The sequence below is a fragment of the Artibeus jamaicensis genome, unplaced genomic scaffold (genome assembly GCF_021234435.1).
Source record: "Artibeus jamaicensis isolate MK-2021 breed Jamaican fruit bat unplaced genomic scaffold, CSHL_Jam_final contig_233, whole genome shotgun sequence".
Taxonomy (NCBI): Eukaryota; Metazoa; Chordata; class Mammalia; order Chiroptera; family Phyllostomidae; genus Artibeus; species Artibeus jamaicensis.
This window is the reverse complement of record NW_026521486.1, coordinates 6,578,090-6,646,179: the sequence shown is the minus strand read 5'-3', so window position 1 is coordinate 6,646,179 and position 68,090 is coordinate 6,578,090. Positions and strand designations below refer to the sequence as shown.

Genomic DNA, 68,090 nt, shown 5'->3' with positions numbered 1-68,090 from the left:
TGATCTGCAAATCCACAAATGCCCAGCCCCTTGGTATCTGCTTGTCCCACAAACAGACCACTGAATGTTCCATTTGCCATGCACAGGTCCAAATGGAAAGAGTTCCTGGGGAATTTTTGGATTGCAGCCCTGAGGGGAAGGTTCTACCAGGTCAGAGCAGGAGTTCTGGAGTAGGTCCAGTTAATCAAGAAGCAGGAGGCAAGCCAATGAGAGGAAGGGAGGCTCCTCCCTCAGACCAACTCTTGTAAAAGGGCAGTAAGGCCAAGAGCTAGTATCAAAAGTACTCACCTGCATGGGCCAGGAGATGCCCATCGAGCGCTGTCCGTGGTGCTGAACCACAGCTGCTGATCTCCAGTGCTACTCCATTTTCCACGTGGGGCTTTGGGGACTCCTGTGCACCCCCTCCCAGGAACTGGGAACCAAGTGAGCTGGGAGATGAGAGCCAGAGAGAAGAGGGAAAAACATACTGAGTCCTTTGGGAAAATCCTGCTGCAGAGACTTTTCCAAGAGAAGAAAACAGGACTTTCCCTTGTCATCATTTTTTACAAAGCTTTACAGTCATCTAGTCCTCTGGGAAGCTGGGAAGCACATGATCCCACCATTCTCCACCAAGGGCAAGTTTATAGATGCGCATGGAGACACAGGACTCTGGATTCCTTGCCAGTGTATACAGTAGGTGTAATACGTGCTGGTTGACTTGACAACTCGTTGGGTGTGAGAGAAAGAGCCAGAACTCAGTACATGGAAGAAAGTTGGCTTTCACCCTGCCATGAAGGAAGGCAAAGGGGCTAACATTAGAGATTCAACTATGTCAGCCATCTGATTCTAGGTTTTCAAATTTAGTCTTTATGGGAGAGTCCTCACGAATTTCCCAGTCAGCCATCAGGTGCATAGACACAAGCCTCCTGAGTGGGATCCCACTGCTCTTCTGTGGTGAGTCTAGGGCTCAGACGCAGGTCCTGACGCTCCCAAAGGCCACATTTCCTCCACCTCCTCTGACTAATTTCTTCTTATGTGGCAGAGATTCACAGTGCAATCAGGGCCAGGTGGTCTTGTAGTGCACACAAGCATCTTGCTCATTGTCTGGAGACACGTTTAAAGGTTGGAGAGAAGGAGAAGCTGATTTAGTGAGGGCATCTACTGCCAATCAGTGTTTGGGACCAAGAACTTAGGTATCTGGTCTGAGAGACGAGGAGGCTCTCAGCAAGGCTCATGTCTTTCCACTGTCTCCATAGCTCATACATGTTTCAGCTTTGGACAGCAAAGTAACGAGTAACTTCTAATGATGGAGAAGTCATTAGGATCCCCAACAAAGACACAACAGCCCTGGCATGGGGACGAGGTACAGCCCAGGTGACGAGGTATGAGGTGTGATCTGAGCTATGGCCATGTTTTTTTTCTCCAGCTCCTGGATGAATCAGCTCGGCAGCCACCCAGACCTCAATGACATGCAGCCAGCCCTGGGTGTGTGACAGGCCAGCTCTCTCCTCGTGACAAGGGGAAACAAAGGTTTTTCTGTCTACCAGGGGCTTACCCTGCTGCTAGTTGGTCCACTTCAGTGCTGCCTCTTTGGACCATCGACCCATCTTTGTGAACGGCAGCGATAATGCTACATGACAGTAGCCAGGAAAATTCAAGCACAACAAACAAGTTGCAGGCTAAGTCAGTCTGATCCTTGTTGCTTTCTAACTGGTAGCTTAATTTTAAGATTTTATTTTTATTGCTCATGATCTGACGCCTTACAGAGGCACTCTTTGGTGAGAGAGTGAGAGAGAGCGAGAGCAAGCTGGAGAGAGAAGTGGAAGCAGATGGGTGAGAGCAGGCAAGTCTTTGAGAAAATATATCGGGATTGTGAGGTCATTAATACTTTGTCTTAAGTCTCGTTTCCTCAGCTCTCGCCTGCCTGTGGAAGCTTTTCTTCACGTTTTCGTTGGCCCAGAGGTGGCTGGTATATCCGGCTTGTGAGGAGCACGGCGGGCTAGCGCTCTCTCCGTGCCTCTGCGATGAGCTGGGAGGCTGATGTCAGCTCCCTCCACGTCGGGATCCTCCACTGTGTTAAGTGGAGCTCGGATAGAGAAGTGACTGACAAATACAGACGGTCGTGGCCTCTTTCCTCCAAGCGGACCAGTTGCTTTCCCTGGGCTCATTGATTGGCTCCGACCTTCACAAGAAGGACGTGATAGGATGAGATGGGATGAGGGCGTGGTCAGGGAGGCCTCCTGGGAACACCCCCCTCTCCTTCCTGGGCCCCTGTTAGAGCGCCACTTTCCAACAGCTTTGAGATCAGCTCTGCCCAATGAAATGGGACGAACGTGACACATCACTTCCATACAGAAGCTTTAAAAGCCACATGCCGTGTCCCTGTCTAGGCGCGGAGCGCTGGTCCAGCTGGAGGCTCCGGGTCTGCTCACGTCCCCTAGTGTGGATGACAGGGTAGAGACTCCCCATCACCCTGCAGAGGCAGTTGACATTGGCAAGAAAAAGGTGTCATCATAGATTTAAGCCACCGAGACCTTGGGGATTGTTTGTTACAATAAATAAATAAATAAATAAATAAATAAATAAATAAATAAAGCGCATGGATCCCTTTGCCAGTTTCGGTTCCTGAAACCTTACACCGATCGGCACCCCAGTAGCTTGCCTGGCTCCCCTTTCCCCAGAGGCCTCTTTCACACGCAAGGACACGTCTATTTTCAAGCTCTCCTTACCCTGGTTGCCATTCTTTCATTATCTGTTTTTCAACCACAAAAGTTGGGGATATTCTTAGTAAACCTTTTATTGGTACAGATCCTCAACAAAAATTATCCCAACAGTATTTAAAAAACAAAACCTGAAGCAAATATCGGACCTAAAGTCTCCGGTGAGAATTAAATACAAGATTCTGTGTAATATTCGGAGATTCCCGGTGCAGGGCGCTGCTGTGCAGTCCGCTGAGTCCGGGGAATCGCGTCGCTGTGCTCAAGCCTCGCTCTACAGGAGTGGAGGCGGGGGTGTTTCGAGGGAAGCGGAGGGCGGCAAGGGGATGAGGGCTTCGGGCGTGGGGACGGATGCGGGGCGGGGGTTCGCGGGAGAGCGGCAGACACTCACCCTGGCACCCAGGAGCTTCCGGAACTCACCCAGCCGCTTTGTGCGCTCCTCCAACGACCTGGACTCGCCACCGCCCCCCTCTGGCGGCGCCCGGAGCAGCAGCGAGAGAAGGACCCATCTTTGTGTTCAGGCCATTGGGTGGCGCTGGAGGGAGGATTAAGCTGGTGCAAAAGCCGGGCTGTGTCCTGGGGGCAGCTTTACCAGGAGGCTGGAGTCCAAGGAAAATTAGGGAGCTGTCTGAGTAAATTTGGGCAGAACTAAGACCACAAGTTGTTAAACTCTGAAAAATACAATTGCTATGAAAATGGTTACTCTTGAGGAAAATGAGAGCCATTGTTGGAACGTGAGGACTTGCACCTACAACGCAGGGCGCGGCTGGTGCTTACGTGCTCACGGCGGCTGATGGATGAGGTGCTGCCTCTTCCCTGCAGGTCACGTGTGAGGGGTACAGACTCCTTGCGCGGGGACACTGCGGGTCTGGGGAGGAGTTCGCGGGACACGAGAACTGTCCACCAAGAGAAGACCCTGACCATCTGCAGGGGCTCTGTGCAGTGGCTGGGGGGCCTTAGGGGGCTGTGCCTGCCTCTAGTTCCACCCTGGGGAGGGCCTGCGGAGCAACGGGGGCTTCAAGAAACTTTTTCCCCCAATAGCTTCTGTGATACAAAACCAACACCCAGACATCGTAGGCAGTTTGAAAAGCAACATTGAATGGGGATGGCGGTTGATCCATATCACCTCCTAGAGAGAGTGAACGCTTTCATTTTATTTTTCTTTGTTTAAACATTTTATCTCAAACTCACAGAAAGTTGCATTCAAAAAGCACCTATACACGCTTTACCCAAACTGACCTGTTGGGAACATTTTCCCATTTGCTTTAACGTCTGTATGCGCTCTCCCATCCGTCCTTCCATTCATCCATCCATCCATCCATCCATCCATCATCTCTGCTATTTATTTCGTTTGGATGAGGAAACTGACATTGTGCTGCATTCAGGGGACCCCTGCTCCGTTGTCCAACACCTGTTGCTGTGATTATGTGAGAGAAGGGGCCCAGCCTACGTGTCACGGCCGTGACCCGGGCCCTAGAACGGCAGACCATGTGAGGAGATGCCTAATTCACACTGTGGGGTGTGATGATCGGCAGCTCCGAGCACCCTTCCCACTCCCATGTGGGGCTGTGACCCGCCAGCTGGCACGGGTGTGGCTGCGCCGGCTCTGCTGGCAGCCTGCCCAGCTCCGGGTCACCTGCGGGGCATGGGCGGCAACTTTCCTGAGTTAGTACCTTTGCTTTGTCACCTTACGGATCAATTCATTAAGCTCTGCAAGTGCAGGTAGCGGTGAGTGGAACCAGAGGAGGTGGGAAGAGACGCAGTTTGGACAGACCTGGGGATCAGGGAGCAGGAGGAGAGGCACCAGGCTGCCCCGCCCAGGCTGGGTGGACGGGTGTTCACTGAGGAAGGAAATGATGTTTTAAAATAGGTATTAAATGCGGGAACCCAATGGCCAACAGTGGTGACTAAGGCAAGACATAGAGATTTTTGAGAAATTCCGTAGTTTTCTCACAGTGAAGCCCTCCTGGCCGTGCAGAAGTGTGCAGCTGCTTCCACAGTTCTTCCTTCTGAGTCTCTTCCATGAATCGAGGACGATTTTATTTTCAGACTCTGCTCATTTTCTCTAGTATCAGAATTCTTTGAGTGCCCTTTAACGACAAAGTTATACTGTTTTTAACGTCACTCACACAGGTTGTAGTTATAATAGCATAATCATCAGCAGGAATGAAGGTCAAGAGAACATTCTGCTCCCAAGGTCCTCACGACCTTGCCTATTCGGTCACAAGATATGAAACAAGGATATTCCCTCTGTGGGTTTGGTGAACTTTTAAATCCATTTTGACATAACCTCAGTTCTGCTTCAGTCAACACTCGGAAAGGCTAGCTTGCCTAAGGGCCTGGTAACCGCTCCCGGAACCCACAGCGGAGCAGCTGAGGTCCAGTGGTGGCTGGAGACACTGCAGGCCCAGCGGTTGGTCAAAGGCAGGAAGAACAGGTTCGGCCTCCTGTGCAGCAAGGAACCGGTGGGATGCACGAAGCCCGAGCCAGGAGCCTGAGGGCTCAGGCTGCAGAAGCCTGTTTGGGGGTCTCAGGGCTGGCCCCTAGCAGGGCCAATGCCTGGGGGGATGAGCCCAGCGGAGGGTCAGGGGCGGGCTGTGCTGGAGGAGGCCCAGAGGAAGGGAGGATGGGGAAGAGGGGCCCTGGAGGGAAGGAGCTGCGGTCACCACCCTGCCCTGGAGGGAAGGAGCTGAGGTCACCACCCTGCAAGCCCTTGGGAGCAGAGAGGAGATGACTTTGCTAGGAGGACAGTGTGGGCCCTCTGGGCGCCGTGTCTTCCTGTCCCCACACCCTTTCCTTTGCATTCTCTGCTTCTGGGAAGCGCGCTTTGCTCTCTGAACCCCTATGTATCTGCTGACAGGGGTATTCGCCTTTCCCAGGGGTTTTTCATCTGGTGACTTGCTTGCAGGAACAGAAATGGGGTTTTTGACAGAGCCCAGAAATCGAAAGCTGAGGAACTGATTTGATAATGAGTTTCTTGCACACTGGCCTTGGGATGTGGCAACATCTTCAGGTTTCCTGTTTTGCTGAGCTAGGCTCTGGGTGTGTCTGGGGAACCCCAGGAGGTTCCCTCTCGTCACGCCTGCGTGTGCGTGTGCGTGTGCGTGTGTCTGCTGAGTCAGGGCAGCTGACACCCCAGCCTCTCCTCTGAGCGCCTGGATGGAAGCCAGGCTCCTGCTTCCCCAAGTCCTCCTGTTGCCCTCAAAGTCTTTGCAAGTCGTCATTGACCTTGCACATACACTGAGCACCTACTGTATACACAGCAGGGGTACTGAGAGGGAGGAAAAATGGATCCAGGAGCTCAGAGACCTGAGGTCTCTGTCTCACCCCCAGGGGGAGGGACCATCTGAGAACAGAGAGACACCCTCACCGGGCCAGTGCTCGGTGACAGGTGACAACCACAGTCTCCTGGTAGGATGTCGGGTTGTCAGAACCCGAGGAACAGAGACGGCTCCTGTCACTTTCCTCAGAGGACTCAGGTGGAGACAGTGGGAGCCCAAGGCATTCAGACATGTCCTGGGAGTGAGGAAAGGAGGGGGCTACCTGGCGGGACCACAGCTCTTCTGCCCTGACCCGTGTCTCTGGAACAGAAGTACGTTGGTAGAGTGAATGACGTCAGCAACGTGAGTCAACTGTCCTGTGCCGAGGGTCAGCTGGCTGGCCCGAGGAGAGGTCAGGGTTGGCACCTGGCAGGGGCGGAGGCCTGGGCTGGCGCTGGCGGCCGGGGCTGAGCAGGAGGATGCGGAGCTGACACGCTGTCCTGCTGGGCTGGGGAGACGCTGGGCATCTTGCTGCCATCTCCAAACGCTGACTCCTGGGTGGATTGTATCAGCCAGCTCCTCCTCCAAATGTCCCCAGGACCTGAGAAGCCACCACTGTGACAAAAGCAGGCTTCACACACAGCTGCGTGGGGCCATCACCCGTCCCAGACACGAAGGGCACAGGGTCACAGGGGACATGACAAAAGGAACCCCGCAGCCCTGCCCGGTGTGGCTCAGTGGGCTGTGTGTTGCCCTGCAAACTGAAAAAACACCGGTTCGATTACGGGTCAGGACACAGGTCTGGTTTTCGGGTTCAGTTTGAGGCAACCAATCCATGTTTCTCTTTGACACCCATTTTTCTCCCTCTCTTTCCCCCTTCCTTCCCCTCTCCCTAAAAATAAATAAATAAAATCTTTTTTTTTTTTAAGAGCCACTTCAGGGCCCCCCAGACACAGCCAGACACCTATGCTCCCCGGTGAAGGTGGAGAGTGTCGGCTCTTCCCACGTGGGGTTTGAACCTGCACATTGAAACTCCTCCTTTGGTTTTGATTTCTGTGCTGTGACGACAGCCCATCTCCATCTCTGGGTGCAAGGAACAAACACCCCAGGAGTCTGGAGAAGGGCTCCCCTCTCCGTGAAGCCCCTCCCCCATCTCCCAGCTCCCCAGTCTCAGAACTTTGCCCCTGACACGGGCCTGAGGTCCTGGAGAGGGGCTGTGACGTCCCTGGGTCCCCTGCTGAGACCTGGGCTGGGCTGGAGGCTAGGAGGGCCCCTACAGGAGGGTGGACCTGGGGCCTCTCGGGGCAGCCCGGCCCGCCCCCAGACGCATTGGACGACGCACCCCAGTCCGAGAGGGAGGAGGGCAGGGTGGGCCCAGTGCGCCCCCCACCACCTCAGTCTGGGCTCCCCGGGCACCCCGGCCTGTTCCCAGTGTCCCTGACAAGGGAATGGGACGAGGCGCAGGACCGTCTGTCCCTGCTCAGGGGCCTTTCTCCCCACACACCCGCCCTCCCCCGTGGGGGACCCAGGTCCTTCCTTCTTTCTCAGACCTTTGGGCACTTTGTGGAAAACTTGAGCAGGCTGCAGGAATTTGTTCACGGTTTCCACTCACTATTCCAGAGACAGACATAGACACGGGACTGTCATTCCCCGGATGAGACAGGATTCCTTCGATTCTGTCTGCCCAGCTGCTTCCAGCTTGTCCTGCCCAGGCCACTGTGGACACAAAGGTGATCACTAGGGTCTGCTGACGCAAAACCAGGTCCTGCCCTGGCCTGACGGAGACTGGGAGGAAGGGCACATGTCCCCAGGGTCCCCAGCTGGGGAGCCAGACTTCTGGAACAGACTGGGAGAGGATGCCACTGGGTGGGTGGGTGGGTGGGAGTCTTGGAAAGGGCAGGGGCCCAGAAACAGAGAGGTGAGGCCCACCCAGGCCCCAGCTGACACCTCCTTAGCACAGTCCTGCCTCTTCTTGATGTGACTGAGACACCCAGCTCAAGGCCCAAACCCATTGGGAGAAGGTCCAGATGCAGTGACCTGCAGCGTCCCCCCCAGTCTTCCTGGGACTCTCTGAGCCACCCGTGTGCTGCCCACCGACCGCTAAGCAGCCTTCCCAGGCGTGAAGGCAGCAGGCTCAGCCTGTCTGCACTACAGAGGGACCCGCAGGCATGGCAGGAGCAGGTCGGGAGTGACCACCCAGGCTGGGCCAAGGGGGTGGGGAGGGAGGACGTCCTGGGGAACATTGCAGGAGGGAAGACCTCAGAGCTGCTGGCTTAGGAGCTAGACGGATGGGGAGACCTCCCTCTGGAATGGGGGAGCAAAGTGCTCTCCAGGCACAGATGTCTCCTCCTTGGTCCCCCCACGAGACTCTCCAGAAGAGCCTTAAAGAGCACATCTGCTTGGGCCCTCCAGTGATGTAGAGCTGAAGCCGGTAAGGGGCTGGCCTTTTGGTTGCAGGGGCTGAGGGAGAAGGGATGGGGCAGGCATGAGGGTGCCATATTTTGCGAGTCCTACAGGGCTCAGGGCCTTGAGCATCAGAACCCCACACTCCTCCGCCCACCCTTCCCCTCCGCATGGGCTGTGTGCACAGGAGACCCGCCCTCGGATCCCGGGTGGTTGCTGAGATCAGAGGGGTTGAGTGACTGGGGAGACTGGGGCGCAGGAGGAGAGCTGGCCGGGATCAGAGTGCCATCCCCATCCCTGGAAGGGAGGACCGGGGACAGGGCTGGGGCCAACCTCAGGGACCCTAGTCAACGCAACCCTAGTCTGTGGAGATGCCGTCCCCAGCTCAGGAAGGCTGCGAAGGCCTGGGGGTGGAGGGCATGCGTGGGTGCTGAGTGTAACCTGCGAACTGGGGACACAGGTTGAACAGAAAAATCACACCCGGGTAGGGTCTCACTGGGAACACCCTGAGCCACCACCAGCCAGGGGGACACTATCTGCTTGGGGGACCAAGGTTGAGAGGACACAGGAGATAGGAGGGGTCTGGCACAGGGGACCCCTGTTTGAGTGTGGAGGGGCACCCACCGGAGGGAAAGGGGGCACTGATTTCAAGTTTTGCCCCTAGGGTGTGACCACCAGCCCGGGGTAGCTGAGGCCTGGTTCTCCATGCAGGTGGCCATGGGGAACCCCGTGGGCCACATGACCCCTGGGTGGGGAGCACCGGGCCTGCAGGTGGTGGTCTAAGAGGAGCCTAGATGGATGGTCTGTGGGACACAGGGGCATCCCCTTGGGGACAAACACGGCCAGCTAGGGCTCAGGACACCTGAGCCTGGAACACAGGGTCCCCACATTTGACATGACATGGAGGTGGAGAGAAAAACATGGTGGCCATTATGAGGCTGTGCAGGTGCTGGGTCCTCCCACCCCAGCACCGTCCTGGGGAGCCCTGATCCCTCCGGGAGCCTTTCTAGTCCCCCTGGGTAATGGGCTGGGAACGCTTCCTGTCCCATCTCCTGTCCTTTCGTGGTGGCCTCCTCGGGAGAGCTCAGCACAGGGTGGTCGCTCTCCCCTCCCCTCCTGGACCGAGGACAAAGCCGGGTGCTGCCTCCCAGAGCAGAGCCTCCATCCTGGCTGAGGCCCCGCAGGGCCCCCCTCCAGTGGGACCTTGGCCAGCCCTGCACTGGCTGCTGGGGACACTCAGGGGGGGCGCCGGGGGCCCGTCCTCCGGGGGTCTGGGTCCTGTGCCTGTCTCTCCTCAGGGTGTGAACCGTTGTCCCGTCCCCTGCCCTCGCAGGTGTGTCTTGCTGCACCATGCTGCCCAGAGTGACCACAGCCTCCTCAGACGTCAGTGGCCCAGGGGCAGTCCCCATGGCTTCCACGTGTGGCCTTTGTCAAAACAGAGAAACCAAAACTTAACATGTCTCCATGGGCAAGGAGGTGACTCCTTCTAGTGTGCTCCATGTGGGTGGCACGAGTAGCCTGAGTTCAGGGAAGAGGTGGGGCAGAGTACTGCCAAGTCACCAGTATCTGGGTGCTCTGATGGCATATAAGACACTCGGGTCCTTGGAAGTGTCCCAGCAAGAGGACACAGGCTGCAACCAGGCAGACAAGTGAAGGACGAAGAGCCAGAGACCGTGAAGGAACTCAGACATGGAGACCGGGCCCGCGCCCCTGGACAGGTACTGCCCACCCCTTGAAGCACCTCGACTTCTGAGCCCTTCCTCCAGGCTCCCTGATGGGGCAAACCTTCTCCCCTGGGGACACCTCTGCTTCTTCACCTCCCTCCCCGCTCTGCCCAGCCAGGACCCCTCAGTGGATGTCCACTTTGCTGTCCCACCGCCCCCCTAGGCCCTGGTGCCAGACACAGGGGAGTCACCCTTGAAGTCCCTGCTCCTCCTCTCCCTCCATGCCCTGTGAGGCCTCTTCCTGCTCTGAACTGTGGGCCAGGAGGTCACGTTCAGATTTCTGTTTCTGTTTGTGTAAAGGGCATCATCGCTTTCATAATCACAAAGAAAATATCATGAATTACATGAGAAGAAGACGCCATTGGCGTCCCCCTTTCCCGACAGTCCCACTCGGGAATGCGCTTGGCCCACGAAGCCCCACGTGGCTCAGGTTCAGCCTGAAGACCGGGGGGACACAGTCCACTGGGCCCACACCTGCAATGGGTGGGTCAGCGGGTCAAGGGCAGGATGGTGATGCCAGGAGAGGGGACCCAGCCCACTCGGGGCACAAAGACTGGTCCTGATCAGAGCTCTGAGAACCCCCCGCTGCTCCTGGGGGGCCCCTGACAAAGGCACAGGCTGACTGCCCCAGGGGCCTGGAAGGGGTCGCAGAGGGAGGCGAGGTGACTGCAGCTCAGAGCGGACCCCCCTCCTCGATGGGTCCGGCTGGGACGTGGGTGCCGGGGGAGCCCAGGGTGAAGGGGCGGGGATGTGCAGAGAAGGGCAGGAGAACTGGGGGTCCCCGGAGGAGCCCATGCCTGTGGGTTTTTCCCGCCTATGTCCACAGACCCCGGATGGATATGGCCACCTTCGCTGAGAACTTTAGTCCACAAATGCTGAAAGAAACACACCTGTGCTACGAGTGGGACGTGCCAGAAGGTGACTCCAGGATCCCAGTGGACCAGATGAAGGGCTTCCTGCGCAACAAGGTGACAGACCACAGCGGGCAGGGCCGCCTGCCCTGGGACATTCAGGGAGAAGGTTACCGGGGGCAGCAGGTGTCCTCTCAGCATTGTCCTTTGGTCCCCCAGCTTCTGTCACTTGCTTGGAGACACGGAGGACCAATGCTGCAGTGACAGTCAGCTTTGAGCCGTATGGAATAGAGGAAGTCCCAGTGTCCCAGGGCTTCCTCTGTCCCCTCCTGCTGAACCTCAGAGGAGGGGTCCAGACAAAGGGAAAGACCTTTGGACACGGGGCCAGGCTCCCCCTGTCCCTGCCTGGGGCAGCCTCTGGCCAGAGAGAGCTGGAGAGCAGCCTGGTGCTCCCTCCAGTCACTGCATGGAGCCCCGGGCAGGGTGCTGGTCCCCACAGCTGCCTTGCCGGCTGCACTGAGCCCAGGGATGCCTGCTGGGTCCCCAGGGGCCCACACACTACCACTGGGGCTGAGCACTGCCAGCATGGGCAGGACTTGTGCCCTCACTGAGGCCCTGGTCCATAATCCTTCTGTCTGCAGTTGCAAAGTAGCCATGAGCCTAAGAGCCTCAACAGTGACACTGCCCCGTTTCCTGGGCACCTGTGCCTCGGTGGCCCTCACCCCTCTCTCCCTCAGGAGGGGAAACCCACAGTAGGGACTGAAGTGCTGGTGCGGGCAGGGAGGGCGAGGTCGGGCAGTGGCTGGACAGCAGGGTGCGCCCCTCCCTGGAGGAAGCAGCCCTCTCTGGGCCATCACACTGGTGACCTTGGGGCTCGCGGGCCTCCACCCTCTGTCTTCAGCTCTTCCTGTGGTCCCCTGGGGCCCGACACAGGGGAGGCTCCTGGAGGCGTGGACCTCAGGCACAAACAGAGGGGCTCTAGGAAGGCAGTGGTGCAGAGGAGTCACGTTACACAGTCGTCTCACCCCGGAACTCACGCGAGTGTAAACTCACACGGAAGTCACGCAGAACTCACGCGAGACAGTGTAAAGGGAGGCGGGTCGAGTGCAGGGCCGTGGGGAGCCAGGGTTGGCTGACGTGGACTGACAGGTCCTCACTGCTGGGTGGGCTTTTGTCACGTGCCCATGTCGTGTGCATGGACAGTTTGGCCTTGTGAGCCCTGTGTGGAGATGTCACCCTCTCGGTGGGGAGCTGGCCTCCCCTGCCTCCCCCTGGCCCCGCCCTGCTCCTGTTCACAGCAGGTGACAGACTCTTTCCTCCCTCTTCTGTGCCCAGGGTGCTGACACACTGGGGGAGGCCCGCCATGCAGAGCTGTGCTTCCTGGATCTGATCCCTTCCTGGGGCCTGGACAAGAACGAGCACTACAGCGTCACCTTGTTCATCTCCTGGAGCCCCTGCCCTGACTGTGCCCGCAGCCTGGTGGCTTTCCTGCTCGAGAACGGCCACCTGAGCCTGCGCATCTTTGCCGCCCGCATCTATAGCAAAAACTGGGGTTATGAAGACGGACTGCGCCAACTGCAGGCGGCTGGGGCCGAAGTCTCCATCATGAGCATCGATGGTCAGCAAGGACTCGTGGGAGTGGGAAGTGGGCAGGGGGAGGCCTGAGGGAAGCTGCTAGAAGGAGGTGGTCAAGATGACAACCCCTGGTGGAGAAGCCTGTCGCAGCTGCCTGCAGAGGGGGAGTTGGACTCGAGAGGACAGGGGCGTCTCCTGGTGAAGAGAGTTCTGGGGACAGACGTGGTCCTGGTCCTGGGCAGGGAGGGAGGCTGGGAACATGTGCAGTGGGGACCCAGGGACTTCGGAGTAAAAGGGGACGGCCCAGCCTCATGTTCCCCTGGAGGGAAGAATTGGGGGGAACAGCTACGTCCCTTGGAGGAAAGGGAAAGGAAACAGTGGAACAATGATGGGCACAGTGTGTCCCTAGGGGTCAGACACCACGTGGCCCCTCCCTGCTCCCTAGAACTGGGGTGACCTCTCTGTCCCTGCTCCCTTCAGAGTACCAGCACTGCTGGGAAGCCTTCGTGGACCACCAGGGAGGACCATTCCAGCCCCACCCCAAGCTGCACAAACACATTCAAGGGGAGTCACAGAGGCTGGAGGGAATCCTCAGGGCGAGGTCCCCTCCCTGCTCTCCCCCTGCTCCCCTCCCTCCTCACCTTCTCTCCCTGGTGAGTTATTTCCCTCTGCTCAGGCCTCCTCTGTGTCACCTGCTCCCTCCTGGGACACCAGCCCCATCCCTCCGGTCCCTTCTCACAAGGCCCCTCTGCTCTCCCACGTCCGTGTGTCCCTCCGTCCTTCCCCATCCCTGGAGAGCCCCGACCTCTTCTCTGTTCCTCTTTCCACCTGCTACGCTCCCCACACCCTTCAACCTGCATCTCCGTCCAGATTCAGGGGAACCAAAGATGGACTCAACGTCTCTGAACGAGTCTGTTGTCTTCTGAGGAGCTACAAATGAACAAATGAAAACTCACCATTGCCACCATCTCCAAATTGATCCCCAGAAACCGGCAAAAGTTCGAGAGCTCATCAGAAATTTGTTTTGAATGAATCTGATTGATTTACTTTTCATAAAATCTATATGTTGAAATATTCAGCAGTAATATCCTACTAAATACTCTCAGAATCATTTTTTATTATTACATAAATAATTATTTTCATCGATCTTAAACATAAAGCAATGAAATAAAAGATTAAGAATCCCCCACAAAATTTTCATCCTGTGTGCATTCGTCATGAAAGGCAAAGAGTTCAACAAACTCATACAAATGGGCAAAAGCCTCTCTCTTTCAGGAACCTTCACGGGAGGGGAGAGGTCACACTAATTTCCACTTGTCAAGTAAAATCCAGTAATGTGTGTAGGAGCAGAATCTGGAGTTCAAAACCCTAAACTCACTGTCAAACTAGCACACAGACGGCAGTGCTGTTTTTGAAATGACAGCCCACACAATAGGAGAAGATTAAGACTGAGTGTAACTGTAGGGAAGAGAATGAAGATTGGCAGTCAGATGGGAGGCTGAGCATTATTCTAGTCTACAGGCCATTGTTCATTTCACTGACCTGGGAGGAAGCTGGAGATGGGGCTATCCTGCCTGAGGTTCAACTCGACCCTTACAGTTCCAGGGCCAAGCAGAGCCCACCACAGGCACCAGACGTCTGTTCTGCATGTCTCTGTGTATCCTGCGTCATGCTGAGAGAGCCCCAGGCAGCTGGGCGTGCTGCACCAGGTACTCTGGGAGGCGAACGCATCCTGGTCCCTCCTCACAAACTTCTGCTCACATGGGGCCCAACCTCACTGAGTCACAACCTCACACAGTGACTGCAGGAACTGGGGCGGATCATTTAGTGTGAGATGATGGAGGGAAAGAGAATGAGGATGGCCACAGGGGAGAGGGGCTAAGTCAGGGAGGACAAGCAACCAGCGGGAGACACTGAGAGACAAAGTGACCAGAGAGATGGAGACACAGGTAAGGGCAGGGCAGGGAGGGACCACACAGGGCTGGGGGCCATGGAGGGAGGACAAGGGACAAGGAGGAGCTTGAAGACTGGATACAAAATGGACGGGTGTGTTGGGGACTGTGCTGCCTGCGACAGAAGCTGCCTGGAGGGGCGAAAGTCAGCCTGTTCCACAGAAGCAGACCTGTGGGGAGAGCAGGAGGGGGGGCCAGTCTCCGGGGCTCAGTGATGCTCCCGGGCACTGGGCCCACTGCCCCGAACCCCAGCTCTGCTCCAGGGCTTGTCTTCCCTGGTCTCCTCCGAGCCTCAGATGGCTGACCCGCTCCAGACTTCAGTCCCCCATCCGAGGGGTGGAGAGAGGACAGGACCGAGCCCAGAACATTGCAGCCTCTGCATCCTTTGGATGGACAACAGCAGGGACCCCCCATGAAGGGTGGCTGATGAGACAGCCCATGAATCACAGGTCCCAGGGGCGTTTTCTGGGAGACCATGTGGGGCCTGTGGAGGGAACGGGACTGGCTCCTGGGCTCCTCACCTGTAAAATATGGAGACTCACAGCGACTGACCTTGGGGGCGGTCCTGGCAGTTGAATGTCGTGCGTTTAGGACAATGTCTGGGGTAGTTAATCCTCAATAAAGGGCGAGGTTTTTATGAAAAGGATGGCAAGTCTCATTTACGAATCATCTTTCCATGTACACACAGTCCCTCGGTCCTCCAGCAGGTTGTGCTCACCCCATGTGCAGCTGGGAGGAAGTGGTGACAGCGGGCAGTGGTGACAGAGGGCAGTGGTGACAGGCAGCACTGGAGGCCTCAGCAGGTGGCCATGGCTGGGGCCCAGGACAAGGCCAGTCTTGCTCCTGAACCCCTCCTCCGGGCTTCCCTGATGGGGCCTCCCCACCTCCCCTCTGCAGGCTGCTCCTCTCACCCCTGGGTGCGCCTCCTGTCTCTGGACCAGGTGCCTTGTCTGCCTAACCCAGGGGTCCAGCACGTCCTCCAGGCTGATGCACCCATTTCTGTGCCTCCCCTGCCCCTGTGGCAGCTGTGCCAGGGAGACTGCCTATCCCAGCGGGGATGGCTCCAGGCCCAAGTGAGGGGGACAGACTGAGAGGGGTTCCACTCCCGGGTCTCCTAGCTGGCCTCAGCCTTGTGGGACCGACTCCCCTTGTGTCTGCACCCAGGCCAAGCCCCCTTCATGCCCAAGCTTGTGTAGACCCCACCAACCCTCAGGGCAGGGAGTGACTGCTCAGAACCTATTGCTCTGAGGCAAAGTGCTGTCCCTTTTCTCAAGGTTGTAATTCAGTGAGGTAGAGCCAGATTCACACCCTCCATTTCCCCCCTCTGCCCCCCATTCTGTTCTGTCCCCAGGCCCCTTTGCTTCCCTACGTCTGCCCAGAGTGGATTGCCTTCCTGTTGGACCCTGTCCCTTCCTGCCCATGCTCACTCTCCTCCTCTTCATCCTCACAGCTGCCTCCTCTTTCTTTCCTCCCAGGACCCCTTTACCTGATGCTGACTCCGTGAGAACACAGAGGGAGGCCTGCAGATGTCGAGAGATGCGCCGTGTTCCTGGACGGAGAGCCTCGGCGGTCTGTGCCGCTGCAGTGACCTGTGACACACTGGCCACAGGGCTTCTCGAGAAGCATGAAAACGTTTGTCCATCAACTGTCGTGGATCTGGGACGGGCCAGTGCAGCCTCCAAGGACGACCAGATGAGGTGGGTGTGCGTGCCGGCCTGTCGCGCCTGCTCTGCAGACCCGGCAGAGCAGCCTGGCACCAAGCAGGCACGGACAGACGCGCCCAGGAAGCAGGACAGAGAGCTCAAAGATGGCACACACGCAGACACACAGTCCCACATGCATAAGTTTGTGGCCCAACACACCAGTAGGACGAAACCACACGGAGAAAATTCATGCACTGTTTTCCTATAGGCAAACCAATGCAAACTTAAAATTTGTATGGCTCTGTCATCATACACAGATGCATGAAAAACAACCATATTTCAATATGTTCAATGTGAAAACATTCAGCCCTGAGAGGGTAGGTAGCTGAGACCATCAGGGTCGTCCTGCTCGCCAAGGTCCCGGGGATGACCCCAGTCAGGCCCCAACAAGATGCCAGATGAGTATGAACCAGTGGGACAACTAACCTGCGCTTTTTCACCCATCACGGGCCCCCTCTCTGTCTTCTTCTCTCTCAAAATCAACCCATTAAAAAGGAAAACCATTCAGTAAAATTAAAGTGTCTTCATATGCAAAGAGCATAAGCTGAGAGCCTGGCCACACAGGGAAGCACAGCATCCGCCCTGTGACTGCGGGAGGCCTCCCACCCCAACATGTGAAAACCCGACTGGGTGACAGGGACCAGAGCAGCAGCCCTCTCTCCCCACCACCGGAAGGCTGAGGGGACTTGCGCAGGCCACCAAGCACAGAACCAGGAACTCCAAGCACATCCGTCCCTGACCCAGAGTCCAGACTTCTCATCACCTGGGTCATTCAACAGGCTGTGAGGGGCCAGCACTAGGTGTGGACTGGCCCTGGGGCCCGGGGGCTGTGGGAGGGGCTCCAGCCAGCTCCTCCCAGGGGAGCAGGGCCTCTGTCCTGCTCCCTGAAGGAGGGCCTGTCCCACCCACCTCTGTCATGCTCACTTTCACTTTCCCTTTGCAAGGATGTCTGTCCTGCTGGCCAGAGGGGCCTGTGTGCAGCAGGGGAGGAGCTCTGCCAGGGGGCAGGGCCCAGGAAGCAGGGAGGGTGGGTCTGGCCACAGGAGGCCCACAGCCCAGGGCCCCCCCGACCCTGCAGCCCCTGCAGGAAGAGGTGGGGCCTGAGCCGAGGAGGCTGGGAGACCTCAGACCAGGGACTTTCCTGAAGCAGGAGCCTTCTGGGCAGAAAGGCAGACCCAGTGCTGGGGACCATGGTGAGAAGGAAAGTCTCCTGGAAGAAGGGCTACATCCCGAAGCCCTGGCCCAGGTACTACTGCCTACTCTGTCCCCTCTGTAGCCCCTTCCTGCACAGTGGGCCCTGTGGGGTCTGTCCTCAGCCTTGTCCACCCACCACCCTGGCTTCTCCTTCCTCTGGGCTCCTTCCCTCAGCTCCCACTCCAGTGGGGGTCTGTGCCCCATTCTGGGGATGTCCCCACTCTTGCTGCTGAACGGCCCCTCCCACAACTCCCCCAGGCTGTGTCCTCCTGGTCCCCCTCTCAGTCTGCCAGTCTGTGGGGCTGGATGTCCCCTCCCTGCCTGTGGGGACTGTCCCAGCTACAGCCTTTTCTGCGCACTCTTAACAATTAGAAAGAAACTGAGGGATGGGCGGGCAGTTGGTCAGTGTAGTTGGAAGGACTTCGACCCATTTTCTGTGCTGTGGACCCCAACACACACGCCGTGTGAGAGCAGCTCCCTGGGCCAGAGGGTCTGTGAGTCTCTGAGACAGCCCCACTGTGCAGAAGAGTGAAGCCACTCTGCTCCCAGACACGGCCACGCCCTTGGCGTTTGTAAGCTCAGCGACCAGCAGCTGGAGCAGAGAACGGGGCCACTGGCGGTCAGAGAAACGCCCGCCGTGCACAACTGGGTGGCAAAGGGCGCCTCCCCACACAGGGCACACACTGCCCTGCGCAGCCTGTGGGTGCTGCCAGGGCTCTGCCCGGGCCAGGAACCTGCTCTGTCACTCACCTGCCCTCTACTTGACCAGGCCACTCCTTGTCTTGCCCTGTTTCCTTCGCTATACAATGACTCCCCTAGATTTGGGGAGGAGTGCAGTTCACATGCACGGAGCTCTCAGCACGCCGGTGTGAGCCTGAGAGTTCAGGCGTTGGCCTGAGAGTTTAAAAACAAGCCTACATAAGTGAAAAGTCAGGCATGGTTTGAACCTCAATATTAAAGGCTACTTTAGGGAGCCGAAGGGGGTTTATACTCTTTTCTTCCAGTGGGTTGGGGATGCGTGTCCAGGAGGCTGAGGCAGGGGTGGGTTGTGCTCTTCACAGCAGCAGAACCAGGATCCTGCAGGAGAGGACACGGGTCCCTGCTGTCCCTGCAGACCCCTCCTCTTCCTGTGCCCCGTAGGCCAGCCTTGTAGGAAGCAGGAAATCCTGGGAGGAAGAGGCAGGGGGGAGGAACAGCACCCAGGGCCTCCAGGGACCCCTCTTCAGGAGAAGCCAGAGGGGGAAAGCCCAGGGGACACTGTACATTTTCTGCTTTCTCTCTTGTCCCCAGCAACCCCATGGAGAAGCTATATGCTGATTATTTCAACTTTCACTTCACAAACGAGCTCACCCCCCCAGGTCGAAATGGCTGTTACATCTGCTATGAAGTGCAAGGAACCCACTCACTTATTTCCTTGAAGAGAGGAGTCTTTGAAAACCAGGTACAGGACCCACAGTCCTGTCATTTAAGGCACAGAAGTGGAAAGTAAACAATGCCAGAGCCTTCTCTCCATGCCATTGTCCTCAGGTTTAGGCCTTGATGTCCCCACTTGACCCCCTGAACCCTGATGCACCCTGGCATTGGACCGGTCCACAGGCCTCTTTTAGAGCGTCTGCTGACCATCGGTCTGCACCTCATCCCGGGCCTCTGCAGTCTTGGAGGGAGGGGCGTCTGAGAGAGTCGGGCCTGCTGAGCACCAGCTCCTTAGGTGGCCCCAGGAGGTGGCCTGGTGGCTGGGTCCTCCCAGCTGCACCCCTGACTCCTCCAGACCCAGCAGGTGTGAACCCCAGGGAGGAACCCACCCACACACCCTGCGGGCCCCCTGCCTGCTCTGAGCCTGGGCCCAGGCCTCCCTGGAGGAGGAGGCAGCCTCAGCAGACCCAGAGCACACCCCCAAGCCTACAGCCAACCCCTGACCTCGCCCCCACCCCGCCCTGCTCTGTCCCTTCCCAGAAGAGCCCTCCCAACTCCACCAGGCTACAGACCACTCAGAGCCTGTTGTGGAGAGGAATCATTATGGGATGGCAGCTGTGCTGCAGTGGGACTGCGGGTGGACAGGCAATGGGGTCACTCATGGCATTTAACCTTTTCCTGTGCCCAGAGTTCAGACCTTATGGGAAAGGTATGAACCTAACATCAGTTGGCTGTGTCTTCGTAATATAGCTCAGATGTCATTTCAACACATAATTAACACAAAAGTTCTTCAGAGAGAGTTCACACTATTTCCTCACCCTGAGTCATTGTCAGGAAGGGCATGTTGAACAGCTGCCTCTTGTCTCATTATGGGTGAGCACACTTCAGGAGCCTGGTAAATGCGTGTGGCTAGTGACTCCCCTGTGGACAAGGCAGCTTTCTGGCCGTCCCCAGGGGACAGCACCTGGGGAACAAGAGGCCTGGCCAGGCGCAGGCGCTCAGGACGCCTGTAAGTTGAGTGGATGGAAGAATGGGTGCTGGAGTTAACGGACGAGTGTGTGGGGGGAGACCAAATGAACACAGAGGGGGAAGGGGGGCCTTCAAAAGGACAAATCGATCAACAGCATGCCCCTGAGACTGTTGCTCCCTGTGGCCTGGGCCGCACCCACTCAGCCCTGCCACAGGCCTGCTCTGACAGCCAAGAGGGTCCCCTTTCCTTGTCCCTCTTCTCCAGTTCTATCCAAAGAAGAGAGTCCATGCGGAAGTCTGCTTCCTGAATTGGTTCAAGAAGTGGCCCTTGGAGAAGACCCCGACCCCTGGCGAACCATACCGAGTCACCTGGTACATGTCCTGGAGCCCCTGCGTGGAATGTGCCAAGCAGGTGGCCGACTTCCTGAACACACAGAAGTGTGTGCAGCTGCGCATCACCTTCTCTCGCCTCTACCACTCCAATAAGCCGGAATACCGGCAGGGGCTTCGGCACCTTGCTGGTGCCGGGGCCGAGCTGGCTGTGATGTCTCCAGAGGGTGAGAGCAGAGGGAGCTGGGGAAGGCTCCTGGGAGGAACTAGGAGGAGGTAGAAAGGATCTAGAACCCCAAAGAGCCAGTGGAGCGTCAGCGAGCTGCCTACAGAGGCAGTGCCGCATCTGAGGAGGTCTGGGAGTCCCCTGGAGGAGAGAGTCCAGGGGAGGGAGGTGGTCTGGGGCGGGGGAAGGTAAGATGAATGAAAGAAGGGGACGTCCAGAGAAAGGGAAGATTGGACTGCCTCTCACTCCAGGTAACAAAACCTTCCGTGATAATTAGGTCCCCGGGAAGAAAAAAGAAAAGTGGCAGTCAAGTGGTGATGGGGAGAAGGTGGGAAGGGGCGGAGACCCTGTGGCCGCTCGCTGCTCCCCGGAGCTGAAGCTCAACTTGTATCTTCCTGTTCCCTCTCAGACTTTAAGCGCTGCTGGAGCACCTTTGTGAGCTACCAGGAATCAGATTTCCGGCCCTGGTCTGACCTGGACGAAAACAGTGAGAAACTATCAAAAATGCTGGATGGAATCCTCAGGGTGAGGTCCCCTCCCTGCTCTCCCCCTGCTCCCCTCCCTCCTCACCTTCTCTCCCTGGTGAGTTATTTCCCTCTGCTCAGGCCTCCTCTGTGTCACCTGCTCCCTCCTGGGACACCAGCCCCATCCCTCCGGTCCCTCTCACAAGGCCCCTCTGCTCTCCCACGTCCGTGTGTCCCTCCGTCCTTCCCCATCCCTGTAGAGCCCCGACCTCTTCTCTGTTCCTCTTTCCACCTGCTACGCTCCCCACACCCTTCAACCTGCTTCTCCGTCCAGATTCAGGGAAGCTGAAGATGGACTCAACGTCTCTGCACGATCAGGAGTCTTCTGGAGATCGACGGATAAAACACCTTCGTCAGGGAGAGAAAACTCACCTTTCCTACCAACTCCACAGTGATCTGAAGACACCGGCAAAATGCAAAGAGCTCATAGGAAATTTGTTCAAAAAAATATCCAATTGATTTACTTTTTATTTAAAATCTATGATATGTTCCAAGTATGCACCAGTAAGATTCTACTCAGTAGTATCAGAACCATTTTCGATTTTTAGGGAAATACTTATTTCCATACACTTTAAATGCAAAGTAATGAAATGGAAGACTGAACATCTTCCACAAAATGTTTTTCCCTCTGTATCCTGGAGCCCAAAGAGGTCAATAAACACCTGCCAATGAGCAAAAGCCTCTCCCCTCAGTGCTGCTTTCACAGGAGGCTGCTTTTCACTTTCAAGTGAAAATCAGTGATGTTCATAGGATCAGGAATTCAAAAACCTAAACTCACTGACAGACTTGGGCTGGGGACCGTTCTTGTGGTTTCGGAGATGGCAACCCCATAAGACCAAACCCTGAAAGGGGCTAGTAAGTCTCCATGGAAAATCAGGTAACAACGCAGGTGGCAGGCATAACTAGACTCCAACACTGAGGGTTCCCATGGAAATCAGGCCCCAAACGTACACTGTATCCTTTGAAGCTGGCTCTGCCCAGCAATAAGCCTTGTTAATAAAAAGTAGAGTTTAAGTACAAGGCATAAGGAGTAAACTCCTTATCTCATGAAACACATCTTAAAGACGCTTTGGCATCAGTATGACGAACAGACCCTGACCTGAGGCATATTTCTGTGTTCCTTCGACTATTATCTATAGATGATACCTGTTTTTGTATGACTACAGCAGCCCTTTGACATTGATTGATGAGCTATGCATGCATGCTGCATGCACCTACACATACCATTCCCAATAAAAGACCTTTGGGAGAAAGGCTCGGGGAATTCCCCACTAGAGGGAATCGCCACACCCTTTCCTGCTGGAACAATAAGATTGTGTTGGGGACAACTTATTTCTCATCCTCGGTGGCCAGGAGAGCTCTGTGGGATGAATTTCCTCCCCAAAACTAATGTAAAAATAGCAATGCTGTTTTTGAAATGACAGCCCACACAATAGGAGAAGATTAAGACTGAGTGTAACTGTAGGGAAGAGAATGAAGATTGGCAGTCAGATGGGAGGCTGAGCATTATTCTAGTCCACAGGCCGTTGTTCATTTCACTGACCTGGGAGGAAGCTCGAGATGGGGCTATCCTGCCTGAGGTTCAACTCGACCCTTACAGTTCCAGGGCCAAGCAGGGCCCACCACAGGCACCAGACGTCTATTCTGCATGTCTCTGTGTATCCTGCGTCATGCTGAGGGAGCCCCAGGCAGCTGGGCGTGCTGCACCAGGTACTCTGGGAGGCGAACGCATCCTGGTCCCTCCTCACAAACTTCTGCTCACATGTCCTGATTCACCAAGGTCGTGGGGTTGAACCCGGTCAGGCCCCAACGGAAAGATACCAGGGCGAGTATGAATGAGGGGGACAACTACCCTATGCTTTTTCACCCATCACGGCCCCCTCTCTCTCTTCTTCTCTCTCAAAATCAACCCATTAAAAAGGAAAACCATTCAGAAAAATTAAAGCGTCTTCATATGCAAAGAGCATAAGCTGAGAGCCTGGCCACACAGGGAAGCACAGCATCCGCCCTGTGACTGCGGGAGGCCTCCCACCCCAACATGTGAAAACCCGACTGGGTGACAGGGACCAGAGCAGCAGCCCTCTCTCCCCACCACGGGAAGGCTGAGGGGACTTGCGCAGGCCACCAAGCACAGAACCAGGAACTCCAGGCACATCCGTCCCTGACCCAGAGTCCAGACTTCTCATCACCTGGGTCATTCAACAGGCTGTGAGGGGCCAGCACTGGGTGTGGACTGGCCCTGGGGCCCAGGGCTGTGGGAGGGGCTCCAGCCAGCCCCTCCCAGGGGAGCAGGGCCTCTGTCCTGCTCCCTGCAGCAGGGCCGGTCCCACCCACCTCTGTCATGCTCACTTTCACTTTCCCTTTGCAAGAATGTCTGTCCTGCTGACCAGAGGGGCCTGTGTCCAGCAGGGGAGGAGCCCTGCCAGGGGGCAGGGCCCAGGAAGTAGGGAGGGTGGGTCTGGCCACAGGAGGCCCACAGCCCAGGGCCCCCCCACCCTGCAGCCCCTGCAGGAAGAGGTGGGGCCTGAGCCGAGGAGGCTGGGAGACCTCAGACCAGGGACTTTCCTGAAGTAGGAGCCTTCTGGGCAGAAAGGCAGAGCCAGTGCTGGGGACAGAAATCAACACAGAAACAGCCAGGCAAGAGGACGACGTCATGGAGCCCTGGCCCAGGTACTGCTGCCCACTCTGTCCCCTCTGTAGCCCCTTCCTGCACAGTGGGCCCTGTGGGGTCTGTCCTCAGCCTTGTCCACCCACCACCCTGGCTTCTCCTCCCTCTGGGCTCCTTCCCTCAGCTCCCACTCCAGTGGGGGTCTGTGCCCCATTCTGGGGATGTCCCCACTCTTGCTGCTCAATGGCCCCTCCCACAACTCCCCCAGGCTGTGTCCTCCTGGTCCCCCTCTCAGTCTGCCAGTCTGTGGGGCTGGATGTCCCCTCCCTGCCTATGGGGACTGTCCCAGCTACAACATTTTCTGTGCATTCTTAAGAATTAGAATGAAACTGAGGGACGGGCGGGCAGTTGGTGAGTGTAGTTGGAAGGACTTCGACCCATTTTCTGTGCTGTGGACCCCAACACACACTCCTTGTGAGAGCAGCTCCCTGGGCCAGAGGGTCTGTGAGTCTCTGAGACAGCCCCACTGTGCAGAAGAGTGAAGCCACTCTGCTCCCAGACAAGGCCACGCCCTTGGCATTTGTAAGCTCAGCGACCAGCAGCTGGAGCAGAGAACGGGGCCACTGGCGGTCAGGAGAAACGCCCGCCGTGCACAACTGGGTGGCAGAGGGCGCCTCCCCACACAGGGCACACATTGCCCTGCACAGCCTGTGGCTGTGACTACCCTCTGTCACCCACCTGCCCCGGGACTTGACCAGGCCGCTCCTTGTCTTGCCCTGCTTCTTCCTCTATGAAATGGAGTGACTCCCAGAGAATTCTGGGGAGGAGAAGGGGAGTTCACATACTTGGAGCCCTGAGAACAGTGCCGGAGCCTGTGAATTTATTTGTTAGCTTGAGTTAAAAAACTTGCATAGGACAAAGGCTAGGCACGAATGTACCTGCATTTAAAAAACTAGAATTTGGGGGGGGGGGGAGGTGGTGCCGTGGACACCAGGCTCTTCCACAGCATCAGGAGACAAGCATGGCAGGGACCTACACCCGGAGATGGCGGTGGGCAAGGTTTATTCTGGTGGAAGCCTGCCCCTGGGTGTCCAATGTCCCATCTCCGTTCGTCCCTCCATGGAAAAAGTTCAACCGAGTCTTCGGCCAGGCGGAAACCAAGGCCTGTGTTTACAGTTCCTGTTTCATATCAGACTGAGACCTTCGGTGGCCGTGCCTCTGCTGCAGGCCCACACAGCCGCTACACCCACACAGCGGCCCTGTTCCCGAGAGACACAGAGAGACAGAGAGAGCGAGAGCCCATGCAGAACAACAGTGTTTGCACAAGTCACCCGGAGCCAGAGACAGAGAGCGCTTCCCTGTTCCTCTGGGATTGTATCACCAGGGAAGGGCCAGCAGCTTTTTCAGAATAACCAGTCAACTTCTTGAACTTCCCTGACCTCTGAGGGCCCACCCCCTAGTGAGACCGACAGGCCTCTGTGGGCAAGCACCTCCCCCTGCCCTGGGGAGAGTCCCGGTGCCCCTGGGACTCAGCTGCCCAGAGCAGAGCCCTGGAGTGTGGGAAGGAGTCCGTAAGGCTGCGGAGCCCGGCTGAGCGAGCAGGCTGAGGCCCCCAGTGCACTAAGCTCGGTGTCTGATGGCCCTTGCTGGCGTCCTTGCTAACAGCTGGCTGACCGCCTGTGGGGACACAGCACTGTACTGCGCATTTCCATATTCACATGGGTTGGGGATGGGTGGGCAGGAACCTGGGGTGGGGGTGGGTTGTGCTGCTGGAAGCAGCAGAGCTGGGATCCCATGGGAGAGGACACTGGTCCCTGCTGCCCCTGCAGACCCCTCCTGTTCCTCTGCCCCTTCAGCCTGCCTGGGAGAAAGTAGGTGGAAGGGGGAGGGGAGGCACAGCACCAGGGGGTCAGGGGCCCATGTTGAGGCCAAGCCAGAAGGGAGAAAGCCCGGGAAACACTCTGCATTTTCTGCTTTCTCTCCTCCCCAGCAGCCCAATGCACAGCTTACCTCCCAAGATCTACAACACCAACTTCCGAAACCTGCTATTTGCCCCTGGGCTGAACAACACCTACATCTGCTTTGAGGTGGCAAAATGGAAGAACAACTCTCTCAAGCCCTGCTACTGGGGGGTTTTTCGAAACCAGGTACAGTAGCCATGATACTGTCACCAAAGGGAAGGAGATGTCACCAGAGGAAAGGAGGTGTCACCAGAGGACTCTTCCCACACCAATGTCCTCAGGTTTAGGCCTTGAGGCCCCCACTTGATCCCCTCAATCCCGATGCACCCTGGCATTGGACTGGTCCATGAGGCCTCTTTTAGAGAGTCTGCTGACCATCGGTCTGCACCTCATCCCGGGCCTCTGCAGTCTTGGAGGGAGGGGCATCTGAGAGAGTCGGGCCTGCTGAGCACCAGCTCCTTAGGTGGCCCCAGGAGGTGGCCTGGTGGCTGGGTCCTCCCAGCTGCACCCCTGACTCCTCCAGACCCAGCAGGTGTGAACCCCAGGGAGGAACCCACTCCCATGCCCTGCGGGCCCCCTGCCTGCTCTGAGCCTGGGCCCAGGCCTCCCTGGAGGAGGAGGCAGCCTCAGCAGACATGGCCCCCCAGCCTGCAGCCAAGCTCTGACCCCACTGTGCCCTGTCCCTCCACCCAACAGCCCTCCCACCTCGTAAACGGCTACCTGGAGGAGCCTCTCCATGCAGAACAGCTCTTCCTCTCTTGGTTTGATGACCAGTATCTGTCTCGTCGTGTGAATTACCATGTCACCTGGTTCATGTCCTGGAGCCCCTGCTTGGAGTGTGCAGAGGAGGTGGTCCATTTCCTGGGGGAGCACGAGAACGTGAGCCTGAACATCTCCGCCTCCCGCCTGTACAAGTGTGAGGACGAAGACCAGCAGCAGGGGCTTCAACTACTGGACCAGGAGGGGGTCGAAGTGGCCGTGATGTCTCCAGAGGGTGAGAGCAGAGGGAGCCGGGGCAGGACTGTCTGGGGGATAGAACGGGGCTGGGGGGCACCTGGAGTTTCCCAGGGAGAGTGAGTGGAAGGGGAACTTGGGGATCTGAGGCAGGAGTGATGGCACCTTGCAGGGAGGAGACCAGGCCCTGAGGGGCGAGGCCAGGGGAGGGTCAGGACAGAGGGGCTCCCTGGCCAGAGCTGACTGCCATCTCCCCTCTTTGCACAGATTTTGAATACTGTTGGGACAACTTCGTGGACCACCGTGAAACGTACTTCAGGTATTGGAAGGGTATACGTCGAAATTATTATGCTCTGAGGAACATGCTTGAAGAAATCCTCTGGTGAGTGTTCCCTCAGCCCCCCTGCCACTTCTGCTCCCTCCTGCTCCCCCTCCCCTCCCACCACCTGCACCCCAGCTCTGTCCTCTCTGCCTCTCCCTCCCTCAGGTGCCCCCCACACCCATTTTCCCTTCACCCCTCAAGGCCTCCCTCTCCCCCAGACAGGGGGCCCTACCCCTTAACTGGGCCCTCCCACTTCACCACAGTAACCGAATCCTGTTATTAAAATGAACACCAATGGGCACAAAGTGCAGGAGTGTCACAGCAGACAGCGATGGCACTTGGCTGCCAGGGCTTGCTTGAGGAGCTCTGTGGCCCAGCCCCTGGCCCCCCGAGTGCCCCTACCTTTGGGGCAGCTAGAATCCAGTAGCTGTGTCTCAGTCATGGTGCTGCTCCCCTGGGAACAGTTCTTCCTGCTCAAGTCCCTCTGTCTCGGGAAGGTGGGTCAGAAGTGTCTGACGTGCTGTCTCCTTGTCAAGCAGGGGATGACTTCGGGGTCCGAGGGGCCTCCCGAGTGTGTTGCAGGAGGAAGCCCGTGTCCCAGGGTGCTGAGCCCAGCTGCAGACTCCAGGCTCTGAGTCTGATTGGAGGGAACACAGGCTTCTCTCCAGGTCTCTGAAGCCGCCCTTGTCCTGCTCCCAGCTGCATAGAAATGCTCGCCTTCTGGCTTTTGGAGGAGACAACTTGGAGAGGGCTTGCTTTTCTCTTCGTTCACTTTGGCCAAATCCAATAAAGCTTCTGTGACTCTGGGCTCCAGTTTCTGACTCTTCTGGCTTCCTTGCACCTGGGGCGCACACACCTGCATTTTCAGAGGTGAATCAGTGACTGCTCCACGGACTGGGTGTCTTAACCAGACATTTGGCCCTCGCAGTTCTCGAGGCTGGATGTCCAAGGTGGAGGTGTTGGCTGGGAGCCTGTCCTTCTGGGTGCAGATGGTCACCCCCTCCCTCTGCCCTTCTATGGCCTTTCCCCTGTGGGTGACTGCTGGTGAGACCATGGCATCCCTCTGTGTGTCCCAATGTTCTCTTCTTGTAAGGACATCAGTCAGATTAGATCAGGTCCACCCTCAGTGTCTTGTTTAAGTTTGATCACCTCTAGGAATATCCTCTTTGCAATGCAGTCCTATTCTGAACCCCTGGGGGTAGGACCTCAGTATGCCGGTTTGGTTGGGGGACCCAGCTGAGCCACACAGTGACCGGGGAGCTTTCTGAGTGAGTGGGTTTTCTCTAAGACTCACCAATGTGCTCTTTGGGTTCTGGTCCTAGCTCTGTGCCACGTCCACTGCCGCGTCCACTGTTGGATCCCTCTCTCCGTGACAAGGTCCTGAGAGGGGGTGTAAGACTTCAAGGAAGCAGTTTCCAACCTGGTGGACGTGGCATGGAAGGCCTTGCAATACCTATTGTGATTGTGCTTGCTTTGGGGATCATGACCTTTTTGCTTTAATCATTATGAATACCCTGGCAGTGATTCAGATAGTGTGCCTGGACCTTTCCCGGCTCAATGAACAGAATAATAATATCATACTAGAACGTCAGGGAATATAGGCACAAGGAAACAATCAGAACAATCTGAGAATTCAAGCTTAATCAATAACAATCATTAGAAAAACACCCAAGATAAGATAGAATACTCTAGGAAATCATGAGATGATCTCACTACTTTCTTAAAAGGAATTAAAGTACAAAACATGTCTATAAAAAGAACTCCTAGAAAAGCTTAAAAGAAGTACCCTTAAAAGCCCCCTGCAACATAATAGCCCCTCCTTTACCTTGAATAGGAATATATGTCAACCAGACAGGCAAAGTAATAACAAAGGCTAGTTAGTTATTACAAACTAAACAGTCACTAGGGAGTCAGAATTTATGGTACACAGAAAAAACATTTTAAGCAAAAAAAGGTAGATAGCTAAGTTAGACATCACAAGGGCCTTATAATAAATTTCCTATTTTCTCTACTCAATCTAGCGTATCCTTATGCCCTATACCAAATTCTGAGAAACTTTAATATACAATAAGATATTTCTAACTGTCTGATTAATGGCTCTCCTAGTTAAAATAATCTTTAACTAAATCTATGGGAACTTTTGTACTTTTACTGATTACCTTTGCATTGATTTTTTCTGCTTAAATGATCATGTTATACTGCAAATATTAATCACTACCTGAAATGAAAATATAAAAACCTGGTTGTACTTGCAATAAACGGAACAGAGCTTCACTGTCCTTTGAGGCGTGTTGTCGTCTGTTACCCAGCGCCGACGCCTTGCCCTCACCTGTGGGACCCCCTGACCCGCTGCGGCTGGACCGCGGCAGCTCTGGAAGTGGGAGGCACTCAGTACAGCCCAAGAGAAGAAGTGAATGCTGTTTACCAGGCTCTCCTGGCTCCTGAGAGCTTGCCTTGCTGAGGTTCAAGTTCACACTACCTATCTCATTGCTGGTGGGCACAGACTCACGGACTCAGTGGCCCAGATGGCCACTCCAACTGAGTAGAGGGCAACTGTGCAACAGAGCAGCAAATGGGCAACCAGCCCTCTGAGCAAGAACCGCAGCAGCGTGGGGTCCCGGTTACCTACCAAGATGTAGCACGGAGGCCCTTGCAGCCCTTCCCAGGCCTGGACCTGTTGTTAAAGAGGGATGAGCCCCTGAGCCGGAGGACGCGTGGTCCACTGATGGCTCCGGCCAAGGCCTGCCACCCCCTGGGGTGTGGAATTTTGTCAGCCTGGCAGGGCAGCAAATGGTTGGAAGCTCAGGACAAGTAGCTGATGAGCAGGGTTGAGAGGCATCTGGATCTTCACAACCTGAGAACAGGCCCAGTGGCAGTCAGCACAGAGCACGGGGCAGCGTACGGAGGACTGACTCAATGGCTGCCCGGAGGGCAACCAGACAACTGGCTGGTGGCTCAACAACCCTGATGGGGACAGAGGACATTTATGAACACAGTCTGGAAAAGGCAATAACTCTTTAGTGTGTCAGTGGACACCAACCTCTCCGCAGCCTGGGCAATACCAAGGCCGAGACCTGGCACCTATCTACTGGCTAGAAGGGGCTCCAGCAGAAGGCCCCATCAAGAGGCTCCCCAGGGAGATGCGTCATGTGGGGCAGAAGACCTCACGGGAAGTGGTAAAGGCTTGGGGCCAGTCGCTCCCTGACTCTGATGTTGTCACGGCTTGTCAGCAACACATTGTTTGTGCAGAAAGCACCCTCTCTGGCTGCCCCAAGAGACGGGTGGTGCACGACAGTGCACACGCCGCTGACCCACTGACCGGTCAACTACATTGGTCCCCACCCCCACTTGGAGGCTCATGCTCTGCCCTGGCTTGCGTGGACACACCCCTGGCCTGCTGCAAGGAGACCCACGCAAGCAGGCCCCACAGGGAGACACCCTCTGAGGCCAGAAGCAGCGCCATGCTGCCCGGAGACCCCACACATCATTAAAAGCAACCGAGGCGCCCATTTCGCAGGACATCAAGTGCAGGGATGTACAGATGCCCTCCATCGACAGTGGAGATTCCATCTGCTCTGCACCCCTCCCAGAGCCCGGCTCATCAAGAGATGTAACGGCCTTTTCAAAGATGTTCTGAAGACCCACTCTGCTTCCTTCCAGGGTGACAACCCATCTTTCTGAGTGTCCATGAGCTTTGAATGAGTGGCCTAGAGTAGGACAAACATCTCCCGTCAACCTTCTCATTAAACCTGGGCAGCTCCTATTCGCCTACAGTTAAGCACCCAGGGGCCTCTGCTGCCCCCGGAGTGGGCGACCAAAGAACAAGGACTTGCCTGTGCTGCCAGATACACCCCAGGGAAAGCACCCTCTCCTGGCCTTGGTGGGTGCGGGCTGACTCCCGTGGCTGACTTCCTTGGTGCCTCCTTGGGGAGAAGGACTGGCAACAGGGCTGCGGCTGGCACCCATGGTACTGGCCTCCAGGCCTCTCACCCTTGTTTGTTTTAAGCCACAGCAGGCCTCACTTCCTACGGGAACCTAAAGAGCCTGGGTTGGACAGGTGCACTCACCTGTCCTGGCCCTTCGAGTGCAGGAGGACCTGAGCATAGCATCTGGCCCCGATGGCCAAGGGCGTCTGCCGGTTCCTGTGACCATACCCACCAAAGACCTGACTGTTGCCTGTGTACTGCCTGCCCGCCAAGTCTGCCTCCATTAGTAGTTCCTAAACATCTGCCTCATTGCCCTAGACTCTGCTCTGGAAACTCCTGTCACCAGGGAGCTGGCCCAGTGGCAGCCGCCAGCAGCCACTCCCGTTGCTGGGTCTGCACTGACTTGCCCACTGCTGCCTCGGCCCACCCGTCCTGGTGGGTCCACCCGGTGAAGCAGACACGCTGGGCCTGGCTGCAAGGCTGGAGAGCTCCCTGACCCCTCTCCGGGCAGACACACCAACAGGCGTTTTCCCTTTTGAGAGAACAGGGACCTGCATTGAGCATGGCTCACCTACACAGTCCGAGGCGGTGTGCGGTGGTGATCAGCAGCACAGGCAGTAATGCAGCCACCAGGCCCCATGTGTGCTGAGTGCAGAAATGGCCATGCAAATGAGACCGTTCAGCTCCTGGGGTGGCTGCTGCGGCCCTGTGCAGGAGGATTTCGGTAATGACTGCTACACACCACCGGGGACATTCTGCCAGTGGGGCACAGGCCCCGTGGGGGAGCCCTGTGGGCCTGTGGCCGACATGGTTGGCCTTACCTCCCGTGTAGCTGGGCTGGGCTTTGCTCCTGGGAGCACCACACACCCCAGGGCAAGTGTTAAATACTCTTCCGAGTGCCCCTTGGAACTGGGGCTCATTCGGGCAGCCCTCAAGTCAAGCCTTCAGACTGGAGGTGCTGCTCCCTGGCCCTTTGTGTGTCCCCCGCAGGCACGGCTCTAACCCATGAAGCCATCTGAGACCCTAGCCATACCCTAGTCATGCCATGCATGCTGTCCCTCAGGTTGCTGCTGAGGTCACTCGAGTGAGGACAGCTGTGCTGCAAAGGGGCACGTGCTGGACTTCCTGCTGCACTGAGGGGACCAGTGCCTTCTGCACACAGAGCTGTGGGCGTACCCCTGTAATGCCCACACCATACCCCGAGCCTTCGCTGCCCAAGGAGGCAATATCAATCATGGATGGGCCATGGCTTCTGACGCCTTTACGACTTGCTGGAATTCCTTGGGTTCTGGGTTGCGATCCCTCCTCCTAGGTGTCCTTGACTTCTGTCTTGCACTTTTAGTCTTGGGGTGTGGCCTTTACCGCACCTGTGGTATGTGGGGCCCGTGGCCAACACGCTCACCACACAGGTCCTTTATTGGAAGACTGGAATGCGAAGGATGCCAGCCACGTTGGGGCAGAGTGTGGGGTTCGCACTGGACGTGGCTCTCCCACTGCCACCAAGACGGCTGGTCAGAGGGTCCCCGGCCAGAAAGGGCATGCACTGTTCTGAGCACGCCAGACTGTAACTCCCTCCCCATCTCCCCTGGGGACTAGTTTCCTGCCTAGTGACGCCTCCTTGACCTTCCCTTTTTCTGTGGACACACTGCCGGGGCAAGGCGTCTGGCTGCGGGAAAGCTCACTGACCCTGGACTCCTGCTGCCTTTGTCCGGGGCCCTCATAACGGGGCTCAGACTGGGAGGCACAGTCCCGCTGCTCCCACCTGCTGAGCTCGCTGATCCCTGTGATGCAGTAATAAAGGCTGGGTCTGCTCCATCAGGTCCTCCTTGTGGTGCTGTTGGCTTATCCAAACCAGCAGTCGAGATCCTCGGCTTCTGCATGGCACGGCCTAACCTGAGAGCCTGGCCACACAGGGAAGCACAGCATCCGCCCTGTGACTGCGGGAGGCCTCCCACCCCAACATGTGAAAACCCAACTGGGTGAGAGGGACCAGAGCAGCAGCCCTCTCTCCCCACCATGGGAAGGCTGAGGGGACTTGCGCAGGCCACCAAGCACAGAACCAGGAACTCCAAGCACATCCGTCCCTGACCCAGAGTCCAGACTTCTCAAACCTGGGTCATTCTACAGGCTGTGAGGGGCCAGCACTGGGTGTGGACTGGCACTGGGGCGGAGGGGTGGGAGGGGCTCCAGCCAGCTCCTCCCAGGGGAGCAGGGCCTCTGTCTTGCTCCCTGCAGCAGGGCCTGTCCCACCTCCCATGTCATGCTCACTTTCACTTTCCCTTTGCAAGGATGTCTGTCCTGCTGGCCAGAGGGGCCTGTGTGCAGCAGGGGAGGAGCTCTGCCAGGGGGCAGGGCCCAGGAAGCAGGGAGGGTGGGTCTGGCCACAGGAGGCCCACAGCCCAGGGCCCCCCACCCTGCAGCCCCTGCAGGAAGAGGTGGGGCCTGAGCCGAGGAGGCTGGGAGACGTCAGACCAGGGACTTTCCTGAAGTAGGAGCCTTCTGGGCACAAAGGCAGAGCCAGTGCTGGGGACCATGGTGAGAAGGAAAGTCTCCTGGAAGAAGGGCTACATCCCGAGGCCCTGGCCCAGGTACTGCTGCCCACTCTGTCCCCTCTGTAGCCCCTTCCTGCACAGTGGGCCCTGTGGGGTCTGTCCTCAGCCTTGTCCACCCACCACCCTGGCTTCTCCTCCCTCTGGGCTCCTTCCCTTAGCTCCCACTCCAGTGGGGGTCTGTGCCCCATTCTGGGGATGTCCCCACTCTTGCTGCTGAACGGCCCCTCCCACAATGCCCCCAGGCTCTGTTCTCTGGTCCCCCTCTCAGTCTGCCAGTCTGTGGGGCTGGATGTCCCCTCCCTGCCTGTGGGGACTGTCCCAGCTACAGCCTTTTCTGCGCACTTTTAACAATTAGAATGAAACTGAGGGATGGGCGGGCAGTTGGTGAGTGTAGTTGGAAGGACTTCGACCCATTTTCTGTGCTGTGGACCCCAACACACACTCCTTGTGAGAGCAGCTCCCTGGGCCAGAGGGTCTGTGAGTCTCTGAGACAGCCCCACTGTGTGCAGAAGAGTGAAGCCACTCTGCTCCCAGACATGGCCATGCCCTTGGCGTTTGTAAGCTCAGCGACCAGCAGCTGGAGCAGAGAACGGGGCCACTGACGGTCAGGAGAAACGCCCGCCGTGCACAACTGGGTGGCAGAGGGCGCCTCCCCACACAGGGCACACACTGCCCTGCACAGCCTGTGGGTGCTGGCCAGGGCTCTGCCCGGGCCAGGGACCTGCTCTGTCACTCACCTGCCCTCTACTTGACCAGGCCACTCCTTGTCTTGCCCTGTTTCCTTCGCTATACAATGACTCCCCTAGATTTGGGGAGGAGTGCAGTTCACATGCACGGAGCTCTCAGCACGCCGGTGTGAGCCTGAAAGTTCAGGCGTTGGCCTGAGAGTTTAAAAACAAGCCTACATAAGTGAAAAGTCAGGCATGGTTTGAACCTCAATATTCAAGGCTACTTTAGGGAGCCGAAGGGGTTTTATACTCTTTTCTTCCAGTGGGTTGGGGATGCGTGTCCAGGAGGCTGAGGCAGGGGTGGGTTGTACTCTTCACAGCAGCAGAACCAGGATCCTGCAGGAGAGGACACGGGTCCCTGCTGTCCCTGCAGACCCCTCCCTCTTCCTGTGCCCCGTAGGCCAGCCTTGTAGGAAGCAGGAAATCCTGGGAGGAAGAGGCAGGGGGGAGGAACAGCACCCAGGGCCTCCAGGGACCCCTCTTCAGGAGAAGCCAGGGGGGAAAGCCCAGGGGACACTGTACATTTTCTGCTTTCTCTCTTGTCCCCAGCAACCCCATGAAGAAGTTATATGCTGATTATTTCAACTTTCACTTCACAAACGAGCTCACCCCCCCAGGTCGAAATGGCTGTTACATCTGCTACGAAGTGCAAGGAACCCACTCACTTATTTCCTTGGACAGAGGAGTCTTTGAAAATCAGGTACAGGACCCACAGTCCTGTCATTTAAGGCACAGAAGTGGAAAGTAAACAAGTAAAATGCCAGAGCCTTCTCTCCATGCCATTGTCCTCAGGTTTAGGCCTTGAGGTCCCCACTTGACCCCCTGAACCCTGATGCACCCTGGCTTTGGACTTGTCCATGAGGCCTCTTTTAGAGAGTCTGCTGACCATCGGTCTGTACCTCATCCCGGGCCTCTGCCGTCTTGGAGGGAGAGGCGTCTGAGAGAGTCGGGCCTGCTGAGCACCAGCTCCTTAGGTGGCCCCAGGAGGTGGCCTGGTGGCTGGGTCCTCCCCAGCTGCACCCCTGACTCCTCCAGACCCAGCAGGTGTGAACCCCAGGGAGGAACCCACCCACACACCCTGCCGGCCCCTGCCTGCTCTGAGCCTGGGCCCAGGCCTCCCTGGAGGAGGAGGCAGCCTCAGCAGACCCAGAGCACACCCCCAGCCTACAGCCAACCCCTGACCTCACCCCCACTCCTCCCTGCTCTGTCCCTCCCCAGAAGAGCCATCCCACCTCCACCAGGCTACAGACCACTCAGAGCCTGTTGTGGAGAGGAATCATTATGGGATGGCAGCTGTGCTGCAGTGGGACTGCGGGTGGACAGGCAATGGGGTCACTCATGGCATTTAACCTTTTCCTGTGCCCAGAGTTCAGACCTTATGAGAAAGGTATGAACCTAACATCAGTTGGCTGTGTCTTCGTAATATAGCTCAGATGTCATTTCAACACATAATTAACACAAAAGTTCTTCAGAGAGAGTTCACACTATTTCCTCACTCTAAGTCATTGTCAGGAAGGGCATGTTGAACAGCTGCCTCTTGTCTCATTATGGGTGAGCACACTTCAGGAGCCTGGTAGATGCGTGTGGCTAGCGACTCCCCTGTGGACAAGGCAGCTTTCTGGCCGTCCCCAGGGGACAGCACCTGGGAAACAAGAGGCCTGGCCAGGCGCAGGCGCTCAGGACGCCTGTAGGTTGAGTGGATGGAAGAATGGGTGCTGGAGTTAACGGACGAGTGTGTGGGGGGAGACCAAATGAACACAGAGGGGAAGGGACACCTTCAAAAGGACAAATCGATCAACAGCATGCCCCCGAGACTGTTGCTCCCTGTGGCCTGGGCCGCACCCACTCAGCCCTGCCACAGGCCTGCTCTGACAGCCAAGAGGGTCCCCTTTCCTTGTCCCTCTTCTCCAGTTCTATCCAAAGAAGAGAGTCCATGCGGAAGTCTGCTTCCTGAATTGGTCCAAGGAGTGGCCCTTGGAGAAGACCCCGACCCCTGGCGAACCATACCGAGTCACCTGGTACATGTCCTGGAGCCCCTGCGTGGAATGTGCCAAGCAGGTGGCCGACTTCCTGAACACACAGAAGTGTGTGCAGCTGCGCATCACCTTCTCTCGCCTCTACCACTCCAATAAGCCGGAATACCGGCAGGGGCTTCGGCACCTTGCTGGTGCCGGGGCCGAGCTGGCTGTGATGTCTCCAGAGGGTGAGAGCAGAGGGAGCCGGGGCAGGACTGTCTGGGGGATAGGACGGGGCTGGGGGGCACCTGGAGTTTCCCAGGGAGAGTGAGTGGAAGGGGAACTTGGGGATCTGAGGCAGGAGTGATGGCACCTTGCAGGGAGGAGACCAGGCCCTGAGGGGCGAGGCCAGGGGAGGGTCAGGACAGAGGGGCTCCCTGGCCAGAGCTGACTGCCGTCTCCCCTCTTTGCACAGAGTTTGAATACTGTTGGGACAACTTTGTGGACAACTGTGGAAGGTCCTTCAGGTATTGGAAGGGTATACGTCGAAATTATTATGCTCTGAAGAAGATGCTTGAAGAAATCCTCTGGTGAGTGTTCCCTCAGCCCCCCTGCCACTTCTGCTCCCTCCTGCGCCCCCTCCCCTCCCACCACCTGCACCCCAGCTCTGTCCTCTCTGCCTCTCCCTCCCTCAGGTGCCCCCCACACCCATTTTCCCTTCACCCCTCAAGGCCTCCCTCTCCCCCAGACAGGGGGCCCCACCCCTTAACTGGGCCCTCCCACTTCACCACAGTAACCGAATCCTGTTATTAAAATGAACACCAATGGGCACAAAGTGCAGGAGTGTCACAGCAGACAGCGATGGCACTTGGCTGCCAGGGCTTGCTTGAGGAGCTCTGTGGCCCAGCCCCTGGCCCCCCGAGTGCCCCTACCTTTGGGGCAGCTAGAATCCAGTAGCTGTGTCTCAGTCATGGTGCTGCTCCCCTGGGAACAGTTCTTCCTGCTCAAGTCCCTCTGTCTCGGGAAGGTGGGTCAGAAGTGTCTGACGTGCTGTCTCCTTGTCAAGCAGGGGATGACTTCGGGGTCCAAGGGGCTTCCCGAGTGTGTTGCAGGAGGAAGACCGTGTCCGGCGGAGCCAAGCCCAGCTGCGGGCCCCAATGTCTGATGAGAACAGGCCTCACCTAAGTGAAGTTTTAAGTGTTAGCCTGATATTTTAAAAAACAAGGCTGTATAAGTGAAAAGTCAGTCATGATTTGAACCTCAATATTAAAGGCTATTTTGAAGGAGGTGAAGGAGGTTTTATTACTCTTTTATTTCCAGTTGTTTGGGAATGACTGGCCAGGAGTCTGAGGCAGGGGTTGGTTGTGCTGTTGGAAGCAGCAGAACTGGGGTCCTGAGGGGAGGACACTGGTCCCTGCTGCCCCTGCAGACCCCTCCTGTTCCTCTGCCCCTTCAGCCTGCCTGGGAGAAAGTAGGTGGAAGGGGGAGGGGGGGGCACAGCACCAGGGGGTCAGGGGCCCATGTTGAGGCCAAGCCAGAAGGGAGAAAGCCCGGGAAACACTCTGCATTTGCTGCTTTCTCTCCTCCCCAGCAACCCAATGCACAGCTTACCTCCCAGGACCTATATTTTCAACTTCCTTAACCTGCCAGTTGCCTGTGGGCGGAACAACACGCACCTCTGCTTCCGGGTGGAAGACCAAAAGAACAACTCTCCCAGGTCATACTACTGTGGGGTCTTTCGAAACCAGGTAAGGGAGCCATGATACTGTCACCGAAGGGAAGGAGGTGTCACCAGAGCACTCTTCTCACACCAATGTCCTCAGGTTTAGGCCTTGAGGTCCCCACTTGATCCCCTCAATCCCGATGCACCCTGGCATTGGACTGGTCCATGAGGCCTCTTTTAGAGCGTCTGCTGACCATCGGTCTGTACCTCATCCCGGGCCTCTGCCGTCTTGGAGGGAGGGGCGTCTGAGAGAGTCGGGCCTGCTGAGCACCAGCTCCTTAGGTGGCCCCAGGAGGTGGCCTGGTGGCTGGGTCCTCCCAGCTGCACCCCTGACTCCTCCAGACCCAGCAGGTGTGAACCCCAGAGAGGAACCCACTCCCATGCCCTGCGGGCCCCCTGCCTGCTCTGGGCCTGGGCCCAGGCCTCCCTGGAGGAGGAGGCAGCCTCAGCAGACCCAGAGCACACCCCCAGCCTACAGCCAACCCCTGACCTCACCCCACCCCTCCCTGCTCTGTCCCTCCCCAGAAGAGCCCTCCCACCTCCACCAGGCTACAGACCACTCAGAGCCTGTTGTGGAGAGGAATCATTATGGGATGGCAGCTGTGCTGCAGTGTGACTGCGGGTGGACAGGCAATGGGGTCACTCATGGTATTTAACCTTTTCCTGTGCCCAGAGTTCAGACCTTATGAGAAGGTATGAACCTAACATCAGTTGGCTGTGTATATAGCTCAGCCAAGGCAGCTTTCTGGCCGTCCCCAGGGGACAGCACCTGGGGAACAAGAGGCCTGGCCAGGCGCAGGCGCTCAGGATGCCTGTAGGTTGAGTGGATGGAAGAATGGGTGTTGGAGTTAACGGACGAGTGTGTGGGGGGAGACCAAAGGAACACAGAGGGGGAAGGGGGGCCTTCAAAAGGACAAATCGATCAACAGCATGCCCCTGAGACTGTTGCTCCCTGTGGCCTGGGCCGCACCCACTCAGCCCTGCCACAGGCCTGCTCTGACAGCCAAGAGGGTCCCCTTTCCTTGTCCCTCTTCTCCAGTTCTATCCAAAGAAGAGAGTCCATGCGGAAGTCTGCTTCCTGAATTGGTTCAAGGAGTGGCCCTTGGAGAAGACCCCGACCCCTGGCGAACCATACCGAGTCACCTGGTACATGTCCTGGAGCCCCTGCTTGGAATGTGCCGAGGAGGTGGCCGATTTCCTGGGGAACACACAGAAGTGTGTGCAGCTGCACATCACCTTCTCTCGCCTGTACCACTCTAAGCCGGAATACCGCAGCAGGGGCTTCGGCACTTGCTGGTCCAGGAGGGGGTCGAGCTGGCTGTGATGTCTCCAGAGGGTGAGAGCAGAGGGAGCCGGGGCAGGACTGTCTGGGGGATAGGACGGGGCTGGGGGGCACCTGGAGTTTCCCAGGGAGAGTGAGTGGAAGGGGAACTTGGGGATCTGAGGCAGGAGTGATGGCACCTTGCAGGGAGGGAGACCAGGCCCTGAGGGGCGAGGCCAGGGAGGGTCAGGACAGAGGGGCTCCCTGGCCAGAGCTGACTGCCGTCTCCCCTCTTTGCATCAGATTTTGAATACTGTTGGGACAACTTTGTGGACAACCGTGGAAGGTCCTTCAGGTATTGGAAGGGTATACGTCGAAATTATTATGCTCTGAAGAAGATGCTTGAAGAAATCCTCTGGTGAGTGTTCCCTCAGCCCCCCTGCCACTTCTGCTCCCTCCTGCGCCCCTTCCCCTCCCACCACCTGCACCCCAGCTCTGTCCTCTCTGCCTCGCTCCCTCAGGTGCTCCCCACACCCATTTTCCCTTCACCCCTCAAGGCCTCCCTCTCCCCCAGACAGGGGGCCCCACCCCTTAACTGGGCCCTCCCACTTCACCACAGTAACCGAATCCTGTTATTAAAATGAACACCAATGGGCACAAAGTGCAGGAGTGTCACAGCAGACAGCGATGGCACTTGGCTGCCAGGGCTTGCTTGAGGAGCTCTGTGGCCCAGCCCCTGGCCCCCCGAGTGCCCCTACCTTTGGGGCAGCTAGAATCCAGTAGCTGTGTCTCAGTCATGGTGCTGCTCCCCTAGGAACAGCTCTTCCTGCTCAAGTCCCTCTGTCTCGGGAAGGTGATCAGAAGTGTCTGATGTGCTGTCTCCTTGTCAAGCAGGGGATGACTTCAGGGTCCAAGGGACTTCCCGAGTGTGTTGCAGGAGGAAGCCCGTGTCCCAGGGTGCTGAGCCCAGCTGCAGACTCCAGGCTCTGAGTCTGATTGGAGGGAACACAGGCTTCTCTCCAGGTCTCTGAAGCCGCCCTTGTCCTGCTCCCAGCTGCATAGAAATGCTCGCCTTCTGGCTTTTGGAGGAGACAACTTGGAGAGGGCTTGCTTTTCTCTTCGTTCACTTTGGCCAAATCCAATAAAGCCTCTGTGACTCTGGGCTCCAGTGTCTGACTCTTCTGGCTTCCTTGCACCTGGGGTGCACACATCTGCATTTTCAGAGGTGATTCAGTGACTGCTCCACGGACTGGGTGACTTCACCAGACATTTAGCCCTCACAGTTCTGGAGGCTGGATGTCCAAGGTGGAGGTGTTGGCTGGGAGGTCACTCCTGGGGCCTGTCCTTCTGGGTGCAGATGGTCACCCCCTCCCTCTGCCCTTCTATGGCCTTTCCCCTGTGGGTGACTGCTGGTGAGACCATGGCATCCCTCTGTGTGTCCCAACTCACTGTTCCTGTAAGGACATCAGTCAGATTAGATCAGGTCCACCCTCAGTGTCTTGTTTAAGTTTGATCACCTCTAGGAAGGTCCTCTACAATGCAGTCTCATTCTTTGCCCCTGGGTATAAGACATTCGTTTGGCTGGGGGACCCAGCTAAGCCACACAGTGACTGGAGAGCTTTCTGAGTGAGTTTAATGTATGCTGGAGCCTTGTCCCATGTGTCTGACTATGGCTGATAGCCTTTGCGTCCCTGTACCTGGGTGCCAGATATGGCAGACCCTGGCCAGCCAAGTCCGTCTGGTGTGCCTTACAGTGAGAATGAATGCACAGGCGACAACAATCCTACGTATAAAAAGGGAACAGGCGTGACTACTCTCTCAAGGGGAGAGTGCCTAGGGTGCCTCGGCCACTCCCTGAAGAGGGGAGTGCCAAGGCTTCAGCCAAGGCTATCGGCCGTTGGAGTCAACACACCAGTGTGGGTGGAACGCCTGCAGCAGCCCAGGTAAGGGCCGAGGACCCCGAGTGCTTTTCGGAGGGCGTAGGGTGTGTTGTATTTTAGGGAAAATGGGTATCTTTTCAAGGTCGCCCTTTCTTGTGACCACACTTTCTTTAGTAAGCAGAAGCCTTGCTCTCTCTCTCTCTGGGAATTGCCGCACCCATGGGTAGAGGTCAAACAGTTAAGAGCCACAAGGTCGCTCGCCGCAACAAAGACACCTTTGACAGGATGAGCTGGACGTGGGCCAGGAAAGAATGCTAGGTTTCCTGCCAACTGCAAGCAAAAGCCCACGCAACAAGAGGCACACTGTAAAACCACTCACAAGCCCATCCCCGAGGCACAGTCCCCAATCAGGTTTTAGGCTCGGGAGAGAGAGCAATGAACTTTCCTTTCGATTAGCGTTTTTACAAGAGCCTCTGTATATTCTTTTTTTTTTTTAAGCTGCTTTTTGCAGCCCTTTTGATTCTGCCTTTTCTCTCCGCCTGCCTGTGAACAAAAAAGCAGATAGTAAATGAGTGTTTCTGTTTCAACTGGACTCCAAAGATTGCTTTGAGAACTCAGTTAGTTAACAGGGTTGTTTATGAGTGTCTCAGCCTCTTGCTGGGCACTGAAGATAAAAGGCATCTCCTCCCTTTGGCTTGAATTCTCAAGCATTCCTATGTGAGTAGGGGCCTTGCGGAGGTGTCTGGGGTCAATCCCCACGACGTGTAGGGGCCTCATAGGGACTTCCAGTCTCAATAATTTAACTCTGGGCTCAGTCCAGGAGCGCGACATAAAGGTTGGTCCCCTGGTACTTCGAGCCCCCCTCACAGTTTTAGATGTGTGGGAAAAACCTGAAACCCATAAGCAGGGTTAGGGTGCCCTGGACACCAGGCAGCCCTCCCTGATGGTTTTCACCAACAGTACATTTCTGACCCACCACACTATACTCCCCAATAGCTAATTAGCTAGGGTTTAATACGGGCTGCAGAATCTGAACTGGCAGAAATTGAAAGTAAAATGGAACTTTTTAACAATAAGTATAGGCTCTCTAAAGAAAAAGAGCTGTGTTTTATGCTTATATGACAGTTTTTTAAAAAAGCTACTAACTGTCTCCCTGATAAAGACTCTTTGGACTTAGTTATTTAGAAAAAAGTTGGGCAGAAGTTCAAACAGCACCAGGTGGTGTGAGATAAAGACTAGTGTCTCACTCTCTCCTTTAGGAGATTTAATTAGAAAATACTGGTTTGCCTGAATTTTATTTTTGTTTCTGTTTTAAAAGTAACATCTCAGTCTCAAAATGTTTCAGTAGATAGAATGAGATCTCTAATATTGTTACATCAAAAAGATTCTACTTAGAAAGGATTTAAATTAATTATTAAAGAAAGAAAAAGATCTCACTTCCCTCAGATAGTAAAAAATGCAGGAATGAAAACAATGAGACAATGTGTCTTTTAACCATTCTGAATCCTCTTTCTGAAGACCCAGGGACTGCTTCAGTCCTGGGAACAAGCTATGCCGAGCTTAGCATCTTCCTCCCTCTTCTTCAGCCTCCCTAAAAATTTTCAAGGGCTCTAGATAATGAGAGAGCAGCTGTGCCTGTTCCCTTTTTCCACACAGGATTGTTGTCAGCTGTGCATTGATTCTCGCCGTAAGCCACAACAGGTGGACTCTGCCGGACAGGGTCTGTAACATCTAACTCCCAGGTTCTGCCCACCGTGACCCTGACCCAGCCTCATTCATTCCAGAGGCTGGGCCCCAGGAGCTCCCCAGCCCCCTCACACTCCGCCCCTCTGCACCCTTTCCCACATCACACGGGGGGGGGGACACTGGGGGAGCTGCCTCCTAGGGACTCCAAGGAAGAAGAAGCAGGAAAAAAATTAGTGGTGCATTTACATTGACATTAAACAAATTTTATAGTAACAGTAGGATTGGGCTTGAGAGGGTGTCTGTGACCAGAGCTTCCCAAAAGCAGGACAGAAAGCAAAGGGCAGTTGGGAATTAGGCCAGAGACATGGCCGCTGAGGCACTCAATGTGGACCGTGAATGAAGGTGTCTGGTCCTCGGACCTCAGAGTTGAGGACTCGGGGACTGTCCTGGGGAGGAACTGGGTCAAGTTCCAGTCAGGGTGGACTGGGCCATGGGGCCATCGACAGGGAGCAGGTGACGATCCTAATATTGTCACAGGTGGGCACAGGTAACCAGGTTCTTGGTGATCATGGACAAATAATTGAACTGAACACACAGAATTTATAGCAGAAAGAGAGAGAGTGCAGATTTATTAAGCCACAGCACACTCCACAGAACATGGGAGTGGGCTACCTCCAAGCAGAGAGATGGATCCCTCAGGACTGGAGGAACTCTATTCTCTACAATAGTTTTTTAAGATTTTATTTATTTATCTTTAGAGGGGAAGGGAAGGAGAGAGGGAAAGAAATATCAATGTATGGTTGCTTCTTGTGTGTCCCGTGCTGGGAACTGGCCTGCAACCCAGGCATGTGCCCTGACTGGGAACTGAATCGTGATCCTTTGGTTCGCAGGCCCATGCTCAAACCACTGAGCTACACCAGCCAGGGCAAGAACTCTATTTTTATAGGGCGATCTTTCCTGGCTAGTTTTGGTGGGCTTTTACTGCACATATACAAGTAGTCGTATTACTTTAAAGCTACTGCCCATGTGGTCTCCCATGACTTTCCTTGATTGGCCACTGGAGAAGGAGGTCACACAATGTTAATTTATTATAACGCTATTATAATGAAGGAGGAGTCATATAATATTTGCACAGGTGCATTCATGTGTCACCATAATTCAGCACTTTTCCAGAAAGCGGGAACAACTGGGCCTAGAACCGGGTCTCTGTCCTGTATTGATGTCCTTTATCTTAGCCCTGGGGAACCTCTGGAGTTTCCTCCTTCCTGACCATCTCCTGCCTCAATATGGTGGGATTCTGGGCAGATAGCTGGGCAGAAGGAAAAGCAAGAGGAAAAGTATGTATTGGGAAATATGTCCTTCAAATCATTTTGCAGATGTCTTGGGTGTTCCATGGACCAGCTCTTTCCCTCCTGATCTTGGCCATCCTGGTGTAAATTGCCAGACACTGGTCCCTTCACTCCCCTTCCCTGGAGTAAGTTGAGGATGACGTCCGCCCTCTTCTGGCACAATTGAGGCACTGGCTGTTGGGAGGGCAGGACACTAGCATCCCCTTGGACTTGCCTGAACAAGAGGGGCCTCGGGCTTTAGAGAGCCCAAAATCAATTATCCCAAAAATATCCATTCTAGCTGGTTTTTCCCAAATTAGGATCCATTGCCCAACTGGCCTATATCTCTGTATCATTTTTTTAAATTTAGAATCATCCTTATTTTCCTAATGTGAATCAAAGGGACTCAACTGTTGTCCTGTAGAAACATTCTGGATTTCTCTGGTTCTTTGTTGTGAGCCAGCTGGTTCTTTGTTGCTAATTATTCTTGTGTCTAACATACATCCCTCAGTAACTCAGATGCAGCAAGCAGCATAGAAAAAAGGAAAGAAAGAAGGAGAAAAAGAGAGAAAGAAAAGGTAAAGGAAATGGGGATTATGGAAATAAAGGATTCACTTAATGAGAATTTCTAGAACATTTCACCAACTAGATGTGGGGGCGACTTTCTCGCAAGCCCCCTCCCCCCCGAGTGCCATAGACACGAGTGCATGTGGCCGAGACATGCTGTGATCTGCTTGGGGAGGAGAAGTAGGCAGTGGCCAGTTTCTCCTAGGAGAAAAAAACCCCTCCCCCTTCCCCCCCCACTCCCGGGCTTTTATTGGGCTGTAATACACAGGAATAGAGGGCAGCAAGGATCAAACAGTAGATAACATTTCAAAGAAATCTGAGGGCTTACTATGAATCCGAGTCTGTCAGGAATAGAGTTTTAAGGTTTCCTGCTCGAACCCCTAACATATGAATGAAAGCACTCTTAGCAGAGCAGAGTTCACAGGTTTATCAGGAAGTCTTTGTGATGCCAGATTTTTCCCCAGGACACTCTCTAGCAAGGCAAGGAGCTGCACCTCTCCCCAACAGGTTTTCAGGCTTAAGGGGATTAGAGCCAGGAAGTGCTTCTCCCAGAGAACATGGGGACTCGGGCTTTGTCAAAGCCGAGGATGGGGGGAGGGGTGGGGGGGTGCGAGAGTCCATTGCTCCTTGTTGCAGCCCCTCGAGTCCTTCCATGAAAGCCTCGCAAGTGATTGAGTCTGGCTTAGGTTGCCCCCTGCTGTGAGGGGTCTTACCCGTCATTGACTTCCGTCCAAGCTTTGGGGGCAGGGAGAGAAAACTGAGGCAGCATTTGCTACCAGAGACAGGCTGTGTCTCCTGTGGCTGGCATTCCAAAGGTTGTCCCTCGCCCTTAGCCACAAGGGGTCGAGATACAATTCCTAGAACCAGGCAGAGTGGTCTACAACAACTAGAGGCATCACATTCTCTTTAGCACACCTGGAACAGTTATGAAAATTGATCATTTAACCCACCAAAAAAAATCTACCTTTATTTAATGTTGAAAACTTGAATTGAAAAAATATTTTCTGAATATTTTTGGAATTACTGCCATGTAATTCCAAAAGAAGTCTGTAACAAAAAATAGAAATTAAGAGTCCCCTTTAAATAATTCATGGATAAGAGAAAGTGTGGTAATTTTAGAATATGCTTAGAAGTGAACAATAATAAACAATTTCACATATGAGAATGTATGATACACTTATATGACGTAAAAGGCTGAAAAATCAGTAAAACAAACATTCAACACAAGAAGTTCATAAGACAACAGCTGCATAAACTCAAAGAAAGTAGGAAAAGAAGACCAAAGAGATAACGAGAAATACACAAAATAGAAAGCAACCACAAAACAGATGCGAGTAACAGAGCCAACTTCCGGTGCTTTGAAAAGGCTGACAGAACTGGCAAACCCCTGGAAAGGCTCTCAGGAAACAGAGAGATGGAACCATATACTATTGAAAGGAAATGTGATTTCAGGCAAAGAATAAATCTGAAATATAATAGGGAATATTATGAGCACCTCTTTGCCAAAATACAAGCAAGAAGTCCCAGTTTGCAGGTACATTAGTTCCCGGTCGCTGCTGTAGCAAATTAACCCAAATTTAATGAATTAAAACAACATGAATTTGTTCCTTTGGGGTTCTGGAGGTCAGAGTCCAAAGTCAGTTTGGCTGGGCTGAAAGCAGGGTTCCTGCTGGAGGCTCCGAAGGGAGAACCCGCTTCTTTGCCTTTTCTAGCTCCTTAGGACCACCTGCGTTCCATGGCCCGTGGCTCGTGGCCTGTGGCTCCTTTCTACATCTTCAGTGCACATCACTCCCACCTGTGGGGCTATGGCCACACCTCCTTCCTCTGGCCCTGACCTTCTTGCCTCCCTCTTATAAGGACCCATGTGATTACATGGGGGCATCCAGAATAATCTCCCCATCTTAAATTCCTTGGTTGACCCACAGCTGCAAACTCCCTTTTGCTATACAAGGTAACATGGGCACAGGTTCTGGGAGTAGGATGTGGACATCTGCTGGGGAGCATTTTCCAGCCTACCACACTAGGCATGTGTTCTAATCACTGGACTTGATCTTCCTCCTTCTGGCTGCAGGGATTCCTGTTATGTTCCCCAACCAGCCTGTTGGGACTGAGGTCTGACCTCTGGAACATTGTCAAGGGCAGGGGTCCAGCAGGTGGAGAAAGGCAGCAGCTCACACCATGTGCCAGATGTTCATGGGTGGGCTCTACCTGTCACCCCACCTCTGAGAAATCCCAGGAGGAAAGCTCTCTGCCTGGAGTCAGTGCAGGTGTTCAGATCTGTGACGGTTTCCAAGGAGCTGCTTTCAAGTCATTATCACATTGTTCTGTAAGATTACTTAATCTGGAGTGGCCTCATGTGTTGATTCTCTTGACTTCCTGTTGGGAACATCCTGCCTTGTTTCAGAAGCTGTAATACCCCAGGGCTAAGGCTGAGTGGGAGACCTTGGGACCACAAGCCGCTAAGGAGACAAAGCTTATCTTCCTTGCAGGAGCACCACCTCTGTCCACCATTATTTCACCCTTCTTGGCCTAGGATGGATGAATGGTTAGCCAATGATGGGTAAGATTCCTCAAAGGAGGGACAGCCTAAGACAGGCACAGTCACAAAGTGCCTTCAGGGAAGAACTTGGGGGGCTATAGGAAAAGGGGGTGATGGACCCTCACCCCTTGGCTTTGACATAGCCCAAGTCCTCATTCTGTCTGCAGGAAGTCTCCTAACCTCTTTTTAAAAAATATATTTTACTGATTATGCCATTACGGTTGTCCCGTTCCCCCCTCCATTCCCCTCAACCCTGCACATCCCCTCCCCCACCATTACCCCCCTTTAGTTTATGTTCATGTGTCACAAGTTCTTTAGATTCTATATTTCCCATGCTATTCTTGCCCTCCTCCCTGTCTATTTTCTACCTACCGTCTATGCTACTTATTCTCTGTACCTTCTCCACCCTTCTCCTCCCAGTCCCCTCCATGGTGCTAACCCTCCATGTGATTTCCATTTCTATGGTTCAGCTCCTGATCTAGCTGTCCTCTTAGTTTGCTTTTGTTTTAGGTGTGGTTGTTAATAACTGTGAGTTTGCTGTCCTTTCACTGTTCATATTTTTTATCTTCTTTTTCTTAGATAAGTCCCTTGAACATTTCATATCCTAAGGGTGCCACAGTCCAGCCACAGCAGGGTCCAGGGATTCCCAAAGGTGGGTAAGGCGTCAGCGATGGGTAACAGATGACAACATGCCTCAAAGGACAGTGAAGCTCTGTTCCGTTTATTGCAAGTACGAGCAGGTTTTTGTATTTTCATTTTAGGTAGTGATTAACATTTGCAGGTGTATAGCATGATCAGTTAAGCAGAAAAAATCAATACAAAGGTAACCAGGAGAAGTACAAGAATTTCCATAGTTTCAGTTATATTAAACAAAAATTGTTTTGACCAGGAGAACCATTAATCAGACAATTTGAAATAGCTCTATGTACAGAGTTTGAATGTCTTATTGTTTATTAAAGGTCTAGAATTTGGTATGGGGCAAAAGGTACGCTAGACCGAGCAGAGGTTAGGAAATTTATTGTAGAGCCTTTGTGATGTCTAACTTAGCTATCTATCTTTCTGTCCAAAATGTTTCTCTATGTACTATGGACTCTAACTCCTTGGTAATTGTATCTATGTGCTTAGTTTGTAGTATCTAACAAGCTTCTCCTGTTTCTTTGCCTACTAAATTCTAATTAATATATATTCCTGTTCAAGGTAAAGGAGGGGCTGTTACTCCAACAACTTTTAGACATTCAGGGGCTATTTCATTAGAGGGGATTAACTTGGGGGAGCGCTCTGGGTAATTCTGGCTCCCTGCTACCTAATATTAACTTGTCCTGCATCTGCTTAACTGGGTCAGGGAAGGAAATATTCTTCCCCTTGGACTCACTGGACATTGTGGGCCTTTCCTCCTCTGGGCCCCCAGAGAGGGTATTATTTTGGGCAAAGACCAAGGTGGCATTTTTCTCAGTCTGACCTAGTTGTTGGTCAGCTCTGAGAATAGCCATCATTTCTAGGAGATTCCAAATTATCAGAAAAGTAAACTTCAGAATACCGAGAGTCAGCACAAACACAATCAACACCATATATCCACTTATGCCACGTCCACCTGGCCGGAACATGCTTCTGTGAGGTCGTAGTCCCCATGCCGTGACTTTGTCAGACGACATGGTTAGTGTTGGACGTGGCATAAGGGCCTGGTGATGATGAACTCCTTGAATTTGACCTTATCTAAGAAGCACTTTAACTGCCCTTCCATTCTAAATGAAAGTTTTGCTGGATAGAGCAATCTTGGTTATAGGTCTTTGGATTTCATGACTTGGAATACCTCTTTCCAGCCCCTTCTTGCCTGTAAGGTCTCTTTTGAGAAATCAGCTGACAGTCTGATGGGAACTCCTTTGTAGGTGACTGTCCCCTTATCTCTTGCTGCTTCTAGGATTCTCTCCTTCATTTTAATCTTGGTTAATGTAATTATGATGTGCCTTGGAGTGTTTCTTCTTGGGTCCAACTTCTTTGGGACTCTCTGAGCTTCCTGGACTTCCTGGAAGTCTATTTGCTTTGCCAGATTGGGGAAATTCTCCTTTATTATTTGTTCAAATAAGTTTTCCACTTGTGGCTGTTCCTCTTCCCCTTCTGGCACCCCTATAATTCAGATGTTGGAGTGTTTAAAGATGTCGTGTAGGTTCCTAAGCCTCTCCTCATTTTTTTGAATTCTTGTTTCTTCATTCTTTTCTGTTTGGTCATTTTTTTCTTCCTTCTTGTCCACTCCCTTGATTTGAGTCCCAGTTTCCTTTCCATCACTATTGGTTCCCTGTGCATTTCCATTCATTTCAATTCAATTAGCCTTGATTTGTTCCTCTAATTTGTGACTAAAATCAATCAGTTCTGTGAGCATCCTGATTACCAGTGTTTTGGACTGTACATCTGATAGGTTGGCTATTTCTTGTTCACTTAGAGTTATGGGCTATGGAGCTCTGAATTGTTCTTGAGCCATGTTTTGATCTGTTTGTGCCTGTTACGTATGAGGGGCAGAGCCTTAGGTGTTCACCAGGGTGGAGCAACCCATTTGCTGGGTTGTGACGCTGTATGTGGCGAGGGGGGGGGCTCAGAGAGGGGCAATGGCGTTTGTCCAGCTCTCTCTCAGATTTCAGGCCCCTCTGCTATTTCCCACAAGCTAACTGGGCCCCCCTAGTGCCAGCTCCCAGGTGTGTGGGCCTGTGCACCCTCCAGGACCCTGTGGGTCTCTCCAACAAACTCTCTGTGAGCCTGGGAGCTTCTCCCGGCACCTCGACCCCAAAAGTTTCTCCAATTGGTGCTTTCAGGCATTAACTTCTGGCACTGGGGCCCTAGCCTGTGTGGTCTGTCTCACTGCTTGCTCCTTCGCCTGGTTTATCTGAGTGTGAATGTGTGACCACAGTCAGCCAGCCACCTTGCGCCCCCACTGGGTCTGCCCGCTGCCACCCCACACCTGGGATCCTCCAACTGCTGCCTGTGCTCCTGGGTCAGTCCAGCCACTTTTGCCTGCCGGACTCCGCTCCACCAGCCGCTGACTCCGTCCCTCTTACTGGTCTGGCTGAATTGTTCATTGTTGTCAGACTTCTGTACAGTTCAATTTAATGTGTTTTGGCTGTGTTTTTGTTACTAAAACTTTGTTGTCTTTAAACTTGGTTGTGCGAGGAGGCACAGTGTTCCCACCTATTCCTCCATCTTCAAGTCTCCTAATCTCTTGGCTGCCTTACCTGCCCCACCTGACTTAAACCTGAAACAATGCTGGAGGGTGGTACAGCCCTGAGCAGGAACCAGAGGTTCCCCGGATCAGGCCTAAGAAAGAATGCATAAAATCCTATGAAACCTGCTTTGCTAAGAATGTCCTCAATTTTCTGATAAGAGTCCAAGCATGACTTGAGCTTGTTTCCCAAAGTTTTATGGCCCTTTAGCTAACTGACCCTGACTTAGAACAAGCCCTCATAGTTCTTTGGATGTTATCTGTTGTTTGATCATTATTGCCTGACAATGATGAATGAAGACATTCCTTGAGGAAATGCTCCTGGAAAAGCAATAAAAGCCTGTCTCCACAAGGGTTGAAGTGCTCTCTCACTGAGAGAGTGGCCTTGCCGTCCCTTTTCTCCACAGGACTTCTGCAGTCCTAATGAAGTTGTTCATCGCATCCACAACACCACAGACACTGCTGGTGCGAGTGCACATCAACTTCCTTTCTCAGCATTAGATTTCTTTGTAGGTTTTGGGAATTGGGGCTTGCAGACTCATTTTGAGAGGAAACTCTTCAGTTTTCTTTATCTCTGTCCCTCCACCCACCAGTACCCACCCTGGTCTGCATTTTCAGTTGCTGGGTCTCTCAGGCCCCTGGCCTGACCCCGTTGCACAGTGGTAGCTTGTATGATTCCTGTTCTGGGGTTAGGTGGGGCTGCGACCATTTGCTTACACAGCAGAGGGAGGTTAGCATTGCCCCTGGTCAACAAGCTTTGTGTTCTCCCCTCAGAGAACAAACTGACAGCTGTCAGAGGGGAGGGTTTGGGGATGGGTGAAAAGACGAAAGATAATTAAAAAATAAATAAATAAACTCAATGCTTGGAAAGAATATTTAAAGAAAACAATATAAGTAGATGGGGTGTGTTTGTTTATTTGTTCTGCCTTTACTTATGCTTTAGTTGCCAAAAATGAAAACAAAAATAGTGATAAAATAGAAATGGGTGAAATATAAGTATATATAATGATTTGGCACTTTTAATTATACGCAAAAATAACACCCTGTTCTTCAGTGTATATATATTTTGGTTCAGAAAATATTGGATGACTAAGTGATTTAGAGACTTTTTCTAATGACATGATAAGAAGTTTTCATTAGCAGTTTTCATAGGGAAGATGGGACATTCCCTAGAAAAATCAAAGGTGATTCCACGTTGCTAGTCTAAGGAACTGAGATTTAAGAATTCAGAGGGGTGAAGCAGATTCTGGAGGCAAAGACAGGGAGGTGAATCCTGAGACTTGAGACAGAAGAAAAGGAAGACAGAGGCAGAGAGCAAGCAGAGTGGTCCAGACTTTGTCGTTCAAGGCCTTCAGTGATGGGTAGGAGGAAGAAGGACTGCCAGTTAAGGAGTTTTGCTGTGAGAGGCATCACACTAAGAGTGGAGTCTTGAAGATGGAGGGGTCAGCCCTTGCGGGTGCCACAGGTAGGCCAGCAAGAAAGGGTCAGCCACACTCTGGGCTCCACTCTTGTCTTCCCTTGCTGGGTACTCTTGTCATTGACCTGAGTAGGAGGCTTGAAGCAGAAAAGCACTGTGACTTGGCTTAAAACTTGATCTCCTGCAAATCCACAAATGCCCAGCCCCTTGGTATCTGCTTGTCCCACAAACAGACCACTGAATGTTCCATTTGCCATGCACAGGTCCAAATGGAAAGAGTTCCTGGGGAATTTTTGGATTGCAGCCCTGAGGGGAAGGTTCTACCAGGTCAGAGCAGGAGTTCTGGAGTAGGTCCAGTTAATCAAGAAGCAGGAGGCAAGCCAATGAGAGGAAGGGAGGCTCCTCCCTCAGACCAACTCTTGTAAAAGGGCAGTAAGGCCAAGGGCTAGTATCAAAAGTACTCACCTGCATGGGCCAGGAGGGGGAGGTCTGGAGCTGTCCGTGGTGCTGAACCACAGCTGCTGATCTCCAGTGCTACTCCATTTTCCACATGGGGCTTTGGGGACTCCTGTGCACCCCCTCCCAGGAACTGGGAACCAAGTGAGCCAGGAGATGAGAGCCAGAGAGAAGAAAAAAAACATACTTAGTTCTTATGAAATTCTGCTGCTGAGACCTTTCCAAGAGAAGAAAACAGGACTTTCCCTTGTCATCATTTTTTACAAAGTTTTACAGTCATCTAGTCCTCTGGGAAGCTGGGAAGCACATGATCCCACCCAAGGGCGAGTTTAGAGATGCGCATGGAGACACAGGACTCTGGATTCCTTGCCAGTGTATACAGTAGGTGTAATATGTGCTGGTTGACTTGACAACTCGTTGGGTGTGAGAGAAAGAGCCAGAACTCAGTACATGGAAGAAAGTTGGCTTTCACCCCTGCCATGAAGGAAGGCAAAGGGGCTAACATTAGAGATTCAACTATGTCAGCCATCTGATTCTAGGTTTTCAAATTTAGTCTTTATGGGAGAGTCCTCACGAATTTCCCAGTCAGCCATCAGGTGCATAGACACAAGCCTCCTGAGTGGGATCCCACTGCTCTTCTGTGGTGAGTCTAGGGCTCAGACGCAGGTCCTGACGCTCCCAAAGGCCACATTTCCTCCACCTCCTCTGACTAATTTCTTCTTATGTGGCAGAGATTCACAGTGCAATCAGGGCCAGGTGGTCTTGTAGTGCACACAAGCATCTTGCTCATTGTCTGGAGACACGTTTAAAGGTTGGAGAGAAGGAGAAGCTGATTTAGTGAGGGCATCTACTGCCAGTCAGTGTTTGGGACCAAGAACTTAGGTCTCTGTTCTGAGAGACGAGGAGGCTCTCAGCAAGGCTCATGTCTTTCCACTGTCTCCATAGCTCATACATGTTTCAGCTTTGGACAGCAAAGTAACGAGTAACTTCTAATGATGGAGAAGTCATTAGGATCCCCAACAAAGACACAACAGCCCTGGCATGGGGATGAGGTACAGCCCAGGTGACGAGGTATGAGGTGTAATCTGAGCTATGGCCATGTTTTTTTCTCCAGCTCCTGGACGAATCAGCTCGGCAGCCACCCAGATCTCAGTGAGATCGAGACGTGCAGCCAGCCCTGGGTGTGTGACAGGCCAGCTCTCTCCTCGTGACACCGGGAAACAAAGGTTTTTCTGTCTACCAGGGGCTTACCCTGCTGCTAGTTGGTCCACTTCAGTGTTGCTTTCCACTCACTGGGGAGCATAGTCTGTGTTGCTTTTATAAACTGACCTTGGAAGGTACTCTTAGAGAAGGTGTCACGATGTTCCAAAGGATTTGTAGACACACCTTGAATTACTTACTGAACCAGTGTCTCCTTTGCTGCCTCTTCTCTCCTCTCCCACACTGGTGGGCCCTCAGGCTTCCATGGCTAACTGGACCAGGTGTGGAACCTGGTGCAAGATCATCTCTTCTTTTTTTTAAAATTTTTTTATTGATTATGCTGTTACAGTTGTTCTATTCCCCCTTTCATTCCCCTCCACCATTACCCCCCCTTTTAGTTTATGACCGTGTGTCTCAATTCCTTTAGATTCTACATTTCCCATGCTATTCTTGCCCCCCCCATCTATTTTCTATCTACTGTCTATGCTACTTATTTTCTGTACCTTCTCCCCCCTTCTCCTCCTCCCACTCCTCTGTTGCTAACCCTCCTTGAGATCTTCATTTCTATGTTTCCACTCCTGATCTAGCTGTCCTTTTAGTTTGCTTTTGTTTTAGGTGTGGTTGTTAATAACTGTGAGTTTGTTGTCCTTTCACTGTTCATGTTTCTTTAAACTTCTTTTTCTTAGATAAGTCCCTTTAACATTTCATATAATAAGGGCTTGGTGATGATGAACTCCTTGAATTTGATCTTATCTGAGAAGCACCTTATCTGTCCTCCCATTCTAAATGAAAGTTTTGCTGGGTAGAGCAATCTTGGTTGTAGGTCTTTGGATTTCATGACTTGGAATACCTCTTTCCAACCCCTTCTTGCCTGTAAGGTCTCTTTTGGGAAATCAGCTGACAGTCTGATGGGAACTCCTTTGTAGGTGACTATCCCCTTAGCTCTTGCTGCTTCTAGGATTCTCTCCTTCATTTGAATCTTGGCTAATGTAATGATGATGTATGTGCCTAGGTGTGTTCCTTCTTGGGTCCAACTTCTTTGGGACTCTGTAAGCCTCCTGGATTTCCTGGAAGTCTATTTGCTTTGCCAGATTGGGGAAATTCTCCTTTATTATTTGTTCAAATAAGTTTTCCACTTGTGGCTGTGCCTTTCCCCCTTCTGGTACCCCTATAATTTGGATGTTGGAGTGTTTAAAGATGTCCTGGAGGTTCCTAAGACTCTCCTCATTTTTTTGAATTCTTGCTTCTTGACTCTTTTCTGTTTGGCCATTATTTGCTTTCTTCTGGTCCACTCCATTGATTTGAGTCCCAGTTTCCTTTTCATTGCTATTGGTGTCCTGTGCAATTCCATTCATTTCAATTAGTTTCGCCTTCATATATTTGTCTAATTTGTGGCTATAATCAACCAGTTCTGTGAGGATCCTGATGACCAGTGTTTTAAACTGTGCGTCTGAGAGTTTTGCTATTTCTTCATCGCTTAGATCTATGGGCTCTGGGGCTTTGAGATCTTGCGACATTTTTGGTCTGTTCTGGCTCTTTAAGTGTGAGAAGCGGCGCCTTGGACTCCCAGGTCGCTGGGTTGTGATGCTGTATGTGGGGGCGTGGTCAGAGCGGGGACCTGGCGACCCCCTCTGCTGTTTCTCACAGCTGGGTGAGGATTAGCGTCTCAGGTGGTTCACCTGGGCCGGGCCACTCAGAGTCGCTGGGTTATGACGCTGTATGTGGAGGTGGGGTCAGAGTGGGGAACTGGCGGCGCCCTCCACTGCCGCTTGCCGCGGGGACCCGCCAGGCAGGTCCAACCGCCCACTCCCTCGCCTGTCCGCCCACGCACAAATGCGTGACCACAGTCAATGCGCAGCACCGCTCCCCCACTGTCTCCCCCGCAGTCGCTCGCCTTATGGCTCGCTCGGTCGCTCACTAGGTCCAACCCTGCGCCTGGATTCCGCGCGTCTGGATTCCGTGCCTGAGTCCGTCTGACCGAGACCTCCTGTGCAATTCCGCTTCACCAGCCGCTGGTTTCGCCCCTTACCGGTCAGGCTGAAGAATTTGTTGTTAACGGACTTCCGAAAAGTTCAATTTTCCGTGTTCTGGCTGTGTTTTCTGTTGCTAATATTTAGTTTTCTCTAAACTTGGTTGTGTGAGAAGGCACGGCACATCCACCTATGCCTCCATCTTGGCGGAAGTAGATCATCTCTTCTGGATTTTTAAATTACTTCCTTTAAGCCCAAGCCAAGGTGCAGGTGCATTTTGTTGAGTTCAGATGCTGTGGTCTTCTCCGTCAGTTTTAGCTGCTGGACATGGAAGGTCAGGTAGACCTGGGGTGAGGGGCCCATTTTGGGGCAGAAATGATAGTTTTTGTGTAAACAGAGAAACCAGACTGATGAGAAGCTAGAAGGAAGGAACAGAAGAGGCAGAAGCAGAGAGAGGATGAGGCACACAGAGGTGCTGCCTTGGGAACATCCGTCTGCAGGGGACACTGACATGGGGTTGGAGACTGGTGCCTGGTGAGCACAGAGTTCAGAACATGGCACAGCAGGACGTCCGTCCTGATGCTCCATGCCACTGGCTGATCATTACCTCTGGGGGAATCGGCGAAGGAGAGATTTATTAGGGGTAAGAATTTGTAGTAACTGTGTGAGCATCTGCAACTAGAAGCACGTGGATTTGCAAAGAATAATCGTTAGGTATTAGATCTTTAAAGCATCGTCTTTAGGCACAATTCCTCAGAGTTTTCACACCATGGATCACTAATTTGTACCCCTCCCCCCAAAAAAAGGCTGAATTCATCAATGATTTTAAATTACAAGGTAGTATTCTACATGTTAAGAATAGTCTGATGTCAGTGAGAGCACCCTTCTGCCTGGCCTTCTCGTTGCTGCTTGGTTGACTTTTTTTGCCATTAAGGTAGAGGTGGGCGGATCTCTGGGTTCTACCCCAGCCACACCGTGATTGGCTCAGGAGTGCCACGTGACCAAGCCTGTTCAATCAGTGTGAATCCTGGGATGCTGGCTGCGAAATCTTGGACACAGCTGCTCTGGGTTCTTTGAGTGGAATGGGGAGAAGATGTGGGGGAGCTGTGGGGCCCGGTGCTGCTGTAATCATTTTTCTACCTCAGGGGAAGGAGTTGGTGTGGAAGGAAGCCAACAGAGGAGGACAGAGCCACGGCGCCTGCAGGGAAACGGAGCCAGAGGCCTGACATCACAGATAAACCCATCAGTCCCCTTTTGTGTTTAATCTCCCTGGGCCTGGTTACTGCGTCCCTGGCTGACACCTTGCTGATCTGTGTTCTGTTTCTTTTTCTTGCAGTGTGCTGAAAAAATGTGCGTTTAACTGCAAGGAAGAGATGATATTGGTATCTTCTTTGTATCATTACATTTAATGCACATTAAGGGCATCTAGAATGCATTTTTTCTTACATCAACTCCGCTGTGTGAAGAAAGCAGTGCTTGGAGCACCGACTGCATTCACAGAGCAGAGCCCATCCTCAGGGCGGTGGGACCCCTTCTACTCTGGCCCTGACCCTGAGGTAGGGTTCCTGGCACGTGACTCACGGAGTAAATAATCGATAAGTAAAACCCTCTTACCAGACTAGGAACAATAAGCAGGGTTGACCCCAGTCAGGCCACAACAAGAAGATGCCAGGACAAGTATGAACCAGTGGGACAAGTAACCTGCTCTTTTTCACCCATCACGGACCCCTCTGTCTTCTTCTCTCTCAAAATCAACCCATTAAAAAGGAAAACCATTCAGTAAAATTAAAGCGTCTTCATATGCAAAGAGCATAAGCTGAGAGCCTGGCCACACAGGGAAGCACAGCATCTGCCCTGTGACTGCGGGAGGCCTCCCACCCCAACATGTGAAAACCCGACTGGGTGACAGGGACCAGAGCAGCAGCCCTCTCTCCCCACCACGGGAAGGCTGAGGGGACTTGCACAGGCCACCAAGCACAGAACCAGGAACTCCAAGCACATCTGTCCCTGACCCAGAGTCTAGACTTCTCATCACCTGGGTCATTCAACAGGCTGTGAGGGGCCAGCACTGGGTGTGGACTGGCCCTGGGGCCAAGGGCTGTGGGAGGGGCTCCAGCCAGCTCCTCCCAGGGGAGCAGGGCCTCTGTCCTGCTCCCTGCAGCAGGGCCGGTCCCACCCACCTCTGTCATGCTCACTTTCACTTTCCCTTTGCAAGGATGTCTGTCCTGCTGGCCAGAGGGGCCTGTGTGCAGCAGGGGAGGAGTTCTGCCAGGGGGCAGGGCCCAGGAAGCAGGGAGGGTGGGTCTGGCCACAGGAGGCCCACAGCCCGGGGGGGCCCCCCCCCACCCTGCAGCCCCTGCAGGAAGAGGTGGGGCCTGAGCCGAGGAGGCTGGGAGGCCTCAGACCAGGGACTTTCCTGAAGTAGGAGCCTTCTGGGCACAAAGGCAGAGCCAGTGCTGGGGACAGAAATCAGCAGAGAAACAGCCAGGCAAGAGGACGACGTCATGGAGCCCTGGCCCAGGTACTGCTGCCCACTCTGTCCCCTCTGTAGCCCCTTCCTGCACAGTGGGCCCTGTGGGGTCTGTCCTCAGCCTTGTCCACCCACCACCCTGGCTTCTCCTTCCTCTGGGCTCCTTCCCTCAACTCCCACTCCAATGGGGGTCTGTGCCCCATTCTGGGGATGTCCCCACTCTTGCTGTTCAATGGCCCCTCCCACAATGCCCCCAGGCTCTGTCCTCTGGTCCCCCTCTCAGTCTGCCAGTCTGTGGGGCTGAATGTCCCCTCCCTGCCTATGGGGACTGTCCCAGCTACATTTTCTGTGCATTCTTAAGAATTAGAATGAAATTGAGGGATGGGCGGGCAGTTGGTGAGTGTAGTTGGAAGGACTTCGACCCATTTTCTGTGCTGTGGACCCCAACACACACTCCTTGTGAGAGCAGCTCCCTGGGCCAGAGGGTCTGTGAGTCTCTGAGACAGCCCCACTGTGTGCAGAAGAGTGAAGCCACTCTGCTCCCAGACAAGGCCACGCCCTTGGCATTTGTAAGCTCAGCGACCAGCAGCTAGAGCAGAGAACAGGGCCACTGGTGGTCAGAGAAACGCCCGCCGTGCACAACTGGGTGGCAAAGGGCGTCTCCCCACACAGGGCACACACTGCCCTGCGCAGTCTGTGGCTGTGACTACCCTCTGTCACCCACCTGCCCCGGGACTTGACCAGGCCGCTCCTTGTCTTGCCCTGCTTCTTCCTCTATGAAATGGAGTGACTCCCAGAGAATTCTGGGGAGGAGAAGGGGAGTTCACATACTTGGAGCCCTGAGAACAGTGCCGGAGCCTGTGAATTTATTTGTTAGCTTGAGTTAAAAAACTTGCATAGGACAAAGGCTAGGCACGAATGTACCTGCATTTAAAAAACTAGAATTTGGGGGGGGAGGTGGTGCCGTGGACACCAGGCTCTTCCACAGCATCAGGAGACAAGCATGGCAGGGACCTACACCCAGAGATGGCAGTGGGCAAGGTTTATTCTGGTGGAAGCCTGCCCCTGGGTGTCCAATGTCCCATCTCCATTCGTCCCTCCATGGAAAAAGTTCAACCGAGTCTTCGGCCAGGCGGAAACCAAGGCCTGTGTTTACAGTTCCTGTTTCATATCAGACTGAGACCTTCGGTGGCCGTGCCTCTGCTGCAGGCCCACACAGCCGCTACACCCACACAGCGGCCCTGTTCCTGAGAGACACAGAGAGAGAGAGAGAGAGAGAGAGAGAGAGAGAGAGCTCATGCAGAACAACAGTGTTTGCACAAGTCACCCGGAGCCAGAGACAGAGAGCGCTTCCCTGTTCCTCTGGGATTGTATCACCAGGGAAGGGCCAGCAGCTTTTTCAGAATATCCAGTCAACTTCTTGAACTTTCCTGACCTCTGAGGGCCCACCCCCTAGTGAGAATGACAGGCCTCTGTGGGCAAGCACCTCCCCCTGCCCTGGGGAGAGTCCCGGTGCCCCTGGGACTCAGCTGCCCAGAGCAGAGCCCTGGAGTGTGGGAAGGAGTCCGTAAGGCTGCGGAGCCCGGCTGAGCGAGCAGGCTGAGGCCCCCAGTGCACTAAGCTCGGTGTCTGATGGCCCTTGCTGGCGTCCTTGCTAACAGGTGGCTGACCGCCTGTGGGGACACAGCACCGTACTGCGCATTTCCATATTCACATGGGTTGGGGATGGGTGGGCAGGAACCTGGGGTGGGGGTGGGTTGTGCTGTTGGAAGCAGCAGAGCTGGGATCCCATGGGAGAGGACACGGGTCCCTGCTGCCCCTGCAGACCCCTCCTGTTCCTCTGCCCCTTCAGCCTGCCTGGGAGAAAGTAGGTGGAAGGGGGAGGGGAGGCATAGCACCAGGGGGTCAGGGGCCCATGTTGAGGCCAAGCCAGATGGGAGAAAGCCCGGGAAACACTCTGCATTTGCTGTTTTCTCGCTTGCCCCCACCATCCTAATGGACAGGTTACCTCCCAAGACCTACAACTTCAATTTCCGCAACCTGCGAGAGGCCCCCGACCGAAACGCCACCTACCTCTGCTTCGAGGTAGAGGAAGAACAGCATGACTGCCCTGAGGACTACTACTGGGGGGTTTTTCGAAACCAGGTACAGGACCCACAGTCCTGTCCTTTAAGGCACAGATGTGGAAAGTAAACAAGTAAAATATCAGAGCCTTCTCCCCACACCATTGTCTTCAGGTTTAGGCCTTGAGGTCCCCACTTGATCCCCTCAATCCCGGTGCACCCTGGCATTGGACTGGTCCACAAGGCCTCTTTTAGAGAGTCTGCTGACCATCGGTCTGCACCTCATCCCGGGCTTCTGCAGTCTTGGAGGGAGGGGCATCTGAGAGAGTCGGGCCTGCTGAGCACCAGCTCCTTAGGTGGCCCCAAGCGGTGGCCTGGTGGCTGGGTCCTCCCCAGCTGCACCCCTGACTCCTCCAGACCCAGCAGGTGTGAACCCCAGAGAGGAACCCACTCCCATGCCCTGCGGGCCCCCTGCCTGCTCTGGGCCTGGGCCCAGGTCTCCCTGGAGGAGGAGGCAGCCTCAGCAGACACGGCCCCCCAGCCTGCAGCCAAGCCCTGACCCCACTGTGCCCTGTCCCTGCACCCAACAGCCCTCCCACCTCCTAAACGGCTACCTGGAGGAGCCTCTCCATGCAGAACAGTGCTTCCTCTCTTGGTTCGATGACCAGTATCTGTCTCGTCGTGTGAATTACCATGTCACCTGGTTCATGTCCTGGAGCCCCTGCTTAGAGTGTGCAGAGGAGGTGGTCCATTTCCTGGGGGAGCACGAGAACGTGAGCCTGAACATCTCTGCCTCCCGCCTGTACAAGTGTGAGGACGAAGACCAGCAGCAGGGGCTTCAACTACTGCACCAGGCAGGGGTCGAAGTGGCCGTGATGTCTCCAGAGGGTGAGAGCAGAGGGAGCCGGGGCAGGACTGTCTGGGGGATAGGACGGGGCTGGGGGGCACCTGGAGTTTCCCAGGGAGAGTGAGTGGAAGGGGAACTTGGGGATCTGAGGCAGGAGTGATGGCACCTTGCAGGGAGGAGACCAGGCCCTGAGGGGCGAGGCCAGGGGAGGGTCAGGACAGAGGGGCTCCCTGGCCAGAGCTGACTGCCGTCTCCCCTCTTTGCATCAGAGTTTGAATACTGTTGGGACAACTTCGTGGACCACCGTGGAAGGTCCTTCAGGTATTGGAAGGGTATACGTCGAAATTATTATGCTCTGAAGAAGATGCTTGAAGAAATCCTCTGGTGAGTGTTCCCTCAGCCCCCTTGCCACTTCTGCTCCCTCCTGCGCCCCCTCCCCTCCCACCACCTGCACCCCAGCTCTGTCCTCTCTGCCTCTCTCTCCTTCAGGTGCCCCCCACACCCATTTTCCCTTCACCCCTCAAGGCCTCCCTCTCCCCCAGACAGGGGGCCCCACCCCTTAACTGGGCCCTCCCACTTCACCACAGTAACCGAATCCTGTTATTAAAATGAACACCAATGGGCACAAAGTGCAGGAGTGTCACAGCAGACAGCGATGGCACTTGGCTGCCAGGGCTTGCTTGAGGAGCTCTGTGGCCCAGCCCCTGCCCCCCGAGTGCCCCTACCTTTGGGGCAGCTAGAATCCAGTAGCTGTGTCTCAGTCATGGTGCTGCTCCCCTGGGAACAGCTCTTCCTGCTCAAGTCCCTCTGTCTCGGGAAGGTGGGTCAGAAGTGTCTGACGTGCTGTCTCCTTGTCAAGCAGGGGATGACTTCGGGGTCCGAGGGGCCTCCCGAGTGTGTTGCAGGAGGAAGACTGCGTCCCTGGGGAGCCCAGCCCCGCTGTGGGCCCCAGGCTCTGAGTCTGATTGGAGGGAAAACAGGCTTCTCTCCAGGTCTCTGAAGCCGCCCTTGTCCTGCTCCCAGCTGCATAGAAATGCTCGCCTTCTGGCTTTTGGAGGAGACAACTTGGAGAGGGCTTGCTTTTCTCTTCGTTCACTTTGGCCAAATCCAATAAAGCTTCTGTGACTCTGGGCTCCAGTGTCTGACTCTTCTGGCTTCCTTGCACCTGGGGCGCACACACCTGCATTTTCAGAGGTGATTCAGTGACTGCTCCACGGACTGGGTGACTTCACCAGACATTTGGCCCTCGCAGTTCTGGAGGCTGGATGTCCAAGGTTGAGGTGTTGGCTGGGAGCCTGTCCTTCTGGGTGCAGATGGTCACCCCCTCCCTCTGCCCTTCTATGGCCTTTCCCCTGTGGGTGACTGCTGGTGAGACCATGGCATCCCTCTGTGTGTCCCAATGTTCTCTTCTTGTAAGGACATCAGTCAGATTAGATCAGGTCCACCCTCAGTGTCTTGTTTAAGTTTGATCACCTCTAGGAAGGTCCTCTACAATGCAGTCCCATTCTGAGCCCCTGGGCGTAGGACACTCTCATTTGGTGGGGGACCCAGCTGAGCCACACAGTGACTGGAGAGCTGTCTGAATTTGATACAAGCTGGAGCCTTGTCCCGTGTGTCTGAGTCCCAGGTTCTGCCCACCGTGACCCTGACCCAGCCTCATTCATTCCAGAGGCTGGGCCCCAGGAGCTCCCCAGCCCCCTCACACTCCGCCCCTCTGCACCCTTTCCCACATCACACTGGGGGGACACTGGGGGAGCTGTCTCCTAGGGACTCCAAGGAAGAAGAAACAGGAAAAAAATTAGTGGTGCATTTACATTGACATTAAATAAATTTTATAGTAACAGTAGGATTGGACTTGAGAGGGTGTCTGTGACCAGAGCTTCCCAAAAGCAGAACAGAAAGCAAAGGGCAGTTGGGAATTAGGCCAGAGACATGGCCGCCGAGGCACTCAATGTGGACCGTGAATGAAGGTGTCTGGTCCCCGGACCTCAGAGTTGAGGACTCGGGGACTGTCCTGGGGAGGAACTAGGTTAAGTTCCAGTCAGGGTGGGTTGGACCGTGGGGCCGCCAGCAGGGAGCAGGAGATGATCCTTGTGTGGTGGGATTTTGGGCGGGCAGCCGAGGGGAGGGACAAGCAAGAGGAATGCATGTACTGGGAATATGTCCATAAAATCATTTCAGAGAATGTCTTGGGTATCCCACCAGGCAGCAGTTTGTTCCCTGACCTTGGCCATCCTGGTGTGTGGTGCGAGGCACACGGTGGCTTCACTGCAGACCACACACTCTTGACCATCTGGGTCATTGAACTTGGCCAGAGAGTGCTGCCAAAATCACCTTCTCGTCCCGGAGAAAAGGACAAAGCAGACGGTCTGCCTCAGAGACCCATGGGGACCTCCAGGAGGTGTCTTCCAAGGGAGTCGCTTGTCCCACTCCCGACCCCTCTTTGTTTCCCGCTCACACCCAGCACCTCCAGGAATACTGCAGCCAGGGCAGGATGCAGCCCGGGCTCCTGCAGCCCCGCAGCCAGCAGTGGGCACTCACCTCCAACAGGCGTGACCTGGCGTTGACTTTGGAGTGGGTACTTCATGGGCCCGCGGACCTGCACAGTGGCCGGCTCTCTGCTGCGCCACCCTCAGGATGTGCAGGGACTTTGTCCTCCTGGCCCAAAATGTATTCACAAGTAACGTCTGCGTTCTGTCAGCTAGATGGGGGAAGAGGAAGAGAAAGGGGCAGATGACCAAGCTAGCTGCTCCTAAAGAAGGGTCCCTCCCAGACACTGCTCTCCGAGGTTTATTTTCATACCTCCCTGACCAGGGCCCAGTTACTCGGCCACACCTAGCAGCAAAGGAGTCTGGGAAATGTGGCCTTTATTTCCGTTGGCTGTGTAACTTGCTAAAAAGCAGGGGTTATACATTCTGAAATAGGAGCATTAACATGGTAGATCAGCCCTGCCTGGTGTGGCTCACTGGATGAGCACTGGCCTCTGAACCAACACATCGCTGGTTCAATTCCCAGATGAAGCAAATAGCTGGGTTGCGGGTGTGTGAGATTCTTTCCCTCTCTCTCTCCCTTGTCCCCTCTCTAAAAATAAATACATACATAAAGATACAGTGGCACAATGTGCAATCTCCACAACATACATAACAAAGTTTTCAATGATAAATGTGAAAAATGCATGTACTAGGTCGGAGAGTATCCCTCCGACATTCACGTCCTCCCCAGAACCTCCAAAGGTGGCCTCACTGGAGAGAAGGTCCCTGCACACAGAATTAGTTCAGGTGAGGTCACGCCGAAGTGAGTGTGCCCTTCATCAAATACGGCTGGTGTCCCAATAAGACGAGGAGACCCCAGGACAGGGACTTGCGTGAGAAGGGCAGGTGAAGACAGAGGTTGGATGCACATTGAATAAGCCCAGGTTTCAGCCGCACTGGAGGGGAAAGGCCCCACCTGTGGCCGACACGGCAGCCTGCAGAGGAAGCTCTGGCCACCAGGGCTGTGGAAGGGAAGGCTCGTGTTGCTTAAAGCTGCCCAGTGTGTGGTAGTTTGTAAGGCTGGTCAGGTTGTGAAGTCCACCCTGCCTTGCCCCCTCGTAGCTGAGTGGCCCCGGGCAGAGTCACCTGGTCTCAGTCTCCCACATTGGTCAGCGCTCTGCTGACAGTCACAGGTCACAGGCTGATGAGTCCTGGGCAGCTCCTCCCATGGCCATGCGGGCACATCACAGTGGGGAGCCTCTGACACCATGTCCTTTCTCCCGGTGTGGGGGCCCTTGGAGCAGAGTGGAGCCTTCCCTTGTGCTCTGTGAGCCCAGAGGTACTGACCTCCTGCCAGCAGGCAGCCCCGTCCTGCAGCCTCCACTCCACCACTGACCTGTACAGCATGAACCAGTTCCTGAAATCGGCCCCTCCAGAAAACCCGAGACAGGCATGAGGGTCTCCTCTGCCAGACGGGGAAACTGAGGCTCTGAGGAGCTGTGGGTCTTGTCCTTGAGCCTCAGAGCTGGGGAGGAGTCCAACCAGGACCCACCCCAGGCTCTGCCCCTCGCACCCCCTGGGTCTCGTCTCTTCTCACCCAGGAGACCTCCTGCTGCCCATTCAGACGAACAAACACTTTCCTCTGTTGCTGCCTTTGAACAGGAGAGTCCCCTGTCCCGCCACTTCTTCCTGGTTCCCAAGTGCCTGTGGGGCTGTGACCCACGCAGCTGCGGCCCTGGGAGAACCCTGTGGAACACCCTGGAGTGTGGTTAGGGGAGCGCTGGGCAGGCGCTGGAGGCCTGGAGTAGATCCCAGCTGTGGCACCTGCCAGCTGGGCAGTGCAGGGCGAGGCCTCCCCTCTCTGAGCCTCGGCTTCCCCACCATGAGTTGTGACACGGGGACCACACGTTGGCCTCGTGGGGCTTTCCTGGGAAGTGCAGGAATGGGAAGCACTCTGTGAACCCGTGAATGTGGGCTCACACGTGTGAGTGTGTTCTGACGGTGACTGGGGGTCAACTGGTCATTCTCGGATTCTTCAACACATCTTCATGAGGTCCTGGTACGTGCCAGGCACTGTCCCAGTTGATGAAGTGCCACAGGAAGGCACAAAAGTGACAGCCATCCCTCCCCTCATGTGGCTCTCACCTCCACTAGTGAACGTGCACACTGCCAGCTGGTGATCATGGCTGCAAAGATGGAGCAGGTGCAGGGAGAGGCAGGGGCGGGGCACTGGTCCCCCTGGGCAGTTGGCTGGGGGTGGCTGGGGGTCAGGGGCCCAGTGGGTACTGCAGAGAACGTCTAGGTGGGGCCCCGTGAGTGCAGAGGCCCTGGCGTGAGGGCCTGTGTTGGAGGAGCAGCATGGAGACGAGTGTGGCTGATGGGAGTGGTGTGACCTGGGAACCCGTGCGGGCCCTGGGGCTTCTGGAGGCTCTGGGAGGGCGAGTCAGTCCTGCTGGAGGAGTGGTGTGATATTCTGAGTCAGGAGTCGACGGTCAAGTGCACATCAGGAGCTCGGAGACTTCTCCAGACCCCCTGTGTGGCCCTGCCTTAGGAGGTCCCTGAGAGGACTCAGGCTTGGTGCCAAGGGGGTGCCAAGGGGGTGGACGGGAGTGATGTCTGTGGAACACAGGCTGTGCAGGGTTTTAATGAAGACAGAAGGGGGCCTGCCAGGGGGCTCTACTGGGGAGTCCCTGCACACCAGGGGGACTGCAAGGGCACTGAGGGCTTGCTGGGACCACGACCCTGTGGTGGCCTCTGTCCTTTAGCCCTGGACACAAACAGAGACAGCTACTTCCAGTTATGGGGGTAGGGAGGGGCTGCCGCATACACAGGGCGGAGACACTGGACAAAGGGTGACGTACATCCTGGAAGGACAGATGCAGAAGGCCTGAGGCTTCACCATGCTGCTGCCAAAGGCTCGCAAACCGTTACTTAACGCGTTGTTTATTCCTGAAAGTTTCCGTTTCATACTCCGACCCGCGGACTGTGGGAAAGAGACCACGGGCAGTAAAGCTGAGCAGAAGGGCTGTAGGGTGAGACCCGGGCTCCCGCCCAGCTGGCTGTGCCCTCGCTGGGCGGACTTGAACAGCCAGCTCTGACCTGAGAGTTTTGGCCCCACCCGTGAGGAAGAGCGAAGCCCCAGCCCCAGCACGGAAGGCTGTCCCAGGTAACGCACCTGGGAGGCAGCATGGACAGTCATACCGGGGTGCCTACAGGGCTTCTCTTGGCAATCCAAAACTAGGGTCAAGGCTGGAAGCTGAGCACAAGGGATGCCAATCCCCTACTTTGTAAAGGGAGTTAGCTGAGAGCCCCCAGCAAGGCCAGATGCCGCCCCTGAGCCCCCCACTCCTTGTCGCCTCTGCACCCTGACCACCGAAGTGGGCACACTTCCATTTCCCACCCATCACCAAACTAATCCTCATCTTACACGGGAAGGTCACAGGAAAAGAAATGACTGACCTGTCCAGGATCACAGCCAGTCCCTGGCAGAGCTGAGACCTGAACCCCAGGCTGAGCCTGGAGGCGGCAGCTCTTATCTCGGCACCGCTGGGGCCCCATCAGAAGAAGAACTGAGGCCCAAGAACTTTTTTAAAATCATCTTTAATGTAGTTAATAATTTTTTGCCTTGTTTACCAGATAAATCATCTGAATAAATAGATGCTCTACATTCTCTGACCAGTATCAGTACAAAAATAAAGCCGAGCTCCACGCCCACCCTGGCTCTCCCCACATGCCCATGCAGAAGGGCACATGCGGCTCCGACTCAGGCCCGACCCTCCGGGTACATTCATTTCGTCTGAACAAAGCTGGCTGCTCGCTCTGTGCAAAGGAAGCCTTCTGGTGCTGGGCCCTGGGGGCCAGGCGGGCGGCCTATAAAGCAGAAGCTCCACCATGTAACCGAAGCGCAGGGCCTTCCCCCGGCAGGACAGGAGGGGACGGTTGGCAATGGGTCCAATGGGGCGATGACAATCGTTGGGCTTCTCGACAGCGCTCGGCCGCTGCCCTCACGAGTGGCCTCGCCAGGGGTGGAGAACATTCTCCTGTCCAATCCCACAGCAGAAGAAAAGTACCAACCAGTCTTTCTACATTCAAATGGGTGGGGGGTGGGGGTGGGGGAGGCAGGTGGTCCAATCTTTCTAAGCCCCCACGCCATCGAGTGCTGGACTTCCAGTGGTAGTGGGGTAGGTGGGAGGTCAGCGGCTACCTGGCCCTGCTCAGGCCAGGCCCCAGCCCAGCTGGGACACTCAGGGCCGGGAGGAGGCCTGTGAGGCCACACCCAAGCCCTCACAGAGGTTTCTGTTCTGGGGGTGGAGGAGCGGGGAGAGCCTTTCGGAGGCCGCAGCCCTTTCCCCAGGCAGCCGGCTCTGCAGGCTTCAGCTCTCTCCGAGACACAGGGCACCTGTGGGCCGCACAGAACGGAGCGAGGGACAGGCCTGCTGCTGCCCACAGAACAGTCCTCCCCTCCACACAAGGCTCCCCAAACCTCCGGCCCTGCAAACCACACCACTGACTCTGTGAAAGTGTTCTTGAGGCAGGAACATGTCCTGTGTCCCCTGGGGAACAGCGAGCCAGGTCCCAAAGCCATGAGCCAACAGCATTCAGTGACCTCTGCGGGGCGCCCCTGTCCTGGGACGGCACCCAGCTCCAGCCACCATCCTCCCACCCCCGGGGTCCCATAGCTGCCCCTCCTTCCCCTGACCCACCCCCACCTGCTCCTCTAGATTCAACCCCCTGGGCTGGGGGCGAATCAAGTCACCCCTGAGGGGACTGTCCCCCAATGGAAGCACTGAATTGACCCTGGACAACAAAGAATTAAGGAGGAAGGAGAGAGGGACCAGGGGTTGGAGAATCTTGCCAGCAGGGCACCACGAACAGTAAGGGGTGCAGGCTGTCTTTGGTTTGGGAACTCAGGGAGAAGGGGTCTGGAGAGGAACCGCCCCATCCTCGTCTCACGCCACAGCGGAGCGGAGAGGCGCCTCCGGAGGGTGGGTGGCAATGGCGGGGGGTGGGGATTGGAAGAAGCCAGGCTTTTACTTGCTCTCCTGGCAAACCGGCGCCCGCCCCACAAGGCCGGGGCAGGGGAAAGTTCACTCCTTACTGCCAGGGATGCCGCTAATCCACAGGCACACTGTGCAAACTGGAGAACGAGAGCCCCTCCTCCAGGCACACACAGCCCCC

At 54.9% G+C, this 68,090-nt stretch overlaps 3 protein-coding genes and 2 long non-coding RNA genes across 6 annotated transcripts; all 5 read left to right on the top strand.

Moving 5' to 3' along the window:
• Nucleotides 1–9,983: 9,983 nt before the first annotated feature.
• Nucleotides 9,984–22,010, top strand: LOC119060424 (DNA dC->dU-editing enzyme APOBEC-3F-like). The gene is made up of 11 exons (XM_053662009.1): nt 9,984–10,077; nt 10,910–11,051; nt 12,270–12,552; nt 12,990–13,162; nt 14,109–14,218; nt 15,937–16,158; nt 17,315–17,410; nt 18,649–18,799; nt 20,006–20,297; nt 20,706–20,821; nt 21,095–22,010. The coding sequence occupies exons 1-11, from the start codon at nt 10,049–10,051 to the stop codon at nt 21,107–21,109; spliced, it is 1,629 nt and encodes a 542-aa protein (XP_053517984.1). The 5' UTR covers nt 9,984–10,048; the 3' UTR covers nt 21,110–22,010.
• A 1,222-nt stretch (nt 22,011–23,232) lies between these two features.
• On the top strand, nt 23,233–27,472 carry LOC119060284 (DNA dC->dU-editing enzyme APOBEC-3C-like). 2 transcript variants are annotated; one of them, XM_053661654.1, is made up of 5 exons: nt 23,233–23,490; nt 25,419–25,575; nt 26,086–26,383; nt 26,611–26,725; nt 27,202–27,472. In XM_053661654.1, exons 1-5 carry the CDS (start codon nt 23,474–23,476, stop codon nt 27,209–27,211), a joined length of 597 nt encoding a protein of 198 aa, XP_053517629.1. In that variant the 5' UTR covers nt 23,233–23,473; the 3' UTR covers nt 27,212–27,472. The 2 variants fall into 2 exon arrangements, with proteins under 2 accessions (XP_053517629.1, XP_053517630.1); XM_053661655.1 differs by having other exon boundaries at nt 23,237–23,490; nt 27,205–27,472.
• A 5,579-nt stretch (nt 27,473–33,051) lies between these two features.
• LOC119045901 (DNA dC->dU-editing enzyme APOBEC-3F-like) lies at nt 33,052–61,572 on the top strand. Its single transcript, XM_053662005.1, has 12 exons — nt 33,052–33,179; nt 34,421–34,571; nt 35,783–36,074; nt 36,302–36,416; nt 37,418–37,574; nt 38,589–38,835; nt 39,114–39,228; nt 57,487–57,582; nt 59,535–59,676; nt 60,185–60,482; nt 60,711–60,825; nt 61,301–61,572. Exons 1-12 carry the CDS (start codon nt 33,124–33,126, stop codon nt 61,308–61,310), a joined length of 1,794 nt encoding a protein of 597 aa, XP_053517980.1. The 5' UTR covers nt 33,052–33,123; the 3' UTR covers nt 61,311–61,572.
• Nucleotides 39,119–39,972, top strand: LOC128626835 (uncharacterized). The gene is made up of 2 exons (XR_008390914.1): nt 39,119–39,228; nt 39,705–39,972. It is a non-coding gene; the product is annotated as an uncharacterized LOC128626835 (long non-coding RNA).
• On the top strand, nt 40,712–57,017 carry LOC128626836 (uncharacterized). The gene is made up of 3 exons (XR_008390915.1): nt 40,712–40,753; nt 53,006–53,117; nt 56,207–57,017. It is a non-coding gene; the product is annotated as an uncharacterized LOC128626836 (long non-coding RNA).
• Nucleotides 61,573–68,090: the final 6,518 nt, after the last annotated feature.

What these genes read in the sequence shown, in the direction of transcription:
- LOC119060424 (XM_053662009.1), top strand. Translation starts at nt 10,049, where the DNA reads ATGGAGACCGGGCCCGCGCCCCTGGACAG. An exon ending in ATCCCGAAGCCCTGGCCCAG is followed by an intron (nt 17,411 to 18,648) that starts GTACTACTGCCT and finishes TCTTGTCCCCAG; the next exon opens with CAACCCCATGGAGAAGCTAT. An exon ending in GAGGAGTCTTTGAAAACCAG is followed by an intron (nt 18,800 to 20,005) that starts GTACAGGACCCA and finishes CCTCTTCTCCAG; the next exon opens with TTCTATCCAAAGAAGAGAGT.
- LOC119060284 (XM_053661654.1), top strand. An exon ending in GGGGGGTTTTTCGAAACCAG is followed by an intron (nt 25,576 to 26,085) that starts GTACAGTAGCCA and finishes TCCACCCAACAG; the next exon opens with CCCTCCCACCTCGTAAACGG. An exon ending in GGCCGTGATGTCTCCAGAGG is followed by an intron (nt 26,384 to 26,610) that starts GTGAGAGCAGAG and finishes CTCTTTGCACAG; the next exon opens with ATTTTGAATACTGTTGGGAC.
- LOC119045901 (XM_053662005.1), top strand. Translation starts at nt 33,124, where the DNA reads ATGGTGAGAAGGAAAGTCTCCTGGAAGAAGGGCTACATCCCGAGGCCC. An exon ending in GTGGGGTCTTTCGAAACCAG is followed by an intron (nt 37,575 to 38,588) that starts GTAAGGGAGCCA and finishes CCTCTTCTCCAG; the next exon opens with TTCTATCCAAAGAAGAGAGT. An exon ending in ATGCTTGAAGAAATCCTCTG is followed by an intron (nt 39,229 to 57,486) that starts GTGAGTGTTCCC and finishes TTCCTGAAGTAG; the next exon opens with GAGCCTTCTGGGCACAAAGG.